We start from the raw sequence: 72,089 nt of genomic DNA on the forward strand, positions 1-72,089 counted from the left end.
TGTCCTCTTGCGGAGTGTAATGCTGTATGTTCCGGAGGAAATGGGAAATATTCAGCAGAGTCCTGGTATTTCTGGGAGAAGAGGTCTGATGTGGGGGGGGGAAGGTGATGTATCTGTGAGAAAGCTGGTGTTTCTGGGAGAAAATGCCAGGTATTGGTGAGGAAAGAGATGCTAGAGAGGGAAAAGGCTGGTATTTTGGGAAAAAAGGCCGTTTTTTAAAGAATAAGCTGGCATTTCTGGGAGAATATGTCCCATCTTTGGGAGAAAACGGGTGTATGTGGGAGAAAATGTCGTGTATTTGGGAGAAAGCTGGTGTATGTGGGAGAAAAGGCCATTGTGATGGGAGTCAGTGTGATCTTGAGGAGTGGAAAGCAGTATTCTTGAGATGAAACGTGAGGTATTTCTAAGAGTCCTGGTATTTCTGGGAGAAAATGTCTTGTTTTGGAGAGCCAAAGTCCCATTTTGGGGGCAGAAGCTGGTATTTCTGTGACACTGCCATCTTGATGGGGGTAAGTGTGATCTTGAGGAGTGTAAAGCAGCATTTTGGTTAGAAAATGGGAGCTCTTCCTAAGAGCAGTGCTATTTCTGGGAGAAAAGGAGCTCTACTGGGCATAAAAATGGCGTATCTGTGATAAAATGCCACATTTCTGAAAGAAACTGTCCTCTTGCGGAGTGTAATGCTGTATGTTCCGGAGGAAATGGGAAATATTCAGCAGAGTCCTGGTATTTCTGGGAGAAGAGGTCTGATGTGGGGGGGGGAAGGTGATGTATCTGTGAGAAAGCTGGTGTTTCTGGGAGAAAATGCCAGGTATTGGTGAGGAAACAGATGCTAGAGAGGGAAAAGGCTGGTATTTTGGGGAAAAAAGGCCGTTTTTTAAAGAATAAGCTGGCATTTCTGGGAGAATATGTCCCATCTTTGGGAGAAAACGGGTGTATGTGGGAGAAAATGTCGTGTATTTGGGAGAAAGCTGGTGTATGTGGGAGAAAAGGCCATTGTGATGGGAGTCAGTGTGATCTTGAGGAGTGGAAAGCAGTATTCTTGAGATGAAACGTGAGGTATTTCTAAGAGTCCTGGTATTTCTGGGAGAAAATGTCTTGTTTTGGAGAGCCAAAGTCCCATTTTGGGGGCAGAAGCTGGTATTTCTCTGACACTGCCATCTTGATGGGGGTAAGTGTGATCTTGAGGAGTGTAAAGCAGCATTTTGGTTAGAAAATGGGAGCTCTTCCTAAGAGCAGTGCTATTTCTGGGAGAAAAGGAGCTCTACTGGGCATAAAAATGGCGTATCTGTGATAAAATGCCACATTTCTGAAAGAAACTGTCCTCTTGCGGAGTGTAATGCTGTATGTTCCGGAGGAAATGGGAAATATTCAGCAGAGTCCTGGTATTTCTGGGAGAAGAGGTCTGATGTGGGGGGGGAAGGTGATGTATCTGTGAGAAAGCTGGTGTTTCTGGGAGAAAATGCCAGGTATTGGTGAGGAAACAGATGCTAGAGAGGGAAAAGGCTGGTATTTTGGGGAAAAAAGGCCGTTTTTTAAAGAATAAGCTGGCATTTCTGGGAGAATATGTCCCATCTTTGGGAGAAAACGGGTGTATGTGGGAGAAAATGTCGTGTATTTGGGAGAAAGCTGGTGTATGTGGGAGAAAAGGCCATTGTGATGGGAGTCAGTGTGATCTTGAGGAGTGGAAAGCAGTATTCTTGAGATGAAACGTGAGGTATTTCTAAGAGTCCTGGTATTTCTGGGAGAAAATGTCTTGTTTTGGAGAGCCAAAGTCCCATTTTGGGGGCAGAAGCTGGTATTTCTCTGACACTGCCATCTTGATGGGGGTAAGTGTGATCTTGAGGAGTGTAAAGCAGCATTTTGGTTAGAAAATGGGAGCTCTTCCTAAGAGCAGTGCTATTTCTGGGAGAAAAGGAGCTCTACTGGGCATAAAAATGGCGTATCTGTGATAAAATGCCACATTTCTGAAAGAAACTGTCCTCTTGCGGAGTGTAATGCTGTATGTTCCGGAGGAAATGGGAAATATTCAGCAGAGTCCTGGTATTTCTGGGAGAAGAGGTCTGATGTGGGGGGGGGAAGGTGATGTATCTGTGAGAAAGCTGGTGTTTCTGGGAGAAAATGCCAGGTATTGGTGAGGAAAGAGATGCTAGAGAGGGAAAAGGCTGGTATTTTGGGAAAAAAGGCCGTTTTTTAAAGAATAAGCTGGCATTTCTGGGAGAATATGTCCCATCTTTGGGAGAAAACGGGTGTATGTGGGAGAAAATGTCGTGTATTTGGGAGAAAGCTGGTGTATGTGGGAGAAAAGGCCATTGTGATGGGAGTCAGTGTGATCTTGAGGAGTGGAAAGCAGTATTCTTGAGATGAAACGTGAGGTATTTCTAAGAGTCCTGGTATTTCTGGGAGAAAATGTCTTGTTTTGGAGAGCCAAAGTCCCATTTTGGGGGCAGAAGCTGGTATTTCTGTGACACTGCCATCTTGATGGGGGTAAGTGTGATCTTGAGGAGTGTAAAGCAGCATTTTGGTTAGAAAATGGGAGCTCTTCCTAAGAGCAGTGCTATTTCTGGGAGAAAAGGAGCTCTACTGGGCATAAAAATGGCGTATCTGTGATAAAATGCCACATTTCTGAAAGAAACTGTCCTCTTGCGGAGTGTAATGCTGTATGTTCCGGAGGAAATGGGAAATATTCAGCAGAGTCCTGGTATTTCTGGGAGAAGAGGTCTGATGTGGGGGGGGGAAGGTGATGTATCTGTGAGAAAGCTGGTGTTTCTGGGAGAAAATGCCAGGTATTGGTGAGGAAACAGATGCTAGAGAGGGAAAAGGCTGGTATTTTGGGGAAAAAAGGCCGTTTTTTAAAGAATAAGCTGGCATTTCTGGGAGAATATGTCCCATCTTTGGGAGAAAACGGGTGTATGTGGGAGAAAATGTCGTGTATTTGGGAGAAAGCTGGTGTATGTGGGAGAAAAGGCCATTGTGATGGGAGTCAGTGTGATCTTGAGGAGTGGAAAGCAGTATTCTTGAGATGAAACGTGAGGTATTTCTAAGAGTCCTGGTATTTCTGGGAGAAAATGTCTTGTTTTGGAGAGCCAAAGTCCCATTTTGGGGGCAGAAGCTGGTATTTCTCTGACACTGCCATCTTGATGGGGGTAAGTGTGATCTTGAGGAGTGTAAAGCAGCATTTTGGTTAGAAAATGGGAGCTCTTCCTAAGAGCAGTGCTATTTCTGGGAGAAAAGGAGCTCTACTGGGCATAAAAATGGCGTATCTGTGATAAAATGCCACATTTCTGAAAGAAACTGTCCTCTTGCGGAGTGTAATGCTGTATGTTCCGGAGGAAATGGGAAATATTCAGCAGAGTCCTGGTATTTCTGGGAGAAGAGGTCTGATGTGGGGGGGGGAAGGTGATGTATCTGTGAGAAAGCTGGTGTTTCTGGGAGAAAATGCCAGGTATTGGTGAGGAAACAGATGCTAGAGAGGGAAAAGGCTGGTATTTTGGGGAAAAAAGGCCGTTTTTTAAAGAATAAGCTGGCATTTCTGGGAGAATATGTCCCATCTTTGGGAGAAAACGGGTGTATGTGGGAGAAAATGTCGTGTATTTGGGAGAAAGCTGGTGTATGTGGGAGAAAAGGCCATTGTGATGGGAGTCAGTGTGATCCTGAGGAGTGGAAAGCAGTATTCTTGAGATGAAACGTGAGGTATTTCTAAGAGTCCTGGTATTTCTGGGAGAAAATGTCTTGTTTTGGAGAGCCAAAGTCCCATTTTGGGGGCAGAAGCTGGTATTTCTGTGACACTGCCATCTTGATGGGGGTAAGTGTGATCTTGAGGAGTGTAAAGCAGCATTTTGGTTAGAAAATGGGAGCTCTTCCTAAGAGCAGTGCTATTTCTGGGAGAAAAGGAGCTCTACTGGGCATAAAAATGGTGTATCTGTGATAAAATGCCACATTTCTGAAAGAAACTGTCCTCTTGCGGAGTGTAATGCTGTATGTTCCGGAGGAAATGGGAAATATTCAGCAGAGTCCTGGTATTTCTGGGAGAAGAGGTCTGATGTGGGGGGGGGAAGGTGATGTATCTGTGAGAAAGCTGGTGTTTCTGGGAGAAAATGCCAGGTATTGGTGAGGAAACAGATGCTAGAGAGGGAAAAGGCTGGTATTTTGGGGAAAAAAGGCCGTTTTTTAAAGAATAAGCTGGCATTTCTGGGAGAATATGTCCCATCTTTGGGAGAAAACGGGTGTATGTGGGAGAAAATGTCGTGTATTTGGGAGAAAGCTGGTGTATGTGGGAGAAAAGGCCATTGTGATGGGAGTCAGTGTGATCTTGAGGAGTGGAAAGCAGTATTCTTGAGATGAAACGTGAGGTATTTCTAAGAGTCCTGGTATTTCTGGGAGAAAATGTCTTGTTTTGGAGAGCCAAAGTCCCATTTTGGGGGCAGAAGCTGGTATTTCTCTGACACTGCCATCTTGATGGGGGTAAGTGTGATCTTGAGGAGTGTAAAGCAGCATTTTGGTTAGAAAATGGGAGCTCTTCCTAAGAGCAGTGCTATTTCTGGGAGAAAAGGAGCTCTACTGGGCATAAAAATGGCGTATCTGTGATAAAATGCCACATTTCTGAAAGAAACTGTCCTCTTGCGGAGTGTAATGCTGTATGTTCCGGAGGAAATGGGAAATATTCAGCAGAGTCCTGGTATTTCTGGGAGAAGAGGTCTGATGTGGGGGGGGGAAGGTGATGTATCTGTGAGAAAGCTGGTGTTTCTGGGAGAAAATGCCAGGTATTGGTGAGGAAACAGATGCTAGAGAGGGAAAAGGCTGGTATTTTGGGGAAAAAAGGCCGTTTTTTAAAGAATAAGCTGGCATTTCTGGGAGAATATGTCCCATCTTTGGGAGAAAACGGGTGTATGTGGGAGAAAATGTCGTGTATTTGGGAGAAAGCTGGTGTATGTGGGAGAAAAGGCCATTGTGATGGGAGTCAGTGTGATCTTGAGGAGTGGAAAGCAGTATTCTTGAGATGAAACGTGAGGTATTTCTAAGAGTCCTGGTATTTCTGGGAGAAAATGTCTTGTTTTGGAGAGCCAAAGTCCCATTTTGGGGGCAGAAGCTGGTATTTCTCTGACACTGCCATCTTGATGGGGGTAAGTGTGATCTTGAGGAGTGTAAAGCAGCATTTTGGTTAGAAAATGGGAGCTCTTCCTAAGAGCAGTGCTATTTCTGGGAGAAAAGGAGCTCTACTGGGCATAAAAATGGTGTATCTGTGATAAAATGCCACATTTCTGAAAGAAACTGTCCTCTTGCGGAGTGTAATGCTGTATGTTCCGGAGGAAATGGGAAATATTCAGCAGAGTCCTGGTATTTCTGGGAGAAGAGGTCTGATGTGGGGGGGGGAAGGTGATGTATCTGTGAGAAAGCTGGTGTTTCTGGGAGAAAATGCCAGGTATTGGTGAGGAAACAGATGCTAGAGAGGGAAAAGGCTGGTATTTTGGGGAAAAAAGGCCGTTTTTTAAAGAATAAGCTGGCATTTCTGGGAGAATATGTCCCATCTTTGGGAGAAAACGGGTGTATGTGGGAGAAAACGTCGTGTATTTGGGAGAAAGCTGGTGTATGTGGGAGAAAAGGCCATTGTGATGGGAGTCAGTGTGATCTTGAGGAGTGGAAAGCAGTATTCTTGAGATGAAACGTGAGGTATTTCTAAGAGTCCTGGTATTTCTGGGAGAAAATGTCTTGTTTTGTTTTATTGTTTTTAATATTTATATATTTTTTATGTTGCAATTTCAAGGAAACACTTCGATAGAAATTGCTTTTAATTCTTTTGGCATACATAGAAGATGTGAAAATGCACATCATATTTTCACATGAATGTAGTAACACAAAAAAAGTTCAAAGCAGTAACTGATACACTCAATTATAAAAGCTGCCCTTCCTGTGCAAGAAATGTAACTCAGCCCTTGGGCTAGATGCCATTCTGTGTCATTGATGTAAACCTGGCGGACGGTACAAATACTCTGATTTTAAAATGGCATGACTAGAAATGGAGTCTTTCCTCTAGCTTTTAAGTTTTAAGAAACATAAAATATGTACGTATGCTTGGCAACTTTTCCTTTCATTATATACAAAAGTGACTCTCTCTAAAATAACTGTCAAACTAAGAGGGACTGTCAGAAACCTATCACAGGAGGTAATCTATTTGCTCAGGTTGCTGAAGAGCAATGAAAAAGTAGATATTGAGTTTCAGTTTTCAGCACATACATTAAAGTCCCATGCCTGTAATTAGGTCTCCTACCTTCCAAATAGAATTTTAAAAAAGTTTGATACATGATTATTTTAAATTATTTTTCTATAATTGGTTAGTGGTATTGTGGAACACATATTTAAGGATTAATGATGAGAAACATTAGAAATCCAAAAAGTGTAAAATTCCATGCAAACTCAATTAAGTTTCAAGGACATTTCCATCAGAAAGAATGGAAATGAAGAAAGAACGGAGCCCCCAGGCTGGTTGTTGAGTGAGAATTACTGCTTACCCAGCATCCGTTTGCTTCATCAAATGTCCCCCATCTGCTCACAGAAACCTCTCTAAGATGCTTTTCTGAAGAATATTTGGCAGCATGTTTCCCAGGGCTGATGCCTAGAGGAGAGGGTTACATGGAGACTTGCTGTCTATCTTGATGGCAAACCCCTCCTAAGTAGGAATCCAGAGCTGGTGACTCACTTTGTAGTCTTGTATAGGTCTGGGGCAAGACAACATTATGGCAGTGGGGAGATATTCATGGTCAGGCTGGACAGGCCTCTGAGGTCTCTGACCTCTGTGGGTGTCCCTGTTCATTACTGGGGAACTGGACTCAATGGTCTGTAAGAGTCCCTTCCAACTCAAAAAAAAATTCTATGATTCTATGATTCTATGAATATTCCTGGTTTTATTACAAGTACAAATACTGATAAAGCCTACATTCAAATTGTTTATTCCTTGCTTTTGGAGAAGCTAAAACACTAGCACTAAGAGTTTTAATCAACGTAGATAATAGCTTGTCAGTTGTTATGCACAGTGGTACGTGCACCCAGTTTGAAATTTCAGTGCCATTAATGTTTTTAATTTTTTAAGTGATATGACACAGTACATGCAATCAACAATAATGAACATACCATGGTTCAGGACCCCTGATCTCTCAGCTAGTAATTTAAAATATTTTCATGTGTAGAGACAAGACAAGTATTATGTCCTAAATGGAGTCTAGGTCCCCAGCACTATTTCTCTCTCTATTTGATCCCTAAAAACAACTGTTTTCTTGCCAAAGATTTTGCATCGTTAAATCTCCTTTCTGAAACAATGAATATTGTGTAGTTGCAGGCCACTTTTTCAAACCTGTGGACATTCCCTTTGCTTCTACTTCTTTAAGCAACCTGCAGTTGCAATACACTTTTGCAGTACAGTCTTGAACCTCTTTATTCCTTGTTTTTCAGTCACCATGGGCTGTGTCTGTGCTGTCTTTGTAACCAGGACCAGGGAATGACCTCTTTTCTCCCAGTCAGTTTTCTCAACACATCTACTGGTGTGGATGAAGCAAGCAAAGGCAACAAGAAAAGCAAATACAATTATACTACCAAGCAGGAGTATCATTTATTATAGATGATAATCACATGTTGGTTTGTCACTAGGTGTGTTTAATCAACAACTTTCTTTTTGAAATAAGAGTGAAGATAAAAGAAAAGTTCAAATAGGATTCCTACATGTCTCGTTTTCATTAAAGATTAGATCTGCTACAACACGATGAACTGAGGATAATATAATGTAACGTCCAAACACTTTTTTTCAAGTAATGTTAACACTGAATGAAAGGTATACAGGCTTCAATGAAATTAGGCAGTTGAGGCCTAGTTGAATGCTATTTGTTGTTGAATGGTATTTGTGACAGTGTTGAAAGAAATGGCTGATGTTATTGTAAAGTTACTGTCTGTCATCTATGAAAAACGGTGTTCTGCACAGGTCTGTGAGTGTTAGAAATGGGCTTTCTTGAAGAGCTGTCTTTATGGAAAAGGAGGCATTGCTTGCAAACTGGTAAATTGGGAAAAAAAAAAAAAAAAAAAAAAGTAACATTTCTGATTTTTCTGATTTCCAATTTAGTTATTAGAAAATCCCCATCATCTCTCTTTATATTATATGAATACTCCATGCTGTCCTTGGGATGACAAGATGCCTGTACTGCTATTTAGATATGCACAAATACAACAAATCCATGGGCAGATCTTTCCCCTACTGCATTTTTTTAATGTATTTCTTTATTGCTAAACTAAAAGGAAAATAATAGTAGAAAAAATTCAATCACCTTAATCAGCACATGCAAGTCTTAAAAATCTTTTTCTTGCTCTGTAATACTGAAAAGACCTGATGGGAAATGTTACCTTCCAAATTTTGCTCTGTGTATATGCATTTCCTATTTAAACCCTCACTCAGCAAGAGAAGGAAAAACACTTCTCAGTTTCAGTGTAAGTGCCCCATGGAATTTTCTACAGGAAAAATATCACTTTAGATCTGTCAGACAATAACATTTTATTACCTCAAGGATGTTATCTGAACCTGAGGTCTAATATCTAAATGAACTGCAGTTCAGATTATTTGAGATTTAGCAGAAAGACAGAGGGATGGAAAGTTTCATAGAAAGATTCTATGGGGAGAAGTCTCATTCATTTATTGTGGATAAATATGATGAAAAGGTATTCATATACCAAGTTTTAATAACTGTATGGTTAACAGGAGGAACAGTAGACAGCTTTGAGCAGTAGCTGACATACAGAACAGGAGAGTTGGAAGAGTAATATTTCCAAGAAGATTAATTTAATTTAAAGGCAGAATGTTTTTTGGCTATTGGAAAGTCCTCTGTTGTGTTGAGCAAAAGGATAGATATACTGGCTGAAAATAAACCTGTAAAAGTGAGGTAATGCATTTACTAAAACAACAATAATTGCTATATCAGGATGGATCATATATTAAAGGCAATAAAACTCTGATTAATAGCTGTCAGGTTATTTCTTTATTTTCTCAAATATTTATTTGAGCGCAACATACTATAAATACTTTAAAGAAAATGTTTATCTTATATTTGTACATGATTGCACTCAGTAATACATGGAAGAGCAGCCACTGAAGTGGGAGGATCATAAGCCCAATGTATGTGAAGAGAGAGAGCAATAAATTTGATTCTTCTCAGCATTTTTCTGTTACAGGTTTTGAGAAACTTGTTAGATTTTAGTACCTGCAAATGTAAATGAAACCAACATAAAATACCATACATAACCTTATTACTTTAAATAACATAGAAAATATGGATTGGAAGACTCGTGTGCATGTTCTTTTTTTCTGTCTTAGACCTGAATAAAGCTGTAAAGAAGAAATTAATGCTCTAGTAAGTCACTGTCAACTCTTGCAAGTCCATTTGGGAGAAAATTTGACACTCCATTTTTTTTTTCTTGTTGTCCTTCTATCTCCTACTCTCCTTTCTGTGTATGTTTATTATTTGCCTCATTTCTGTGAAAACAAATCAGGCTCCATTAATAAAAGCAAAAACTGTTTAAGGCCATCCATCTTACTCTTTCTCCTCAAAGGTTTGCTGCCACTTGTTCTATCACAGAGGACTGCAAAACTTTTTTGCTCCACATTGTTACCCTCTAAAGATAAAATGAATAAATTGCTTAAGAAGATGTTGAAAGACTCTTAATGGTGCATTTATGATCATAACATACGTATTTGTGAGACCTAAGGATTTTTATTCATTCTATTTTTGTTCAATGTAAAATCAAGATTAACTTCTTAGATTTTCTGGACATCCTCGTTGTATAAATTTAATTTTTTACTCCTTTTCCTTGTACAACTTCTGAAATCTGACAGTAAGAACATTTTTATTTTTGTCTCAAACCTCTTTTTTATTCTTTGTCCATCTATTTTTTTTTCCCCCTATGATGCTTCTTATAACTTTACCAGTTACTTTGTGTTCCATTTCATTACGTTATTTATTTTTGCTTTTTCTTTAGGGCAGGATATGTCTACTGCTATGCATCTGCACAGTTCCTACAATGGAGCTTTGATCCTGGTTGGATTGCTTAAGTGCCATTAACATAAACGTGGTTAACAAAAATAGTAGTTTCAGCTTAGTATTTTTCATGCTAAATCAGGTTCAAAACTAGAAGAATAAAAGTTTTTTTGTAAGAAACATAAACATCCATGTTGATTTCATAAGTGAAACTGATTCTGTTTTTGAAGAGCGGAAGAAATTTAAATAATTCATCTGAAAGCAAAGTTCACTTCTGTTTTTATATTCTCAGAAGTGAATCATCAGATTAAACTAGCATGCCACAGTTTAGTGGTAAACCTCTAACACTACCAAATCTACATATGTAGATTTTGCTTTAATGTCACAGGCAACAGAATGTAATCAACTAACAAACAAAACAAGCAAACAGAAAATTCACATCCAAATAAACCAGAAAGAGGAGTTTATAGACACTCTACAGAACTGTTAGCTGTGCTATGCTTTTCAAAAGCTGGAATTTGTCCTACAGACATCTCAGAAGTTGCACATCTGTCCAAGAAGAATCATTGCACTTTATTTCTACTGTACATGTTTATCTTATATCTTATTCTTCATTACTGTTATGTACTATGCAAAATACATAAAGAAAAAAAGCAGTAATCAAACTATACATACTGTGAGCAGGGCTTTGTGAAGGCTGCAGTACTGTACAGAAGAAAGCCTTGAACAGATCTATCTCAAATTCAGGGTAATAATACATTTATTTCCTACCCACATTGCTCATGTAATCCACCAACTATTTTAGGAACGCCTAGATTCTTAAAAATACAGAAATTAAAGTGATTTCCTGATCAACCCTTACAGAAAGACACAAGTTTAAACATGAAAGCAACTATGAATGCTTTGGAGAGAAAAAAATAGAATGTAATGTTAATAATCCCTGTAATGTTAATAAGCTAACACCATGGGAGTGCTACAGATATCTAGGGGATATATGTATATAAGCTGCTCATTCAGCTTACGTGTTTGTCTTTTTCTTGGATGAGAAATAGTTGCTGTTTATTATTTCCTTAAATGCAACACAAGCATTTACTCATAACATCCAATCTGAGAACACCGTTCTTGCAACTGCTTATGAAAATCATAGATACAGAAATCAAAAGAAACTGTTTCAATCTGCTTGCATTTAAGGAAATAGGAAGTCTCTTTCCACCCTTGCGCATATTTAAGACTGTTTTCTGACAAACTGCTAGCTAAAGGCTTCAGTCTTTCTTTTTGTGCTTACTCCCTCAATGGAATAGCTGAGCTTTTGTAACTGTCCCTACTTTGAAGTTTTCTAGTGGATCCAGGTTGGTTTAAGTATCCTCTATTCCTCACTTCTGTCTTTTCTACCATTTTCTTCAAAAAGGAGCATGTTAAGAACATAAATTTCTATTCTGTTAAGAGTCTTCTCCTGCAGTTAGCTGGTTAGTAAATAATACTTTGCTCACTCACCTCACTCAACCTGCTGGCCACATTCTTTTTAATGCATCCCAGGATACCATTGGCCTTCTTGACCACAAGGCCACATTGCTGGTTTGTGGTCACCCTGCTGTCTACAGGGACACCCAGGCCCTGTTTGTAAGAGAATGTGATTGACTTCACTTCTTCCAGCAAAAAAAGAGAAGCAGGTCTAAGACATCTGTTTATCTCCAATTTAAACAACTTAATTTAGGTAGAATTATGTGTTTTACAGCTATTCACGTTGCTGTGAAAAGAAGCGCGGCTATACAAATAAGAAATCGCGCGGCTCTGCCCTCGCAACTCCCCCCGCCCCGCGCACGGAGGCGGCCCCCAGCCGCAGCCCCCAGCCGCAGCCCCCAGCCGCAGCCCCCAGCCGCTCCCCCCCTCGCGCAGCGCCACTCCGAGGTGCCGCCTGCCGCAGCGACGGCGGCGGGGAGCCCTCGCGCCCAGAGGCGGCCTTCCCGGGGTCTGCCCTCTCCGCCCCCCTCCCACCTACCTGAGGGCAGCCGGCATCCGTCCGCGCAGCGGCGCACAGCCGGTGGCACCGCGCGCACAGCCTGCCTGCCTGCCTGCCGCCCTCCCTCGGACGAGGGTCCCCTTAGACGAAAGCACAGCCCCAGCCCGGCCGCTACCGCGAGGGACCGCGCCCGCGGCCGGAGCCCGGGGGCCGCGAGGAGGGAGGGCTGAGCGCCCGGTGACAGGTGAGGACGGCCCCCGCGCCGCTCCCTACCTCGCGCCGCTCTCCTCGCAGCCGGCGGCTCGCTTACCCTCGACCGCCGCCGCTCCCTCGCTCCGTTCCCCCGCCCTAACGCGGAGTTCAACGCGACCCCGCTAGCCGCGAGGCCCCGCCCCCCGCCCCGCACTGACGGCTCTCTCCGCCAATAGCGAAGAAGACGGCCGTCCTCGAGCTCCGCCCTCACCTCCTTCGACCAATAGGAGCTATCCGTGGTGCTGCCCCTCCGCCTTCCCGGCAGGCTCGGTTGGCTCGCAGCTGCCGAGCAACGGGCGCGGGGCTGCGGGTGGGGCCGCTGAGGGCGGTGGCCGGGCCCCCGCTGCGGGCCGGGGTTGGTGCCGCGGGATTGTGCCCGGGGCTTCTCGTTCGGGAGCTTTCGCCTCATAGATGGACGTTTTTTGTTCCCCTCCCCTTTTTCCCTCTTGGCTCAGCCATCAGGAGGATGGAAATATCTCCCGCACTCTCAAAGCTGTAATCTCGGCTTGCAGAAATGATAACTGGTATGTGAAGATGTTTCTAATTTTTTTGTTTCTTCACTTGTTTGTGAACCTAGGGTAGGGAGAAAGAACTGAAGTAACCTGCAGTGAGATTCTATCACTTTTGTAACTCCTTAAGCATAGTCAAGAATGTATGTTTGTGAACTACTTTATTAAGATAGTCCTGGTGGAGTATACTTTATATCACTGGGAGTCCAGGATTTTCTGAACAGTTCTTAAATCAGAGTCTATTACTTACAGGGCCTGCCTTACAGCATAAGATCACATGGCAGTGCCTTCTGCTTTCAGTATTTTACCAGTGCTGTGGTACAACTGGGTCTGGTTAATACCTGTTCAGATACAAGACAGAGTAAGGAAAATGTGTTTATTATTTCAGATCAGCCCTTTTTTACAAGCTTGTTATTATCTTCAAGAGAACAGATTGATGCTTTTGTTTTCTGTAGCAGAAACGTTACGTATAGAAGAAAACAGCACTTCCAAAGAGCATCGCTTTTCTGAGGACTCTATGGATTCTGCACTTAATTCAGTAAATCTGTCAAGCCCAGCCCGTCAAAATTCCACTGAATATCGTACTTCGGGGAGTGCAGCATATTACAGGAATTCCTTTCAGCCAGTGACTGCTACCTCAAATTCAGCCCCGATCCTGCGCCGGCTGTCATTGAGCTCTGCTGGGAACAGCAGTTACTATGAAGTCAGTAGGAATCGAATACAGAGGAGGACTGAAGGTATGCCTGAAGTTTCCAAAGTATGTAACAGCTTTTATGAACATGCAAAGTCCGTGAGTTATGAACAAAACAAAAGCATCAATCTGTTCAAAACGATGTTCAAAACGATGGGCTTTGTAGCTTTGTTATTTAATTCCTTGCTATGTTCTCTTGAAGATAATAACAAGCTCCAAGCCTGTTAACAAGTCTCCTGTGAGACAAGACTTACTGAAGAATAGTCATTCTCAAGTAATCACTGGTCCTTTACTACATTAAAAAATTTCCAGTAAAATGTCTAATAGACAAGTTTGAGACAGTCTTCCATAAATCATCTCAGCTGTATATGTTAAATATTATGAGCAGGATGTGGACATAAGGTTTGATTTTTTTTTTTCATTGTCTGATATTAGCATTAACACATATGCAATCTCAGTCAAGCATTTTCATTATCTTTCTTAATGGTTATCTTCTGAGAATTTGTTTAGGAGTGCATTATGTTTCTATTTTTTATAAATATAAAAAGAATTTTTTAACATAAAAAAACCTCTCATGTTAACTAGCAAATGTTTAATTTGTTCTACACAGTAGAGGGAGTCTCTAACTTCATATGCAAGAGGACAATTATCATCTGTAGATCTCCATATGTTCGGAGACAATAGCCATCACAAAAAACTGAAGAGACTACATGCAGAGCTGCAGAAGGCTGTAAATCCTAGACTCACATGCACACTAACACAATACAGTCTGATCACAATGCTGCAACTACGAGTCGTTAAACATCAGTGGGAACACCACTCCATTCTCTCATCATTGTATGTTCTCAGCTCCACTTGCACTAGGCCAACATCTAGCCTGAGGAAGAAGTTGGAAGCCTGATGCAAAAATCTGCATGAAACAAATGCTGCTTTGGCAAGAGACTTAAGAGCTGGAAAATATAGCTAACAGGTTCACAGAAGTGTAAACTCCACATTACCATCTTGAAAATTACTCTATGAAAGTTATAAAACATATGCTAGTGGAGCAGCATATTCTTGGGGGTAACTGGTACAATCTGTGAAACAAGTTCCTAGAATATGGTCTTTATTACTCTTCTTATATGACAACTTCCAATAATTTCTTGGGAAAATTCCAGAATTAAATAAAGGAAGAGTATTTTCCACAAACAAACAAACAACAGCAACAAAAAACACACAGAGAGCTTTTTAAGCACGTTTAACTTGTTCTATTAGCAATTACGTTCTCTCTCCTGAAGTCTGTATAAAACTGGAGTTTAGTGAAGAACTTGAGGTGTATTTCACAGTTATGATCTTCAGGCAACATTATCCCAAAGTGGAACAAAGACACCCAGAGAACCGGTTCCCTACTTAGTGAATTCAGTAAAGCAAGACATGCAATCCACCATAACATCTTCTATTAAACACAACACTTGTGACACTGCCATCTTGATGGGGGTAAGTGTGATCTTGAGGAGTGTAAAGCAGCATTTTGGTTAGAAAATGGGAGCTCTTCCTAAGAGCAGTGCTATTTCTGGGAGAAAAGGAGCTCTACTGGGCATAAAAATGGTGTATCTGTGATAAAATGCCACATTTCTGAAAGAAACTGTCCTCTTGCGGAGTGTAATGCTGTATGTTCCGGAGGAAATGGGAAATATTCAGCAGAGTCCTGGTATTTCTGGGAGAAGAGGTCTGATGTGGGGGGGGGAAGGTGATGTATCTGTGAGAAAGCTGGTGTTTCTGGGAGAAAATGCCAGGTATTGGTGAGGAAAGAGATGCTAGAGAGGGAAAAGGCCATCCCTTTGGGAGAGAAGTGGTATTTCTGGGAGAAAATGCCCCAAATCGGGGAGTAAGTGTCATCCTGAGGCGTGTCATGGAGTAGATTTGGGAGGAAATGGAGGTGTTTCAAAGAGTAGCGGCACTTCTGGGAGTAAATGTCCTCAGTGGGAAAGACAATGTCCTCTTGAGGGAAGAAAACAGGTCTTTCTTACAGCAAATGTCATCCACTTGGGAGAAAATCTCCTCTCTTGGGGAGAAAAGTGGTCATTCTGAGAGAAGGTGTCCTCTTCTTGGCTGCAAGTGTCCCATTTGGCATTGTCATGGAGGCTTTTTGGGGAGAAAGCGTGTGGCAGTTGTAAGAGAAGGGGTATTTCTGGGAGCAAATCTCCTCTTTTTGGAAGAGAAGGTGAAATTTCCAAGGGAAAAGTGGCATTTCTGGGAGGAAATGACATAGCTGGGGGAGAAAAGTGGGAACCGGTGGGAAAGAAGATCTTGTACTGGAGAGCAACGGTGGTCTTTTTGGTGTGCCAAGTGGTCTCTTGGGGAGACAACGTGGTAAATAGGGGAGACAATGTCCTCTGGAGGAGTGTCAAGTAGTATTTGGGAGAGCAAACGTCAGGTATTTCTCGGAAACCGGCTGTTTCTGGGAGATAGTAGCAGACTTGGTTGGAAAATGACAGGTGTTTGTGAGAAAGCTGGTATTTTGGGGAAAAAAGGCCGTTTTTTAAAGAATAAGCTGGCATTTCTGGGAGAATATGTCCCATCTTTGGGAGAAAACATACCTCACTTTTCATCTCAAGAATACTGCTTTCCACTCCTCAAGATCACACTGACTCCCATCACAATGGCCTTTTCTCCCACATACACCAGCTTTCTCCCAAATACACGACATTTTCTCCCACATACACCCGTTTTCTCCCAAAGATGGGACATATTCTCCCAGAAATGCCAGCTTATTCTTTAAAAAACGGCCTTTTTTCCCCAAAATACCAGCCTTTTCCCTCTCTAGCATCTGTTTCCTCACCAATACCTGGCATTTTCTCCCAGAAACACCAGCTTTCTCACAGATACATCACCTTCCCCCCCCCACATCAGACCTCTTCTCCCAGAAATACCAGGACTCTGCTGAATATTTCCCATTTCCTCCGGAACATACAGCATTACACTCCGCAAGAGGACAGTTTCTTTCAGAAATGTGGCATTTTATCACAGATACACCATTTTTATGCCCAGTAGAGCTCCTTTTCTCCCAGAAATAGCACTGCTCTTAGGAAGAGCTCCCATTTTCTAACCAAAATGCTGCTTTACACTCCTCAAGATCACACTTACCCCCATCAAGATGGCAGTTTCACAGAAATACCAGCTTCTGCCCCCAAAATGGGACTTTGGCTCTCCAAAACAAGACATTTTCTCCCAGAAATACCAGGACTCTTAGAAATACCTCACGTTTCATCTCAAGAATACTGCTTTCCACTCCTCAAGATCACACTGACTCCCATCACAATGGCCTTTTCTCCCACATACACCAGCTTTCTCCCAAATACACGACATTTTCTCCCACATACACCCGTTTTCTCCCAAAGATGGGACATATTCTCCCAGAAATGCCAGCTTATTCTTTAAAAAACGGCCTTTTTTCCCCAAAATACCAGCCTTTTCCCTCTCTAGCATCTGTTTCCTCACCAATACCTGGCATTTTCTCCCAGAAACACCAGCTTTCTCACAGATACATCACCTTCCCCCCCCCACATCAGACCTCTTCTCCCAGAAATACCAGGACTCTGCTGAATATTTCCCATTTCCTCCGGAACATACAGCATTACACTCCGCAAGAGGACAGTTTCTTTCAGAAATGTGGCATTTTATCACAGATACGCCATTTTTATGCCCAGTAGAGCTCCTTTTCTCCCAGAAATAGCACTGCTCTTAGGAAGAGCTCCCATTTTCTAACCAAAATGCTGCTTTACACTCCTCAAGATCACACTTACCCCCATCAAGATGGCAGTGTCAGAGAAATACCAGCTTCTGCCCCCAGAATGGGACTTTGGCTCTCCAAAACAAGACATTTTCTCCCAGAAATACCAGGACTCTTAGAAATACCTCACGTTTCATCTCAAGAATACTGCTTTCCACTCCTCAAGATCACACTGACTCCCATCACAATGGCCTTTTCTCCCACATACACCAGCTTTCTCCCAAATACACGATATTTTCTCCCACATACACCCGTTTTCTCCCAAAGATGGGACATATTCTCCCAGAAATGCCAGCTTATTCTTTAAAAAACGGCCTTTTTTCCCCAAAATACCAGCCTTTTCCCTCTCTAGCATCTGTTTCCTCACCAATACCTGGCATTTTCTCCCAGAAACACCAGCTTTCTCACAGATACATCACCTTCCCCCCCCCACATCAGACCTCTTCTCCCAGAAATACCAGGACTCTGCTGAATATTTCCCATTTCCTCCGGAACATACAGCATTACACTCCGCAAGAGGACAGTTTCTTTCAGAAATGTGGCATTTTATCACAGATACACCATTTTTATGCCCAGTAGAGCTCCTTTTCTCCCAGAAATAGCACTGCTCTTAGGAAGAGCTCCCATTTTCTAACCAAAATGCTGCTTTACACTCCTCAAGATCACACTTACCCCCATCAAGATGGCAGTGTCACAGAAATACCAGCTTCTGCCCCCAAAATGGGACTTTGGCTCTCCAAAACAAGACATTTTCTCCCAGAAATACCAGGACTCTTAGAAATACCTCACGTTTCATCTCAAGAATACTGCTTTCCACTCCTCAAGATCACACTGACTCCCATCACAATGGCCTTTTCTCCCACATACACCAGCTTTCTCCCAAATACACGACATTTTCTCCCACATACACCCGTTTTCTCCCAAAGATGGGACATATTCTCCCAGAAATGCCAGCTTATTCTTTAAAAAACGGCCTTTTTTCCCCAAAATACCAGCCTTTTCCCTCTCTAGCATCTGTTTCCTCACCAATACCTGGCATTTTCTCCCAGAAACACCAGCTTTCTCACAGATACATCACCTTCCCCCCCCCACATCAGACCTCTTCTCCCAGAAATACCAGGACTCTGCTGAATATTTCCCATTTCCTCCGGAACATACAGCATTACACTCCGCAAGAGGACAGTTTCTTTCAGAAATGTGGCATTTTATCACAGATACACCATTTTTATGCCCAGTAGAGCTCCTTTTCTCCCAGAAATAGCACTGCTCTTAGGAAGAGCTCCCATTTTCTAACCAAAATGCTGCTTTACACTCCTCAAGATCACACTTACCCCCATCAAGATGGCAGTGTCAGAGAAATACCAGCTTCTGCCCCCAGAATGGGACTTTGGCTCTCCAAAACAAGACATTTTCTCCCAGAAATACCAGGACTCTTAGAAATACCTCACGTTTCATCTCAAGAATACTGCTTTCCACTCCTCAAGATCACACTGACTCCCATCACAATGGCCTTTTCTCCCACATACACCAGCTTTCTCCCAAATACACGACATTTTCTCCCACATACACCCGTTTTCTCCCAAAGATGGGACATATTCTCCCAGAAATGCCAGCTTATTCTTTAAAAAACGGCCTTTTTTCCCCAAAATACCAGCCTTTTCCCTCTCTAGCATCTGTTTCCTCACCAATACCTGGCATTTTCTCCCAGAAACACCAGCTTTCTCACAGATACATCACCTTCCCCCCCCCACATCAGACCTCTTCTCCCAGAAATACCAGGACTCTGCTGAATATTTCCCATTTCCTCCGGAACATACAGCATTACACTCCGCAAGAGGACAGTTTCTTTCAGAAATGTGGCATTTTATCACAGATACGCCATTTTTATGCCCAGTAGAGCTCCTTTTCTCCCAGAAATAGCACTGCTCTTAGGAAGAGCTCCCATTTTCTAACCAAAATGCTGCTTTACACTCCTCAAGATCACACTTACCCCCATCAAGATGGCAGTGTCAGAGAAATACCAGCTTCTGCCCCCAGAATGGGACTTTGGCTCTCCAAAACAAGACATTTTCTCCCAGAAATACCAGGACTCTTAGAAATACCTCACGTTTCATCTCAAGAATACTGCTTTCCACTCCTCAAGATCACACTGACTCCCATCACAATGGCCTTTTCTCCCACATACACCAGCTTTCTCCCAAATACACGACATTTTCTCCCACATACACCCGTTTTCTCCCAAAGATGGGACATATTCTCCCAGAAATGCCAGCTTATTCTTTAAAAAACGGCCTTTTTTCCCCAAAATACCAGCCTTTTCCCTCTCTAGCATCTGTTTCCTCACCAATACCTGGCATTTTCTCCCAGAAACACCAGCTTTCTCACAGATACATCACCTTCCCCCCCCCACATCAGACCTCTTCTCCCAGAAATACCAGGACTCTGCTGAATATTTCCCATTTCCTCCGGAACATACAGCATTACACTCCGCAAGAGGACAGTTTCTTTCAGAAATGTGGCATTTTATCACAGATACGCCATTTTTATGCCCAGTAGAGCTCCTTTTCTCCCAGAAATAGCACTGCTCTTAGGAAGAGCTCCCATTTTCTAACCAAAATGCTGCTTTACACTCCTCAAGATCACACTTACCCCCATCAAGATGGCAGTGTCACAGAAATACCAGCTTCTGCCCCCAAAATGGGACTTTGGCTCTCCAAAACAAGACATTTTCTCCCAGAAATACCAGGACTCTTAGAAATACCTCACGTTTCATCTCAAGAATACTGCTTTCCACTCCTCAAGATCACACTGACTCCCATCACAATGGCCTTTTCTCCCACATACACCAGCTTTCTCCCAAATACACGACATTTTCTCCCACATACACCCGTTTTCTCCCAAAGATGGGACATATTCTCCCAGAAATGCCAGCTTATTCTTTAAAAAACGGCCTTTTTTCCCCAAAATACCAGCCTTTTCCCTCTCTAGCATCTGTTTCCTCACCAATACCTGGCATTTTCTCCCAGAAACACCAGCTTTCTCACAGATACATCACCTTCCCCCCCCCACATCAGACCTCTTCTCCCAGAAATACCAGGACTCTGCTGAATATTTCCCATTTCCTCCGGAACATACAGCATTACACTCCGCAAGAGGACAGTTTCTTTCAGAAATGTGGCATTTTATCACAGATACGCCATTTTTATGCCCAGTAGAGCTCCTTTTCTCCCAGAAATAGCACTGCTCTTAGGAAGAGCTCCCATTTTCTAACCAAAATGCTGCTTTACACTCCTCAAGATCACACTTACCCCCATCAAGATGGCAGTGTCACAGAAATACCAGCTTCTGCCCCCAAAATGGGACTTTGGCTCTCCAAAACAAGACATTTTCTCCCAGAAATACCAGGACTCTTAGAAATACCTCACGTTTCATCTCAAGAATACTGCTTTCCACTCCTCAAGATCACACTGACTCCCATCACAATGGCCTTTTCTCCCACATACACCAGCTTTCTCCCAAATACACGACATTTTCTCCCACATACACCCGTTTTCTCCCAAAGATGGGACATATTCTCCCAGAAATGCCAGCTTATTCTTTAAAAAACGGCCTTTTTTCCCCAAAATACCAGCCTTTTCCCTCTCTAGCATCTGTTTCCTCACCAATACCTGGCATTTTCTCCCAGAAACACCAGCTTTCTCACAGATACATCACCTTCCCCCCCCCCACATCAGACCTCTTCTCCCAGAAATACCAGGACTCTGCTGAATATTTCCCATTTCCTCCGGAACATACAGCATTACACTCCGCAAGAGGACAGTTTCTTTCAGAAATGTGGCATTTTATCACAGATACGCCATTTTTATGCCCAGTAGAGCTCCTTTTCTCCCAGAAATAGCACTGCTCTTAGGAAGAGCTCCCATTTTCTAACCAAAATGCTGCTTTACACTCCTCAAGATCACACTTACCCCCATCAAGATGGCAGTGTCAGAGAAATACCAGCTTCTGCCCCCAAAATGGGACTTTGGCTCTCCAAAACAAGACATTTTCTCCCAGAAATACCAGGACTCTTAGAAATACCTCACGTTTCATCTCAAGAATACTGCTTTCCACTCCTCAAGATCACACTGACTCCCATCACAATGGCCTTTTCTCCCACATACACCAGCTTTCTCCCAAATACACGACATTTTCTCCCACATACACCCGTTTTCTCCCAAAGATGGGACATATTCTCCCAGAAATGCCAGCTTATTCTTTAAAAAACGGCCTTTTTTCCCCAAAATACCAGCCTTTTCCCTCTCTAGCATCTGTTTCCTCACCAATACCTGGCATTTTCTCCCAGAAACACCAGCTTTCTCACAGATACATCACCTTCCCCCCCCCACATCAGACCTCTTCTCCCAGAAATACCAGGACTCTGCTGAATATTTCCCATTTCCTCCGGAACATACAGCATTACACTCCGCAAGAGGACAGTTTCTTTCAGAAATGTGGCATTTTATCACAGATACGCCATTTTTATGCCCAGTAGAGCTCCTTTTCTCCCAGAAATAGCACTGCTCTTAGGAAGAGCTCCCATTTTCTAACCAAAATGCTGCTTTACACTCCTCAAGATCACACTTACCCCCATCAAGATGGCAGTGTCAGAGAAATACCAGCTTCTGCCCCCAGAATGGGACTTTGGCTCTCCAAAACAAGACATTTTCTCCCAGAAATACCAGGACTCTTAGAAATACCTCACGTTTCATCTCAAGAATACTGCTTTCCACTCCTCAAGATCACACTGACTCCCATCACAATGGCCTTTTCTCCCACATACACCAGCTTTCTCCCAAATACACGACATTTTCTCCCACATACACCCGTTTTCTCCCAAAGATGGGACATATTCTCCCAGAAATGCCAGCTTATTCTTTAAAAAACGGCCTTTTTTCCCCAAAATACCAGCCTTTTCCCTCTCTAGCATCTGTTTCCTCACCAATACCTGGCATTTTCTCCCAGAAACACCAGCTTTCTCACAGATACATCACCTTCCCCCCCCCACATCAGACCTCTTCTCCCAGAAATACCAGGACTCTGCTGAATATTTCCCATTTCCTCCGGAACATACAGCATTACACTCCGCAAGAGGACAGTTTCTTTCAGAAATGTGGCATTTTATCACAGATACGCCATTTTTATGCCCAGTAGAGCTCCTTTTCTCCCAGAAATAGCACTGCTCTTAGGAAGAGCTCCCATTTTCTAACCAAAATGCTGCTTTACACTCCTCAAGATCACACTTACCCCCATCAAGATGGCAGTGTCAGAGAAATACCAGCTTCTGCCCCCAAAATGGGACTTTGGCTCTCCAAAACAAGACATTTTCTCCCAGAAATACCAGGACTCTTAGAAATACCTCACGTTTCATCTCAAGAATACTGCTTTCCACTCCTCAAGATCACACTGACTCCCATCACAATGGCCTTTTCTCCCACATACACCAGCTTTCTCCCAAATACACGACATTTTCTCCCACATACACCCGTTTTCTCCCAAAGATGGGACATATTCTCCCAGAAATGCCAGCTTATTCTTTAAAAAACGGCCTTTTTTCCCCAAAATACCAGCCTTTTCCCTCTCTAGCATCTGTTTCCTCACCAATACCTGGCATTTTCTCCCAGAAACACCAGCTTTCTCACAGATACATCACCTTCCCCCCCCCCACATCAGACCTCTTCTCCCAGAAATACCAGGACTCTGCTGAATATTTCCCATTTCCTCCGGAACATACAGCATTACACTCCGCAAGAGGACAGTTTCTTTCAGAAATGTGGCATTTTATCACAGATACACCATTTTTATGCCCAGTAGAGCTCCTTTTCTCCCAGAAATAGCACTGCTCTTAGGAAGAGCTCCCATTTTCTAACCAAAATGCTGCTTTACACTCCTCAAGATCACACTTACCCCCATCAAGATGGCAGTGTCACAGAAATACCAGCTTCTGCCCCCAAAATGGGACTTTGGCTCTCCAAAACAAGACATTTTCTCCCAGAAATACCAGGACTCTTAGAAATACCTCACGTTTCATCTCAAGAATACTGCTTTCCACTCCTCAAGATCACACTGACTCCCATCACAATGGCCTTTTCTCCCACATACACCAGCTTTCTCCCAAATACACGACATTTTCTCCCACATACACCCGTTTTCTCCCAAAGATGGGACATATTCTCCCAGAAATGCCAGCTTATTCTTTGAGAAACGGCCTTTTTTCCCCAAAATACCAGCCTTTTCCCTCTCTAGCATCTCTTTCCTCACCAATACCTGGCATTTTCTCCCAGAAACACCAGCTTTCTCACAGATACATCACCTTCCCCCCCCCACATCAGACCTCTTCTCCCAGAAATACCAGGACTCTGCTGAATATTTCCCATTTCCTCCGGAACATACAGCATTACACTCCGCAAGAGGACAGTTTCTTTCAGAAATGTGGCATTTTATCACAGATACGCCATTTTTATGCCCAGTAGAGCTCCTTTTCTCCCAGAAATAGCACTGCTCTTAGGAAGAGCTCCCATTTTCTAACCAAAATGCTGCTTTACACTCCTCAAGATCACACTTACCCCCATCAAGATGGCAGTGTCAGAGAAATACCAGCTTCTGCCCCCAAAATGGGACTTTGGCTCTCCAAAACAAGACATTTTCTCCCAGAAATACCAGGACTCTTAGAAATACCTCACGTTTCATCTCAAGAATACTGCTTTCCACTCCTCAAGATCACACTGACTCCCATCACAATGGCCTTTTCTCCCACATACACCAGCTTTCTCCCAAATACACGACATTTTCTCCCACATATACCCGTTTTCTCCCAAAGATGGGACATATTCTCCCAGAAATGCCAGCTTATTCTTTAAAAAACGGCCTTTTTTCCCCAAAATACCAGCCTTTTCCCTCTCTAGCATCTGTTTCCTCACCAATACCTGGCATTTTCTCCCAGAAACACCAGCTTTCTCACAGATACATCACCTTCCCCCCCCCACATCAGACCTCTTCTCCCAGAAATACCAGGACTCTGCTGAATATTTCCCATTTCCTCCGGAACATACAGCATTACACTCCGCAAGAGGACAGTTTCTTTCAGAAATGTGGCATTTTATCACAGATACGCCATTTTTATGCCCAGTAGAGCTCCTTTTCTCCCAGAAATAGCACTGCTCTTAGGAAGAGCTCCCATTTTCTAACCAAAATGCTGCTTTACACTCCTCAAGATCACACTTACCCCCATCAAGATGGCAGTGTCACAGAAATACCAGCTTCTGCCCCCAAAATGGGACTTTGGCTCTCCAAAACAAGACATTTTCTCCCAGAAATACCAGGACTCTTAGAAATACCTCACGTTTCATCTCAAGAATACTGCTTTCCACTCCTCAAGATCACACTGACTCCCATCACAATGGCCTTTTCTCCCACATACACCAGCTTTCTCCCAAATACACGACATTTTCTCCCACATACACCTGTTTTCTCCCAAAGATGGGACATATTCTCCCAGAAATGCCAGCTTATTCTTTAAAAAACGGCCTTTTTTCCCCAAAATACCAGCCTTTTCCCTCTCTAGCATCTGTTTCCTCACCAATACCTGGCATTTTCTCCCAGAAACACCAGCTTTCTCACAGATACATCACCTTCCCCCCCCCACATCAGACCTCTTCTCCCAGAAATACCAGGACTCTGCTGAATATTTCCCATTTCCTCCGGAACATACAGCATTACACTCCGCAAGAGGACAGTTTCTTTCAGAAATGTGGCATTTTATCACAGATACGCCATTTTTATGCCCAGTAGAGCTCCTTTTCTCCCAGAAATAGCACTGCTCTTAGGAAGAGCTCCCATTTTCTAACCAAAATGCTGCTTTACACTCCTCAAGATCACACTTACCCCCATCAAGATGGCAGTGTCAGAGAAATACCAGCTTCTGCCCCCAAAATGGGACTTTGGCTCTCCAAAACAAGACATTTTCTCCCAGAAATACCAGGACTCTTAGAAATACCTCACGTTTCATCTCAAGAATACTGCTTTCCACTCCTCAAGATCACACTGACTCCCATCACAATGGCCTTTTCTCCCACATACACCAGCTTTCTCCCAAATACACGACATTTTCTCCCACATACACCCGTTTTCTCCCAAAGATGGGACATATTCTCCCAGAAATGCCAGCTTATTCTTTAAAAAACGGCCTTTTTTCCCCAAAATACCAGCCTTTTCCCTCTCTAGCATCTGTTTCCTCACCAATACCTGGCATTTTCTCCCAGAAACACCAGCTTTCTCACAGATACATCACCTTCCCCCCCCCACATCAGACCTCTTCTCCCAGAAATACCAGGACTCTGCTGAATATTTCCCATTTCCTCCGGAACATACAGCATTACACTCCGCAAGAGGACAGTTTCTTTCAGAAATGTGGCATTTTATCACAGATACGCCATTTTTATGCCCAGTAGAGCTCCTTTTCTCCCAGAAATAGCACTGCTCTTAGGAAGAGCTCCCATTTTCTAACCAAAATGCTGCTTTACACTCCTCAAGATCACACTTACCCCCATCAAGATGGCAGTGTCAGAGAAATACCAGCTTCTGCCCCCAAAATGGGACTTTGGCTCTCCAAAACAAGACATTTTCTCCCAGAAATACCAGGACTCTTAGAAATACCTCACGTTTCATCTCAAGAATACTGCTTTCCACTCCTCAAGATCACACTGACTCCCATCACAATGGCCTTTTCTCCCACATACACCAGCTTTCTCCCAAATACACGACATTTTCTCCCACATACACCCGTTTTCTCCCAAAGATGGGACATATTCTCCCAGAAATGCCAGCTTATTCTTTAAAAAACGGCCTTTTTTCCCCAAAATACCAGCCTTTTCCCTCTCTAGCATCTGTTTCCTCACCAATACCTGGCATTTTCTCCCAGAAACACCAGCTTTCTCACAGATACATCACCTTCCCCCCCCCACATCAGACCTCTTCTCCCAGAAATACCAGGACTCTGCTGAATATTTCCCATTTCCTCCGGAACATACAGCATTACACTCCGCAAGAGGACAGTTTCTTTCAGAAATGTGGCATTTTATCACAGATACACCATTTTTATGCCCAGTAGAGCTCCTTTTCTCCCAGAAATAGCACTGCTCTTAGGAAGAGCTCCCATTTTCTAACCAAAATGCTGCTTTACACTCCTCAAGATCACACTTACCCCCATCAAGATGGCAGTGTCACAGAAATACCAGCTTCTGCCCCCAAAATGGGACTTTGGCTCTCCAAAACAAGACATTTTCTCCCAGAAATACCAGGACTCTTAGAAATACCTCACGTTTCATCTCAAGAATACTGCTTTCCACTCCTCAAGATCACACTGACTCCCATCACAATGGCCTTTTCTCCCACATACACCAGCTTTCTCCCAAATACACGACATTTTCTCCCACATACACCCGTTTTCTCCCAAAGATGGGACATATTCTCCCAGAAATGCCAGCTTATTCTTTAAAAAACGGCCTTTTTTCCCCAAAATACCAGCCTTTTCCCTCTCTAGCATCTGTTTCCTCACCAATACCTGGCATTTTCTCCCAGAAACACCAGCTTTCTCACAGATACATCACCTTCCCCCCCCCACATCAGACCTCTTCTCCCAGAAATACCAGGACTCTGCTGAATATTTCCCATTTCCTCCGGAACATACAGCATTACACTCCGCAAGAGGACAGTTTCTTTCAGAAATGTGGCATTTTATCACAGATACGCCATTTTTATGCCCAGTAGAGCTCCTTTTCTCCCAGAAATAGCACTGCTCTTAGGAAGAGCTCCCATTTTCTAACCAAAATGCTGCTTTACACTCCTCAAGATCACACTTACCCCCATCAAGATGGCAGTGTCACAGAAATACCAGCTTCTGCCCCCAAAATGGGACTTTGGCTCTCCAAAACAAGACATTTTCTCCCAGAAATACCAGGACTCTTAGAAATACCTCACGTTTCATCTCAAGAATACTGCTTTCCACTCCTCAAGATCACACTGACTCCCATCACAATGGCCTTTTCTCCCACATACACCAGCTTTCTCCCAAATACACGACATTTTCTCCCACATACACCTGTTTTCTCCCAAAGATGGGACATATTCTCCCAGAAATGCCAGCTTATTCTTTAAAAAACGGCCTTTTTTCCCCAAAATACCAGCCTTTTCCCTCTCTAGCATCTGTTTCCTCACCAATACCTGGCATTTTCTCCCAGAAACACCAGCTTTCTCACAGATACATCACCTTCCCCCCCCCACATCAGACCTCTTCTCCCAGAAATACCAGGACTCTGCTGAATATTTCCCATTTCCTCCGGAACATACAGCATTACACTCCGCAAGAGGACAGTTTCTTTCAGAAATGTGGCATTTTATCACAGATACGCCATTTTTATGCCCAGTAGAGCTCCTTTTCTCCCAGAAATAGCACTGCTCTTAGGAAGAGCTCCCATTTTCTAACCAAAATGCTGCTTTACACTCCTCAAGATCACACTTACCCCCATCAAGATGGCAGTGTCACAGAAATACCAGCTTCTGCCCCCAAAATGGGACTTTGGCTCTCCAAAACAAGACATTTTCTCCCAGAAATACCAGGACTCTTAGAAATACCTCACGTTTCATCTCAAGAATACTGCTTTCCACTCCTCAAGATCACACTGACTCCCATCACAATGGCCTTTTCTCCCACATACACCAGCTTTCTCCCAAATACACGACATTTTCTCCCACATACACCCGTTTTCTCCCAAAGATGGGACATATTCTCCCAGAAATGCCAGCTTATTCTTTAAAAAACGGCCTTTTTTCCCCAAAATACCAGCCTTTTCCCTCTCTAGCATCTGTTTCCTCACCAATACCTGGCATTTTCTCCCAGAAACACCAGCTTTCTCACAGATACATCACCTTCCCCCCCCCACATCAGACCTCTTCTCCCAGAAATACCAGGACTCTGCTGAATATTTCCCATTTCCTCCGGAACATACAGCATTACACTCCGCAAGAGGACAGTTTCTTTCAGAAATGTGGCATTTTATCACAGATACGCCATTTTTATGCCCAGTAGAGCTCCTTTTCTCCCAGAAATAGCACTGCTCTTAGGAAGAGCTCCCATTTTCTAACCAAAATGCTGCTTTACACTCCTCAAGATCACACTTACCCCCATCAAGATGGCAGTGTCACAGAAATACCAGCTTCTGCCCCCAAAATGGGACTTTGGCTCTCCAAAACAAGACATTTTCTCCCAGAAATACCAGGACTCTTAGAAATACCTCACGTTTCATCTCAAGAATACTGCTTTCCACTCCTCAAGATCACACTGACTCCCATCACAATGGCCTTTTCTCCCACATACACCAGCTTTCTCCCAAATACACGACATTTTCTCCCACATACACCCGTTTTCTCCCAAAGATGGGACATATTCTCCCAGAAATGCCAGCTTATTCTTTAAAAAACGGCCTTTTTTCCCCAAAATACCAGCCTTTTCCCTCTCTAGCATCTGTTTCCTCACCAATACCTGGCATTTTCTCCCAGAAACACCAGCTTTCTCACAGATACATCACCTTCCCCCCCCCACATCAGACCTCTTCTCCCAGAAATACCAGGACTCTGCTGAATATTTCCCATTTCCTCCGGAACATACAGCATTACACTCCGCAAGAGGACAGTTTCTTTCAGAAATGTGGCATTTTATCACAGATACACCATTTTTATGCCCAGTAGAGCTCCTTTTCTCCCAGAAATAGCACTGCTCTTAGGAAGAGCTCCCATTTTCTAACCAAAATGCTGCTTTACACTCCTCAAGATCACACTTACCCCCATCAAGATGGCAGTGTCACAGAAATACCAGCTTCTGCCCCCAAAATGGGACTTTGGCTCTCCAAAACAAGACATTTTCTCCCAGAAATACCAGGACTCTTAGAAATACCTCACGTTTCATCTCAAGAATACTGCTTTCCACTCCTCAAGATCACACTGACTCCCATCACAATGGCCTTTTCTCCCACATACACCAGCTTTCTCCCAAATACACGACATTTTCTCCCACATACACCCGTTTTCTCCCAAAGATGGGACATATTCTCCCAGAAATGCCAGCTTATTCTTTAAAAAACGGCCTTTTTTCCCCAAAATACCAGCCTTTTCCCTCTCTAGCATCTGTTTCCTCACCAATACCTGGCATTTTCTCCCAGAAACACCAGCTTTCTCACAGATACATCACCTTCCCCCCCCCACATCAGACCTCTTCTCCCAGAAATACCAGGACTCTGCTGAATATTTCCCATTTCCTCCGGAACATACAGCATTACACTCCGCAAGAGGACAGTTTCTTTCAGAAATGTGGCATTTTATCACAGATACGCCATTTTTATGCCCAGTAGAGCTCCTTTTCTCCCAGAAATAGCACTGCTCTTAGGAAGAGCTCCCATTTTCTAACCAAAATGCTGCTTTACACTCCTCAAGATCACACTTACCCCCATCAAGATGGCAGTGTCACAGAAATACCAGCTTCTGCCCCCAAAATGGGACTTTGGCTCTCCAAAACAAGACATTTTCTCCCAGAAATACCAGGACTCTTAGAAATACCTCACGTTTCATCTCAAGAATACTGCTTTCCACTCAAGATCACACTGACTCCCATCACAATGGCCTTTTCTCCCACATACACCAGCTTTCTCCCAAATACACGACATTTTCTCCCACATACACCCGTTTTCTCCCAAAGATGGGACATATTCTCCCAGAAATGCCAGCTTATTCTTTAAAAAACGGCCTTTTTTCCCCAAAATACCAGCCTTTTCCCTCTCTAGCATCTGTTTCCTCACCAATACCTGGCATTTTCTCCCAGAAACACCAGCTTTCTCACAGATACATCACCTTCCCCCCCCCACATCAGACCTCTTCTCCCAGAAATACCAGGACTCTGCTGAATATTTCCCATTTCCTCCGGAACATACAGCATTACACTCCGCAAGAGGACAGTTTCTTTCAGAAATGTGGCATTTTATCACAGATACACCATTTTTATGCCCAGTAGAGCTCCTTTTCTCCCAGAAATAGCACTGCTCTTAGGAAGAGCTCCCATTTTCTAACCAAAATGCTGCTTTACACTCCTCAAGATCACACTTACCCCCATCAAGATGGCAGTGTCACAGAAATACCAGCTTCTGCCCCCAAAATGGGACTTTGGCTCTCCAAAACAAGACATTTTCTCCCAGAAATACCAGGACTCTTAGAAATACCTCACGTTTCATCTCAAGAATACTGCTTTCCACTCCTCAAGATCACACTGACTCCCATCACAATGGCCTTTTCTCCCACATACACCAGCTTTCTCCCAAATACACGATGTTTTCTCCCACATACACCCGTTTTCTCCCAAAGATGGGACATATTCTCCCAGAAATGCCAGCTTATTCTTTAAAAAACGGCCTTTTTTCCCCAAAATACCAGCCTTTTCCCTCTCTAGCATCTGTTTCCTCACCAATACCTGGCATTTTCTCCCAGAAACACCAGCTTTCTCACAGATACATCACCTTCCCCCCCCCCCACATCAGACCTCTTCTCCCAGAAATACCAGGACTCTGCTGAATATTTCCCATTTCCTCCGGAACATACAGCATTACACTCCGCAAGAGGACAGTTTCTTTCAGAAATGTGGCATTTTATCACAGATACACCATTTTTATGCCCAGTAGAGCTCCTTTTCTCCCAGAAATAGCACTGCTCTTAGGAAGAGCTCCCATTTTCTAACCAAAATGCTGCTTTACACTCCTCAAGATCACACTTACCCCCATCAAGATGGCAGTGTCACAGAAATACCAGCTTCTGCCCCCAAAATGGGACTTTGGCTCTCCAAAACAAGACATTTTCTCCCAGAAATACCAGGACTCTTAGAAATACCTCACGTTTCATCTCAAGAATACTGCTTTCCACTCCTCAAGATCACACTGACTCCCATCACAATGGCCTTTTCTCCCACATACACCAGCTTTCTCCCAAATACACGACATTTTCTCCCACATACACCCGTTTTCTCCCAAAGATGGGACATATTCTCCCAGAAATGCCAGCTTATTCTTTAAAAAACGGCCTTTTTTCCCCAAAATACCAGCCTTTTCCCTCTCTAGCATCTGTTTCCTCACCAATACCTGGCATTTTCTCCCAGAAACACCAGCTTTCTCACAGATACATCACCTTCCCCCCCCCACATCAGACCTCTTCTCCCAGAAATACCAGGACTCTGCTGAATATTTCCCATTTCCTCCGGAACATACAGCATTACACTCCGCAAGAGGACAGTTTCTTTCAGAAATGTGGCATTTTATCACAGATACACCATTTTTATGCCCAGTAGAGCTCCTTTTCTCCCAGAAATAGCACTGCTCTTAGGAAGAGCTCCCATTTTCTAACCAAAATGCTGCTTTACACTCCTCAAGATCACACTTACCCCCATCAAGATGGCAGTGTCAGAGAAATACCAGCTTCTGCCCCCAAAATGGGACTTTGGCTCTCCAAAACAAGACATTTTCTCCCAGAAATACCAGGACTCTTAGAAATACCTCACGTTTCATCTCAAGAATACTGCTTTCCACTCCTCAAGATCACACTGACTCCCATCACAATGGCCTTTTCTCCCACATACACCAGCTTTCTCCCAAATACACGACATTTTCTCCCACATACACCCGTTTTCTCCCAAAGATGGGACATATTCTCCCAGAAATGCCAGCTTATTCTTTAAAAAACGGCCTTTTTTCCCCAAAATACCAGCCTTTTCCCTCTCTAGCATCTGTTTCCTCACCAATACCTGGCATTTTCTCCCAGAAACACCAGCTTTCTCACAGATACATCACCTTCCCCCCCCCACATCAGACCTCTTCTCCCAGAAATACCAGGACTCTGCTGAATATTTCCCATTTCCTCCGGAACATACAGCATTACACTCCGCAAGAGGACAGTTTCTTTCAGAAATGTGGCATTTTATCACAGATACGCCATTTTTATGCCCAGTAGAGCTCCTTTTCTCCCAGAAATAGCACTGCTCTTAGGAAGAGCTCCCATTTTCTAACCAAAATGCTGCTTTACACTCCTCAAGATCACACTTACCCCCATCAAGATGGCAGTGTCAGAGAAATACCAGCTTCTGCCCCCAAAATGGGACTTTGGCTCTCCAAAACAAGACATTTTCTCCCAGAAATACCAGGACTCTTAGAAATACCTCACGTTTCATCTCAAGAATACTGCTTTCCACTCCTCAAGATCACACTGACTCCCATCACAATGGCCTTTTCTCCCACATACACCAGCTTTCTCCCAAATACACGACATTTTCTCCCACATACACCTGTTTTCTCCCAAAGATGGGACATATTCTCCCAGAAATGCCAGCTTATTCTTTAAAAAACGGCCTTTTTTCCCCAAAATACCAGCCTTTTCCCTCTCTAGCATCTGTTTCCTCACCAATACCTGGCATTTTCTCCCAGAAACACCAGCTTTCTCACAGATACATCACCTTCCCCCCCCCACATCAGACCTCTTCTCCCAGAAATACCAGGACTCTGCTGAATATTTCCCATTTCCTCCGGAACATACAGCATTACACTCCGCAAGAGGACAGTTTCTTTCAGAAATGTGGCATTTTATCACAGATACGCCATTTTTATGCCCAGTAGAGCTCCTTTTCTCCCAGAAATAGCACTGCTCTTAGGAAGAGCTCCCATTTTCTAACCAAAATGCTGCTTTACACTCCTCAAGATCACACTTACCCCCATCAAGATGGCAGTGTCACAGAAATACCAGCTTCTGCCCCCAAAATGGGACTTTGGCTCTCCAAAACAAGACATTTTCTCCCAGAAATACCAGGACTCTTAGAAATACCTCACGTTTCATCTCAAGAATACTGCTTTCCACTCCTCAAGATCACACTGACTCCCATCACAATGGCCTTTTCTCCCACATACACCAGCTTTCTCCCAAATACACGACATTTTCTCCCACATACACCTGTTTTCTCCCAAAGATGGGACATATTCTCCCAGAAATGCCAGCTTATTCTTTAAAAAACGGCCTTTTTTCCCCAAAATACCAGCCTTTTCCCTCTCTAGCATCTGTTTCCTCACCAATACCTGGCATTTTCTCCCAGAAACACCAGCTTTCTCACAGATACATCACCTTCCCCCCCCCACATCAGACCTCTTCTCCCAGAAATACCAGGACTCTGCTGAATATTTCCCATTTCCTCCGGAACATACAGCATTACACTCCGCAAGAGGACAGTTTCTTTCAGAAATGTGGCATTTTATCACAGATACGCCATTTTTATGCCCAGTAGAGCTCCTTTTCTCCCAGAAATAGCACTGCTCTTAGGAAGAGCTCCCATTTTCTAACCAAAATGCTGCTTTACACTCCTCAAGATCACACTTACCCCCATCAAGATGGCAGTGTCACAGAAATACCAGCTTCTGCCCCCAAAATGGGACTTTGGCTCTCCAAAACAAGACATTTTCTCCCAGAAATACCAGGACTCTTAGAAATACCTCACGTTTCATCTCAAGAATACTGCTTTCCACTCCTCAAGATCACACTGACTCCCATCACAATGGCCTTTTCTCCCACATACACCAGCTTTCTCCCAAATACACGACATTTTCTCCCACATACACCCGTTTTCTCCCAAAGATGGGACATATTCTCCCAGAAATGCCAGCTTATTCTTTAAAAAACGGCCTTTTTTCCCCAAAATACCAGCCTTTTCCCTCTCTAGCATCTGTTTCCTCACCAATACCTGGCATTTTCTCCCAGAAACACCAGCTTTCTCACAGATACATCACCTTCCCCCCCCCACATCAGACCTCTTCTCCCAGAAATACCAGGACTCTGCTGAATATTTCCCATTTCCTCCGGAACATACAGCATTACACTCCGCAAGAGGACAGTTTCTTTCAGAAATGTGGCATTTTGTCACAGATACACCATTTTTATGCCCAGTAGAGCTCCTTTTCTCCCAGAAATAGCACTGCTCTTAGGAAGAGCTCCCATTTTCTAACCAAAATGCTGCTTTACACTCCTCAAGATCACACTTACCCCCATCAAGATGGCAGTGTCAGAGAAATACCAGCTTCTGCCCCCAAAATGGGACTTTGGCTCTCCAAAACAAGACATTTTCTCCCAGAAATACCAGGACTCTTAGAAATACCTCACGTTTCATCTCAAGAATACTGTTTTCCACTCCTCAAGATCACACTGACTCCCATCACAATGGCCTTTTCTCCCACATACACCAGCTTTCTCCCAAATACACGACATTTTCTCCCACATACACCCGTTTTCTCCCAAAGATGGGACATATTCTCCCAGAAATGCCAGCTTATTCTTTAAAAAACGGCCTTTTTTCCCCAAAATACCAGCCTTTTCCCTCTCTAGCATCTGTTTCCTCACCAATACCTGGCATTTTCTCCCAGAAACACCAGCTTTCTCACAGATACATCACCTTCCCCCCCCCACATCAGACCTCTTCTCCCAGAAATACCAGGACTCTGCTGAATATTTCCCATTTCCTCCGGAACATACAGCATTACACTCCGCAAGAGGACAGTTTCTTTCAGAAATGTGGCATTTTATCACAGATACGCCATTTTTATGCCCAGTAGAGCTCCTTTTCTCCCAGAAATAGCACTGCTCTTAGGAAGAGCTCCCATTTTCTAACCAAAATGCTGCTTTACACTCCTCAAGATCACACTTACCCCCATCAAGATGGCAGTGTCACAGAAATACCAGCTTCTGCCCCCAAAATGGGACTTTGGCTCTCCAAAACAAGACATTTTCTCCCAGAAATACCAGGACTCTTAGAAATACCTCACGTTTCATCTCAAGAATACTGCTTTCCACTCCTCAAGATCACACTGACTCCCATCACAATGGCCTTTTCTGCCACATACACCAGCTTTCTCCCAAATACACGACATTTTCTCCCACATACACCTGTTTTCTCCCAAAGATGGGACATATTCTCCCAGAAATGCCAGCTTATTCTTTAAAAAACGGCCTTTTTTCCCCAAAATACCAGCCTTTTCCCTCTCTAGCATCTGTTTCCTCACCAATACCTGGCATTTTCTCCCAGAAACACCAGCTTTCTCACAGATACATCACCTTCCCCCCCCCACATCAGACCTCTTCTCCCAGAAATACCAGGACTCTGCTGAATATTTCCCATTTCCTCCGGAACATACAGCATTACACTCCGCAAGAGGACAGTTTCTTTCAGAAATGTGGCATTTTATCACAGATACGCCATTTTTATGCCCAGTAGAGCTCCTTTTCTCCCAGAAATAGCACTGCTCTTAGGAAGAGCTCCCATTTTCTAACCAAAATGCTGCTTTACACTCCTCAAGATCACACTTACCCCCATCAAGATGGCAGTGTCAGAGAAATACCAGCTTCTGCCCCCAAAATGGGACTTTGGCTCTCCAAAACAAGACATTTTCTCCCAGAAATACCAGGACTCTTAGAAATACCTCACGTTTCATCTCAAGAATACTGCTTTCCACTCCTCAAGATCACACTGACTCCCATCACAATGGCCTTTTCTCCCACATACACCAGCTTTCTCCCAAATACACGACATTTTCTCCCACATACACCCGTTTTCTCCCAAAGATGGGACATATTCTCCCAGAAATGCCAGCTTATTCTTTAAAAAACGGCCTTTTTTCCCCAAAATACCAGCCTTTTCCCTCTCTAGCATCTGTTTCCTCACCAATACCTGGCATTTTCTCCCAGAAACACCAGCTTTCTCACAGATACATCACCTTCCCCCCCCCACATCAGACCTCTTCTCCCAGAAATACCAGGACTCTGCTGAATATTTCCCATTTCCTCCGGAACATACAGCATTACACTCCGCAAGAGGACAGTTTCTTTCAGAAATGTGGCATTTTATCACAGATACACCATTTTTATGCCCAGTAGAGCTCCTTTTCTCCCAGAAATAGCACTGCTCTTAGGAAGAGCTCCCATTTTCTAACCAAAATGCTGCTTTACACTCCTCAAGATCACACTTACCCCCATCAAGATGGCAGTGTCACAGAAATACCAGCTTCTGCCCCCAAAATGGGACTTTGGCTCTCCAAAACAAGACATTTTCTCCCAGAAATACCAGGACTCTTAGAAATACCTCACGTTTCATCTCAAGAATACTGCTTTCCACTCCTCAAGATCACACTGACTCCCATCACAATGGCCTTTTCTCCCACATACACCAGCTTTCTCCCAAATACACGACATTTTCTCCCACATACACCCGTTTTCTCCCAAAGATGGGACATATTCTCCCAGAAATGCCAGCTTATTCTTTAAAAAACGGCCTTTTTTCCCCAAAATACCAGCCTTTTCCCTCTCTAGCATCTGTTTCCTCACCAATACCTGGCATTTTCTCCCAGAAACACCAGCTTTCTCACAGATACATCACCTTCCCCCCCCCACATCAGACCTCTTCTCCCAGAAATACCAGGACTCTGCTGAATATTTCCCATTTCCTCCGGAACATACAGCATTACACTCCGCAAGAGGACAGTTTCTTTCAGAAATGTGGCATTTTATCACAGATACGCCATTTTTATGCCCAGTAGAGCTCCTTTTCTCCCAGAAATAGCACTGCTCTTAGGAAGAGCTCCCATTTTCTAACCAAAATGCTGCTTTACACTCCTCAAGATCACACTTACCCCCATCAAGATGGCAGTGTCACAGAAATACCAGCTTCTGCCCCCAAAATGGGACTTTGGCTCTCCAAAACAAGACATTTTCTCCCAGAAATACCAGGACTCTTAGAAATACCTCACGTTTCATCTCAAGAATACTGCTTTCCACTCCTCAAGATCACACTGACTCCCATCACAATGGCCTTTTCTCCCACATACACCAGCTTTCTCCCAAATACACGACATTTTCTCCCACATACACCCGTTTTCTCCCAAAGATGGGACATATTCTCCCAGAAATGCCAGCTTATTCTTTAAAAAACGGCCTTTTTTCCCCAAAATACCAGCCTTTTCCCTCTCTAGCATCTGTTTCCTCACCAATACCTGGCATTTTCTCCCAGAAACACCAGCTTTCTCACAGATACATCACCTTCCCCCCCCCACATCAGACCTCTTCTCCCAGAAATACCAGGACTCTGCTGAATATTTCCCATTTCCTCCGGAACATACAGCATTACACTCCGCAAGAGGACAGTTTCTTTCAGAAATGTGGCATTTTATCACAGATACACCATTTTTATGCCCAGTAGAGCTCCTTTTCTCCCAGAAATAGCACTGCTCTTAGGAAGAGCTCCCATTTTCTAACCAAAATGCTGCTTTACACTCCTCAAGATCACACTTACCCCCATCAAGATGGCAGTGTCACAGAAATACCAGCTTCTGCCCCCAAAATGGGACTTTGGCTCTCCAAAACAAGACATTTTCTCCCAGAAATACCAGGACTCTTAGAAATACCTCACGTTTCATCTCAAGAATACTGCTTTCCACTCCTCAAGATCACACTGACTCCCATCACAATGGCCTTTTCTCCCACATACACCAGCTTTCTCCCAAATACACGACATTTTCTCCCACATACACCCGTTTTCTCCCAAAGATGGGACATATTCTCCCAGAAATGCCAGCTTATTCTTTAAAAAACGGCCTTTTTTCCCCAAAATACCAGCCTTTTCCCTCTCTAGCATCTGTTTCCTCACCAATACCTGGCATTTTCTCCCAGAAACACCAGCTTTCTCACAGATACATCACCTTCCCCCCCCCACATCAGACCTCTTCTCCCAGAAATACCAGGACTCTGCTGAATATTTCCCATTTCCTCCGGAACATACAGCATTACACTCCGCAAGAGGACAGTTTCTTTCAGAAATGTGGCATTTTATCACAGATACACCATTTTTATGCCCAGTAGAGCTCCTTTTCTCCCAGAAATAGCACTGCTCTTAGGAAGAGCTCCCATTTTCTAACCAAAATGCTGCTTTACACTCCTCAAGATCACACTTACCCCCATCAAGATGGCAGTGTCAGAGAAATACCAGCTTCTGCCCCCAAAATGGGACTTTGGCTCTCCAAAACAAGACATTTTCTCCCAGAAATACCAGGACTCTTAGAAATACCTCACGTTTCATCTCAAGAATACTGCTTTCCACTCCTCAAGATCACACTGACTCCCATCACAATGGCCTTTTCTCCCACATACACCAGCTTTCTCCCAAATACACGACATTTTCTCCCACATACACCCGTTTTCTCCCAAAGATGGGACATATTCTCCCAGAAATGCCAGCTTATTCTTTAAAAAACGGCCTTTTTTCCCCAAAATACCAGCCTTTTCCCTCTCTAGCATCTGTTTCCTCACCAATACCTGGCATTTTCTCCCAGAAACACCAGCTTTCTCACAGATACATCACCTTCCCCCCCCCACATCAGACCTCTTCTCCCAGAAATACCAGGACTCTGCTGAATATTTCCCATTTCCTCCAGAACATACAGCATTACACTCCGCAAGAGGACAGTTTCTTTCAGAAATGTGGCATTTTATCACAGATACGCCATTTTTATGCCCAGTAGAGCTCCTTTTCTCCCAGAAATAGCACTGCTCTTAGGAAGAGCTCCCATTTTCTAACCAAAATGCTGCTTTACACTCCTCAAGATCACACTTACCCCCATCAAGATGGCAGTGTCACAGAAATACCAGCTTCTGCCCCCAAAATGGGACTTTGGCTCTCCAAAACAAGACATTTTCTCCCAGAAATACCAGGACTCTTAGAAATACCTCACGTTTCATCTCAAGAATACTGCTTTCCACTCCTCAAGATCACACTGACTCCCATCACAATGGCCTTTTCTCCCACATACACCAGCTTTCTCCCAAATACACGACATTTTCTCCCACATACACCCGTTTTCTCCCAAAGATGGGACATATTCTCCCAGAAATGCCAGCTTATTCTTTAAAAAACGGCCTTTTTTCCCCAAAATACCAGCCTTTTCCCTCTCTAGCATCTGTTTCCTCACCAATACCTGGCATTTTCTCCCAGAAACACCAGCTTTCTCACAGATACATCACCTTCCCCCCCCCACATCAGACCTCTTCTCCCAGAAATACCAGGACTCTGCTGAATATTTCCCATTTCCTCCGGAACATACAGCATTACACTCCGCAAGAGGACAGTTTCTTTCAGAAATGTGGCATTTTATCACAGATACACCATTTTTATGCCCAGTAGAGCTCCTTTTCTCCCAGAAATAGCACTGCTCTTAGGAAGAGCTCCCATTTTCTAACCAAAATGCTGCTTTACACTCCTCAAGATCACACTTACCCCCATCAAGATGGCAGTGTCAGAGAAATACCAGCTTCTGCCCCCAAAATGGGACTTTGGCTCTCCAAAACAAGACATTTTCTCCCAGAAATACCAGGACTCTTAGAAATACCTCACGTTTCATCTCAAGAATACTGCTTTCCACTCCTCAAGATCACACTGACTCCCATCACAATGGCCTTTTCTCCCACATACACCAGCTTTCTCCCAAATACACGACATTTTCTCCCACATACACCCGTTTTCTCCCAAAGATGGGACATATTCTCCCAGAAATGCCAGCTTATTCTTTAAAAAACGGCCTTTTTCCCCCAAAATACCAGCCTTTTCCCTCTCTAGCATCTGTTTCCTCACCAATACCTGGCATTTTCTCCCAGAAACACCAGCTTTCTCACAGATACATCACCTTCCCCCCCCCACATCAGACCTCTTCTCCCAGAAATACCAGGACTCTGCTGAATATTTCCCATTTCCTCCGGAACATACAGCATTACACTCCGCAAGAGGACAGTTTCTTTCAGAAATGTGGCATTTTGTCACAGATACACCATTTTTATGCCCAGTAGAGCTCCTTTTCTCCCAGAAATAGCACTGCTCTTAGGAAGAGCTCCCATTTTCTAACCAAAATGCTGCTTTACACTCCTCAAGATCACACTTACCCCCATCAAGATGGCAGTGTCACAGAAATACCAGCTTCTGCCCCCAAAATGGGACTTTGGCTCTCCAAAACAAGACATTTTCTCCCAGAAATACCAGGACTCTTAGAAATACCTCACGTTTCATCTCAAGAATACTGTTTTCCACTCCTCAAGATCACACTGACTCCCATCACAATGGCCTTTTCTCCCACATACACCAGCTTTCTCCCAAATACACGACATTTTCTCCCACATACACCCGTTTTCTCCCAAAGATGGGACATATTCTCCCAGAAATGCCAGCTTATTCTTTAAAAAACGGCCTTTTTTCCCCAAAATACCAGCCTTTTCCCTCTCTAGCATCTGTTTCCTCACCAATACCTGGCATTTTCTCCCAGAAACACCAGCTTTCTCACAGATACATCACCTTCCCCCCCCCACATCAGACCTCTTCTCCCAGAAATACCAGGACTCTGCTGAATATTTCCCATTTCCTCCGGAACATACAGCATTACACTCCGCAAGAGGACAGTTTCTTTCAGAAATGTGGCATTTTATCACAGATACGCCATTTTTATGCCCAGTAGAGCTCCTTTTCTCCCAGAAATAGCACTGCTCTTAGGAAGAGCTCCCATTTTCTAACCAAAATGCTGCTTTACACTCCTCAAGATCACACTTACCCCCATCAAGATGGCAGTGTCAGAGAAATACCAGCTTCTGCCCCCAAAATGGGACTTTGGCTCTCCAAAACAAGACATTTTCTCCCAGAAATACCAGGACTCTTAGAAATACCTCACGTTTCATCTCAAGAATACTGCTTTCCACTCCTCAAGATCACACTGACTCCCATCACAATGGCCTTTTCTCCCACATACACCAGCTTTCTCCCAAATACACGACATTTTCTCCCACATACACCCGTTTTCTCCCAAAGATGGGACATATTCTCCCAGAAATGCCAGCTTATTCTTTAAAAAACGGCCTTTTTTCCCCAAAATACCAGCCTTTTCCCTCTCTAGCATCTGTTTCCTCACCAATACCTGGCATTTTCTCCCAGAAACACCAGCTTTCTCACAGATACATCACCTTCCCCCCCCCACATCAGACCTCTTCTCCCAGAAATACCAGGACTCTGCTGAATATTTCCCATTTCCTCCGGAACATACAGCATTACACTCCGCAAGAGGACAGTTTCTTTCAGAAATGTGGCATTTTATCACAGATACGCCATTTTTATGCCCAGTAGAGCTCCTTTTCTCCCAGAAATAGCACTGCTCTTAGGAAGAGCTCCCATTTTCTAACCAAAATGCTGCTTTACACTCCTCAAGATCACACTTACCCCCATCAAGATGGCAGTGTCACAGAAATACCAGCTTCTGCCCCCAAAATGGGACTTTGGCTCTCCAAAACAAGACATTTTCTCCCAGAAATACCAGGACTCTTAGAAATACCTCACGTTTCATCTCAAGAATACTGCTTTCCACTCCTCAAGATCACACTGACTCCCATCACAATGGCCTTTTCTCCCACATACACCAGCTTTCTCCCAAATACACGACATTTTCTCCCACATACACCCGTTTTCTCCCAAAGATGGGACATATTCTCCCAGAAATGCCAGCTTATTCTTTGAGAAACGGCCTTTTTTCCCCAAAATACCAGCCTTTTCCCTCTCTAGCATCTGTTTCCTCACCAATACCTGGCATTTTCTCCCAGAAACACCAGCTTTCTCACAGATACATCACCTTCCCCCCCCCACATCAGACCTCTTCTCCCAGAAATACCAGGACTCTGCTGAATATTTCCCATTTCCTCCGGAACATACAGCATTACACTCCGCAAGAGGACAGTTTCTTTCAGAAATGTGGCATTTTATCACAGATACGCCATTTTTATGCCCAGTAGAGCTCCTTTTCTCCCAGAAATAGCACTGCTCTTAGGAAGAGCTCCCATTTTCTAACCAAAATGCTGCTTTACACTCCTCAAGATCACACTTACCCCCATCAAGATGGCAGTGTCACAGAAATACCAGCTTCTGCCCCCAAAATGGGACTTTGGCTCTCCAAAACAAGACATTTTCTCCCAGAAATACCAGGACTCTTAGAAATACCTCACGTTTCATCTCAAGAATACTGCTTTCCACTCCTCAAGATCACACTGACTCCCATCACAATGGCCTTTTCTCCCACATACACCAGCTTTCTCCCAAATACACGACATTTTCTCCCACATACACCCGTTTTCTCCCAAAGATGGGACATATTCTCCCAGAAATGCCAGCTTATTCTTTAAAAAACGGCCTTTTTTCCCCAAAATACCAGCCTTTTCCCTCTCTAGCATCTGTTTCCTCACCAATACCTGGCATTTTCTCCCAGAAACACCAGCTTTCTCACAGATACATCACCTTCCCCCCCCCACATCAGACCTCTTCTCCCAGAAATACCAGGACTCTGCTGAATATTTCCCATTTCCTCCGGAACATACAGCATTACACTCCGCAAGAGGACAGTTTCTTTCAGAAATGTGGCATTTTATCACAGATACGCCATTTTTATGCCCAGTAGAGCTCCTTTTCTCCCAGAAATAGCACTGCTCTTAGGAAGAGCTCCCATTTTCTAACCAAAATGCTGCTTTACACTCCTCAAGATCACACTTACCCCCATCAAGATGGCAGTGTCAGAGAAATACCAGCTTCTGCCCCCAAAATGGGACTTTGGCTCTCCAAAACAAGACATTTTCTCCCAGAAATACCAGGACTCTTAGAAATACCTCACGTTTCATCTCAAGAATACTGCTTTCCACTCCTCAAGATCACACTGACTCCCATCACAATGGCCTTTTCTGCCACATACACCAGCTTTCTCCCAAATACACGACATTTTCTCCCACATACACCCGTTTTCTCCCAAAGATGGGACATATTCTCCCAGAAATGCCAGCTTATTCTTTAAAAAACGGCCTTTTTTCCCCAAAATACCAGCCTTTTCCCTCTCTAGCATCTGTTTCCTCACCAATACCTGGCATTTTCTCCCAGAAACACCAGCTTTCTCACAGATACATCACCTTCCCCCCCCCACATCAGACCTCTTCTCCCAGAAATACCAGAACTCTGCTGAATATTTCCCATTTCCTCCGGAACATACAGCATTACACTCCGCAAGAGGACAGTTTCTTTCAGAAATGTGGCATTTTATCACAGATACGCCATTTTTATGCCCAGTAGAGCTCCTTTTCTCCCAGAAATAGCACTGCTCTTAGGAAGAGCTCCCATTTTCTAACCAAAATGCTGCTTTACACTCCTCAAGATCACACTTACCCCCATCAAGATGGCAGTGTCACAGAAATACCAGCTTCTGCCCCCAAAATGGGACTTTGGCTCTCCAAAACAAGACATTTTCTCCCAGAAATACCAGGACTCTTAGAAATACCTCACGTTTCATCTCAAGAATACTGCTTTCCACTCCTCAAGATCACACTGACTCCCATCACAATGGCCTTTTCTCCCACATACACCAGCTTTCTCCCAAATACACGACATTTTCTCCCACATACACCCGTTTTCTCCCAAAGATGGGACATATTCTCCCAGAAATGCCAGCTTATTCTTTGAGAAACGGCCTTTTTTCCCCAAAATACCAGCCTTTTCCCTCTCTAGCATCTGTTTCCTCACCAATACCTGGCATTTTCTCCCAGAAACACCAGCTTTCTCACAGATACATCACCTTCCCCCCCCCACATCAGACCTCTTCTCCCAGAAATACCAGGACTCTGCTGAATATTTCCCATTTCCTCCGGAACATACAGCATTACACTCCGCAAGAGGACAGTTTCTTTCAGAAATGTGGCATTTTATCACAGATACGCCATTTTTATGCCCAGTAGAGCTCCTTTTCTCCCAGAAATAGCACTGCTCTTAGGAAGAGCTCCCATTTTCTAACCAAAATGCTGCTTTACACTCCTCAAGATCACACTTACCCCCATCAAGATGGCAGTGTCACAGAAATACCAGCTTCTGCCCCCAAAATGGGACTTTGGCTCTCCAAAACAAGACATTTTCTCCCAGAAATACCAGGACTCTTAGAAATACCTCACGTTTCATCTCAAGAATACTGCTTTCCACTCCTCAAGATCACACTGACTCCCATCACAATGGCCTTTTCTCCCACATACACCAGCTTTCTCCCAAATACACGACATTTTCTCCCACATACACCCGTTTTCTCCCAAAGATGGGACATATTCTCCCAGAAATGCCAGCTTATTCTTTAAAAAACGGCCTTTTTTCCCCAAAATACCAGCCTTTTCCCTCTCTAGCATCTGTTTCCTCACCAATACCTGGCATTTTCTCCCAGAAACACCAGCTTTCTCACAGATACATCACCTTCCCCCCCCCACATCAGACCTCTTCTCCCAGAAATACCAGGACTCTGCTGAATATTTCCCATTTCCTCCGGAACATACAGCATTACACTCCGCAAGAGGACAGTTTCTTTCAGAAATGTGGCATTTTATCACAGATACGCCATTTTTATGCCCAGTAGAGCTCCTTTTCTCCCAGAAATAGCACTGCTCTTAGGAAGAGCTCCCATTTTCTAACCAAAATGCTGCTTTACACTCCTCAAGATCACACTTACCCCCATCAAGATGGCAGTGTCAGAGAAATACCAGCTTCTGCCCCCAAAATGGGACTTTGGCTCTCCAAAACAAGACATTTTCTCCCAGAAATACCAGGACTCTTAGAAATACCTCACGTTTCATCTCAAGAATACTGCTTTCCACTCCTCAAGATCACACTGACTCCCATCACAATGGCCTTTTCTGCCACATACACCAGCTTTCTCCCAAATACACGACATTTTCTCCCACATACACCCGTTTTCTCCCAAAGATGGGACATATTCTCCCAGAAATGCCAGCTTATTCTTTAAAAAACGGCCTTTTTTCCCCAAAATACCAGCCTTTTCCCTCTCTAGCATCTGTTTCCTCACCAATACCTGGCATTTTCTCCCAGAAACACCAGCTTTCTCACAGATACATCACCTTCCCCCCCCCACATCAGACCTCTTCTCCCAGAAATACCAGAACTCTGCTGAATATTTCCCATTTCCTCCGGAACATACAGCATTACACTCCGCAAGAGGACAGTTTCTTTCAGAAATGTGGCATTTTATCACAGATACGCCATTTTTATGCCCAGTAGAGCTCCTTTTCTCCCAGAAATAGCACTGCTCTTAGGAAGAGCTCCCATTTTCTAACCAAAATGCTGCTTTACACTCCTCAAGATCACACTTACCCCCATCAAGATGGCAGTGTCACAGAAATACCAGCTTCTGCCCCCAAAATGGGACTTTGGCTCTCCAAAACAAGACATTTTCTCCCAGAAATACCAGGACTCTTAGAAATACCTCACGTTTCATCTCAAGAATACTGCTTTCCACTCCTCAAGATCACACTGACTCCCATCACAATGGCCTTTTCTCCCACATACACCAGCTTTCTCCCAAATACACGACATTTTCTCCCACATACACCCGTTTTCTCCCAAAGATGGGACATATTCTCCCAGAAATGCCAGCTTATTCTTTAAAAAACGGCCTTTTTTCCCCAAAATACCAGCCTTTTCCCTCTCTAGCATCTGTTTCCTCACCAATACCTGGCATTTTCTCCCAGAAACACCAGCTTTCTCACAGATACATCACCTTCCCCCCCCCACATCAGACCTCTTCTCCCAGAAATACCAGGACTCTGCTGAATATTTCCCATTTCCTCCGGAACATACAGCATTACACTCCGCAAGAGGACAGTTTCTTTCAGAAATGTGGCATTTTATCACAGATACGCCATTTTTATGCCCAGTAGAGCTCCTTTTCTCCCAGAAATAGCACTGCTCTTAGGAAGAGCTCCCATTTTCTAACCAAAATGCTGCTTTACACTCCTCAAGATCACACTTACCCCCATCAAGATGGCAGTGTCACAGAAATACCAGCTTCTGCCCCCAAAATGGGACTTTGGCTCTCCAAAACAAGACATTTTCTCCCAGAAATACCAGGACTCTTAGAAATACCTCACGTTTCATCTCAAGAATACTGCTTTCCACTCCTCAAGATCACACTGACTCCCATCACAATGGCCTTTTCTCCCACATACACCAGCTTTCTCCCAAATACACGACATTTTCTCCCACATACACCCGTTTTCTCCCAAAGATGGGACATATTCTCCCAGAAATGCCAGCTTATTCTTTGAGAAACGGCCTTTTTTCCCCAAAATACCAGCCTTTTCCCTCTCTAGCATCTGTTTCCTCACCAATACCTGGCATTTTCTCCCAGAAACACCAGCTTTCTCACAGATACATCACCTTCCCCCCCCACATCAGACCTCTTCTCCCAGAAATACCAGGACTCTGCTGAATATTTCCCATTTCCTCCGGAACATACAGCATTACACTCCGCAAGAGGACAGTTTCTTTCAGAAATGTGGCATTTTATCACAGATACGCCATTTTTATGCCCAGTAGAGCTCCTTTTCTCCCAGAAATAGCACTGCTCTTAGGAAGAGCTCCCATTTTCTAACCAAAATGCTGCTTTACACTCCTCAAGATCACACTTACCCCCATCAAGATGGCAGTGTCACAGAAATACCAGCTTCTGCCCCCAAAATGGGACTTTGGCTCTCCAAAACAAGACATTTTCTCCCAGAAATACCAGGACTCTTAGAAATACCTCACGTTTCATCTCAAGAATACTGCTTTCCACTCCTCAAGATCACACTGACTCCCATCACAATGGCCTTTTCTCCCACATACACCAGCTTTCTCCCAAATACACGACATTTTCTCCCACATACACCCGTTTTCTCCCAAAGATGGGACATATTCTCCCAGAAATGCCAGCTTATTCTTTAAAAAACGGCCTTTTTTCCCCAAAATACCAGCCTTTTCCCTCTCTAGCATCTGTTTCCTCACCAATACCTGGCATTTTCTCCCAGAAACACCAGCTTTCTCACAGATACATCACCTTCCCCCCCCCACATCAGACCTCTTCTCCCAGAAATACCAGGACTCTGCTGAATATTTCCCATTTCCTCCGGAACATACAGCATTACACTCCGCAAGAGGACAGTTTCTTTCAGAAATGTGGCATTTTATCACAGATACGCCATTTTTATGCCCAGTAGAGCTCCTTTTCTCCCAGAAATAGCACTGCTCTTAGGAAGAGCTCCCATTTTCTAACCAAAATGCTGCTTTACACTCCTCAAGATCACACTTACCCCCATCAAGATGGCAGTGTCAGAGAAATACCAGCTTCTGCCCCCAAAATGGGACTTTGGCTCTCCAAAACAAGACATTTTCTCCCAGAAATACCAGGACTCTTAGAAATACCTCACGTTTCATCTCAAGAATACTGCTTTCCACTCCTCAAGATCACACTGACTCCCATCACAATGGCCTTTTCTGCCACATACACCAGCTTTCTCCCAAATACACGACATTTTCTCCCACATACACCCGTTTTCTCCCAAAGATGGGACATATTCTCCCAGAAATGCCAGCTTATTCTTTAAAAAACGGCCTTTTTTCCCCAAAATACCAGCCTTTTCCCTCTCTAGCATCTGTTTCCTCACCAATACCTGGCATTTTCTCCCAGAAACACCAGCTTTCTCACAGATACATCACCTTCCCCCCCCCACATCAGACCTCTTCTCCCAGAAATACCAGGACTCTGCTGAATATTTCCCATTTCCTCCGGAACATACAGCATTACACTCCGCAAGAGGACAGTTTCTTTCAGAAATGTGGCATTTTATCACAGATACGCCATTTTTATGCCCAGTAGAGCTCCTTTTCTCCCAGAAATAGCACTGCTCTTAGGAAGAGCTCCCATTTTCTAACCAAAATGCTGCTTTACACTCCTCAAGATCACACTTACCCCCATCAAGATGGCAGTGTCACAGAAATACCAGCTTCTGCCCCCAAAATGGGACTTTGGCTCTCCAAAACAAGACATTTTCTCCCAGAAATACCAGGACTCTTAGAAATACCTCACGTTTCATCTCAAGAATACTGCTTTCCACTCCTCAAGATCACACTGACTCCCATCACAATGGCCTTTTCTCCCACATACACCAGCTTTCTCCCAAATACACGACATTTTCTCCCACATACACCCGTTTTCTCCCAAAGATGGGACATATTCTCCCAGAAATGCCAGCTTATTCTTTAAAAAACGGCCTTTTTTCCCCAAAATACCAGCCTTTTCCCTCTCTAGCATCTGTTTCCTCACCAATACCTGGCATTTTCTCCCAGAAACACCAGCTTTCTCACAGATACATCACCTTCCCCCCCCCACATCAGACCTCTTCTCCCAGAAATACCAGGACTCTGCTGAATATTTCCCATTTCCTCCGGAACATACAGCATTACACTCCGCAAGAGGACAGTTTCTTTCAGAAATGTGGCATTTTATCACAGATACGCCATTTTTATGCCCAGTAGAGCTCCTTTTCTCCCAGAAATAGCACTGCTCTTAGGAAGAGCTCCCATTTTCTAACCAAAATGCTGCTTTACACTCCTCAAGATCACACTTACCCCCATCAAGATGGCAGTGTCAGAGAAATACCAGCTTCTGCCCCCAAAATGGGACTTTGGCTCTCCAAAACAAGACATTTTCTCCCAGAAATACCAGGACTCTTAGAAATACCTCACGTTTCATCTCAAGAATACTGCTTTCCACTCCTCAAGATCACACTGACTCCCATCACAATGGCCTTTTCTGCCACATACACCAGCTTTCTCCCAAATACACGACATTTTCTCCCACATACACCCGTTTTCTCCCAAAGATGGGACATATTCTCCCAGAAATGCCAGCTTATTCTTTAAAAAACGGCCTTTTTTCCCCAAAATACCAGCCTTTTCCCTCTCTAGCATCTGTTTCCTCACCAATACCTGGCATTTTCTCCCAGAAACACCAGCTTTCTCACAGATACATCACCTTCCCCCCCCCACATCAGACCTCTTCTCCCAGAAATACCAGAACTCTGCTGAATATTTCCCATTTCCTCCGGAACATACAGCATTACACTCCGCAAGAGGACAGTTTCTTTCAGAAATGTGGCATTTTATCACAGATACGCCATTTTTATGCCCAGTAGAGCTCCTTTTCTCCCAGAAATAGCACTGCTCTTAGGAAGAGCTCCCATTTTCTAACCAAAATGCTGCTTTACACTCCTCAAGATCACACTTACCCCCATCAAGATGGCAGTGTCACAGAAATACCAGCTTCTGCCCCCAAAATGGGACTTTGGCTCTCCAAAACAAGACATTTTCTCCCAGAAATACCAGGACTCTTAGAAATACCTCACGTTTCATCTCAAGAATACTGCTTTCCACTCCTCAAGATCACACTGACTCCCATCACAATGGCCTTTTCTCCCACATACACCAGCTTTCTCCCAAATACACGACATTTTCTCCCACATACACCCGTTTTCTCCCAAAGATGGGACATATTCTCCCAGAAATGCCAGCTTATTCTTTAAAAAACGGCCTTTTTTCCCCAAAATACCAGCTTTCTCACAAACACCTGTCATTTTCCAACCAAGTCTGCTACTATCTCCCAGAAACAGCCGGTTTCCGAGAAATACCTGACGTTTGCTCTCCCAAATACTACTTGACACTCCTCCAGAGGACATTGTCTCCCCTATTTACCACGTTGTCTCCCCAAGAGACCACTTGGCACACCAAAAAGACCACCGTTGCTCTCCAGTACAAGATCTTCTTTCCCACCGGTTCCCACTTTTCTCCCCCAGCTATGTCATTTCCTCCCAGAAATGCCACTTTTCCCTTGGAAATTTCACCTTCTCTTCCAAAAAGAGGAGATTTGCTCCCAGAAATACCCCTTCTCTTACAACTGCCACACGCTTTCTCCCCAAAAAGCCTCCATGACAATGCCAAATGGGACACTTGCAGCCAAGAAGAGGACACCTTCTCTCAGAAAGACCACTTTTCTCCCCAAGAGAGGAGATTTTCTCCCAATTGGATGACATTTGCTGTAAGAAAGACCTGTTTTCTTCCCTCAAGAGGACATTGTCTTTCCCACTGAGGACATTTTCTCCCAGAAGTGCCGCTACTGTGTGAAACACCTCCATTTCCTCCCAAATCTACTCCATGACACGCCTCAGGATGACACTTACTCCCCGATTTGGGGCATTTTCTCCCAGAAATACCACTTCTCTCCCAAAGGGATGGCCTTTTCCCTCTCTAGCATCTGTTTCCTCACCAATACCTGGCATTTTCTCCCAGAAACACCAGCTTTCTCACAGATACATCACCTTCCCCCCCCCACATCAGACCTCTTCTCCCAGAAATACCAGGACTCTGCTGAATATTTCCCATTTCCTCCGGAACATACAGCATTACACTCCGCAAGAGGACAGTTTCTTTCAGAAATGTGGCATTTTATCACAGATACACCATTTTTATGCCCAGTAGAGCTCCTTTTCTCCCAGAAATAGCACTGCTCTTAGGAAGAGCTCCCATTTTCTAACCAAAATGCTGCTTTACACTCCTCAAGATCACACTTACCCCCATCAAGATGGCAGTGTCAGAGAAATACCAGCTTCTGCCCCCAAAATGGGACTTTGGCTCTCCAAAACAAGACATTTTCTCCCAGAAATACCAGGACTCTTAGAAATACCTCACGTTTCATCTCAAGAATACTGCTTTCCACTCCTCAAGATCACACTGACTCCCATCACAATGGCCTTTTCTGCCACATACACCAGCTTTCTCCCAAATACACGACATTTTCTCCCACATACACCCGTTTTCTCCCAAAGATGGGACATATTCTCCCAGAAATGCCAGCTTATTCTTTAAAAAACGGCCTTTTTTCCCCAAAATACCAGCCTTTTCCCTCTCTAGCATCTGTTTCCTCACCAATACCTGGCATTTTCTCCCAGAAACACCAGCTTTCTCACAGATACATCACCTTCCCCCCCCCACATCAGACCTCTTCTCCCAGAAATACCAGAACTCTGCTGAATATTTCCCATTTCCTCCGGAACATACAGCATTACACTCCGCAAGAGGACAGTTTCTTTCAGAAATGTGGCATTTTATCACAGATACGCCATTTTTATGCCCAGTAGAGCTCCTTTTCTCCCAGAAATAGCACTGCTCTTAGGAAGAGCTCCCATTTTCTAACCAAAATGCTGCTTTACACTCCTCAAGATCACACTTACCCCCATCAAGATGGCAGTGTCACAGAAATACCAGCTTCTGCCCCCAAAATGGGACTTTGGCTCTCCAAAACAAGACATTTTCTCCCAGAAATACCAGGACTCTTAGAAATACCTCACGTTTCATCTCAAGAATACTGCTTTCCACTCCTCAAGATCACACTGACTCCCATCACAATGGCCTTTTCTCCCACATACACCAGCTTTCTCCCAAATACACGACATTTTCTCCCACATACACCCGTTTTCTCCCAAAGATGGGACATATTCTCCCAGAAATGCCAGCTTATTCTTTAAAAAACGGCCTTTTTTCCCCAAAATACCAGCCTTTTCCCTCTCTAGCATCTGTTTCCTCACCAATACCTGGCATTTTCTCCCAGAAACACCAGCTTTCTCACAGATACATCACCTTCCCCCCCCCACATCAGACCTCTTCTCCCAGAAATACCAGGACTCTGCTGAATATTTCCCATTTCCTCCGGAACATACAGCATTACACTCCGCAAGAGGACAGTTTCTTTCAGAAATGTGGCATTTTATCACAGATACGCCATTTTTATGCCCAGTAGAGCTCCTTTTCTCCCAGAAATAGCACTGCTCTTAGGAAGAGCTCCCATTTTCTAACCAAAATGCTGCTTTACACTCCTCAAGATCACACTTACCCCCATCAAGATGGCAGTGTCAGAGAAATACCAGCTTCTGCCCCCAAAATGGGACTTTGGCTCTCCAAAACAAGACATTTTCTCCCAGAAATACCAGGACTCTTAGAAATACCTCACGTTTCATCTCAAGAATACTGCTTTCCACTCCTCAAGATCACACTGACTCCCATCACAATGGCCTTTTCTCCCACATACACCAGCTTTCTCCCAAATACACGACATTTTCTCCCACATACACCCGTTTTCTCCCAAAGATGGGACATATTCTCCCAGAAATGCCAGCTTATTCTTTAAAAAACGGCCTTTTTTCCCCAAAATACCAGCTTTCTCACAAACACCTGTCATTTTCCAACCAAGTCTGCTACTATCTCCCAGAAACAGCCGGTTTCCGAGAAATACCTGACGTTTGCTCTCCCAAATACTACTTGACACTCCTCCAGAGGACATTGTCTCCCCTATTTACCACGTTGTCTCCCCAAGAGACCACTTGGCACACCAAAAAGACCACCGTTGCTCTCCAGTACAAGATCTTCTTTCCCACCGGTTCCCACTTTTCTCCCCCAGCTATGTCATTTCCTCCCAGAAATGCCACTTTTCCCTTGGAAATTTCACCTTCTCTTCCAAAAAGAGGAGATTTGCTCCCAGAAATACCCCTTCTCTTACAACTGCCACACGCTTTCTCCCCAAAAAGCCTCCATGACAATGCCAAATGGGACACTTGCAGCCAAGAAGAGGACACCTTCTCTCAGAAAGACCACTTTTCTCCCCAAGAGAGGAGATTTTCTCCCAATTGGATGACATTTGCTGTAAGAAAGACCTGTTTTCTTCCCTCAAGAGGACATTGTCTTTCCCACTGAGGACATTTTCTCCCAGAAGTGCCGCTACTGTGTGAAACACCTCCATTTCCTCCCAAATCTACTCCATGACACGCCTCAGGATGACACTTACTCCCCGATTTGGGGCATTTTCTCCCAGAAATACCACTTCTCTCCCAAAGGGATGGCCTTTTCCCTCTCTAGCATCTGTTTCCTCACCAATACCTGGCATTTTCTCCCAGAAACACCAGCTTTCTCACAGATACATCACCTTCCCCCCCCCACATCAGACCTCTTCTCCCAGAAATACCAGGACTCTGCTGAATATTTCCCATTTCCTCCGGAACATACAGCATTACACTCCGCAAGAGGACAGTTTCTTTCAGAAATGTGGCATTTTATCACAGATACACCATTTTTATGCCCAGTAGAGCTCCTTTTCTCCCAGAAATAGCACTGCTCTTAGGAAGAGCTCCCATTTTCTAACCAAAATGCTGCTTTACACTCCTCAAGATCACACTTACCCCCATCAAGATGGCAGTGTCAGAGAAATACCAGCTTCTGCCCCCAAAATGGGACTTTGGCTCTCCAAAACAAGACATTTTCTCCCAGAAATACCAGGACTCTTAGAAATACCTCACGTTTCATCTCAAGAATACTGCTTTCCACTCCTCAAGATCACACTGACTCCCATCACAATGGCCTTTTCTCCCACATACACCAGCTTTCTCCCAAATACACGACATTTTCTCCCACATACACCCGTTTTCTCCCAAAGATGGGACATATTCTCCCAGAAATGCCAGCTTATTCTTTAAAAAACGGCCTTTTTTCCCCAAAATACCAGCCTTTTCCCTCTCTAGCATCTGTTTCCTCACCAATACCTGGCATTTTCTCCCAGAAACACCAGCTTTCTCACAGATACATCACCTTCCCCCCCCCACATCAGACCTCTTCTCCCAGAAATACCAGGACTCTGCTGAATATTTCCCATTTCCTCCGGAACATACAGCATTACACTCCGCAAGAGGACAGTTTCTTTCAGAAATGTGGCATTTTATCACAGATACGCCATTTTTATGCCCAGTAGAGCTCCTTTTCTCCCAGAAATAGCACTGCTCTTAGGAAGAGCTCCCATTTTCTAACCAAAATGCTGCTTTACACTCCTCAAGATCACACTTACCCCCATCAAGATGGCAGTGTCAGAGAAATACCAGCTTCTGCCCCCAAAATGGGACTTTGGCTCTCCAAAACAAGACATTTTCTCCCAGAAATACCAGGACTCTTAGAAATACCTCACGTTTCATCTCAAGAATACTGCTTTCCACTCCTCAAGATCACACTGACTCCCATCACAATGGCCTTTTCTCCCACATACACCAGCTTTCTCCCAAATACACGACATTTTCTCCCACATACACCCGTTTTCTCCCAAAGATGGGACATATTCTCCCAGAAATGCCAGCTTATTCTTTAAAAAACGGCCTTTTTTCCCCAAAATACCAGCTTTCTCACAAACACCTGTCATTTTCCAACCAAGTCTGCTACTATCTCCCAGAAACAGCCGGTTTCCGAGAAATACCTGACGTTTGCTCTCCCAAATACTACTTGACACTCCTCCAGAGGACATTGTCTCCCCTATTTACCACGTTGTCTCCCCAAGAGACCACTTGGCACACCAAAAAGACCACCGTTGCTCTCCAGTACAAGATCTTCTTTCCCACCGGTTCCCACTTTTCTCCCCCAGCTATGTCATTTCCTCCCAGAAATGCCACTTTTCCCTTGGAAATTTCACCTTCTCTTCCAAAAAGAGGAGATTTGCTCCCAGAAATACCCCTTCTCTTACAACTGCCACACGCTTTCTCCCCAAAAAGCCTCCATGACAATGCCAAATGGGACACTTGCAGCCAAGAAGAGGACACCTTCTCTCAGAAAGACCACTTTTCTCCCCAAGAGAGGAGATTTTCTCCCAAGTGGATGACATTTGCTGTAAGAAAGACCTGTTTTCTTCCCTCAAGAGGACATTGTCTTTCCCACTGAGGACATTTTCTCCCAGAAGTGCCGCTACTGTGTGAAACACCTCCATTTCCTCCCAAATCTACTCCATGACACGCCTCAGGATGACACTTACTCCCCGATTTGGGGCATTTTCTCCCAGAAATACCACTTCTCTCCCAAAGGGGAGAAACCACTCCTCTCCCTTTTCCCTCTCTAGCATCTGTTTCCTCACCAATACCTGACATTTTCTCCCAGAAACACCAGCTTTCTCACACATACATCACCTTCTCCCCCCCACATCAGATGTTCCCTCCCAGAAATATGGCATTTGATCACAGATATACTCTTTCAAGGGAATACCAGGTTTCATAAAAATACCTCATAATTTCTCCATGAAGTTCGTTAGCAAGATGACACTTTCACCCTAAATAGGAGATTTTCTCTCAGAAATGCATGCTTCCCCCTCACAGAACGGCATCTTCTCCCCAAATTAGGACATTATCTCCCCGAAATACCACATTTCTCCAATCCAATGACATTATCTCTACGGAGAGTTTGCAGTTGCTGCCCGTTAAATCTCTTTTCTCCCCGAATACCACTTTCAGACTTCAACAGCGGTCTTGTCGGATGCCGAGAAAGGGCGACTTCAGCCGGATGCTTTTCTCGGACGAGCGGCTTCTTCTGCGCACATCCCAAAGGAGTGGTTCTGACTTCTCCTTGTGTCCATGCATTCTGCACTACGCTTCTCTCTCATTCTTAACCCTTGATTCCTAGGGACATTTCGTTTTTCTCTGTTTTTCCGATGCTACACTTCAGCATTCTGTGACGAACATAGTAGAAGGGAAAAGCCCCTCTAATAAGGCAGCTAGAAGTTCCAGGAGAGACACACGTTGTGCTTTCAGAGAGGACGTTACAGAAAGTCGAGAGATGTGGATTCTTTCCTGCGGAGAAAAAACCCCCTGTTTTCAGGAAATGCAGTATTCTGAAATCGCACGTTCTCGGCATAGCAATTTCGCTATTTCGCTCTCGTGGGTGGACGGCGCCACTCTCTGTTAACCGCTTCGGAGAGTTTGCAGTTGCTGGCCGAGAAATCGCGGTTCTCCCCGAATGCCGCTGTGTGCCTTCAGCAGCGGTCTCGTCTCTCTCGCATGCCGAGAAAGAGCGACTTCAGCCGGATGCTTTTCTCGGACGAGCGGCTTCTTCTGCGCACATCCCAAAGGAGCGGTTCTTGTCTTCTCCTTGTGTCCATGCATTCTGCACTACGCTTCTCTCTCATTCTTAACCCTTGATTCCTAGGGACATTTCGTTTTTCTCTGTTTTTCCGATGCTACACTTCAGCATTCTGTGACGAACAGAGTGGAAGGGAAAAGCCCCTCTAATAAGGCAGCTAGAAGTTCCAGGAGAGACACACGTTGTGCTTTCAGAGAGGACGTTACAGAAAGTCGAGAGATGTGGATTCTTTCCTGCGGAGAAAAAACCCCCTGTTTTCAGGAAATGCAGTATTCTGAAATCGCACGTTATCGGCATAGCAATTTCGCTATTTCGCTCTCGTGGGTGGACGGCGCCACTCTCTGTTAACCGCTTCGGAGAGTTTGCAGTTGCTGGCCGAGAAATCGCGGTTCTCCCCGAATGCCGCTGTGTGCCTTCAGCAGCGGTCTCGTCTCTCTCGCATGCCGAGAAAGAGCGACTTCAGCCGGATGCTTTTCTCGGACGAGCGGCTCCTTCTTCAGGCAACGTTTGAATTCTGCATACTGCGTTGCCTGAAACGAGAAATTGCTATGCCGAGAACGTGCGATTTCAGAATACTGCATTTCCTGAAAACAGGGTTTTTTTTCTCCGCAGGAAAGAATCCACATCTCTCGACTTTCTGTAACGTCCTCTCTGAAAGCACAACGTGTGTCGCTCCTGGAACTTCTAGCTGTCTTATTAGAGGGGCTTTTCCCTTCCACTCTGTTCGTCACAGAATGCTGAAGTGTAGCATCGGAAAAACAGAGAAAAACGAAATGTCCCTAGGAATCAAGGGTTAAGAATGAGAGAGAAGCGTAGTGCAGAATGCATGGACACAAGGAGAAGACAAGAACCGCTCCTTTGCGATGTGCGCAGAAGAAGCCGCTCGTCCGAGAAAAGCATCCGGCTGAAGTCGCTCTTTCTCGGCATGCGAGAGAGACGAGACCGCTGCTGAAGGCACACAGCGGCATTCGGGGAGAACCGCGATTTCTCGGCCAGCAACTGCAAACTCTCCGAAGCGGTTAACAGAGAGTGGCGCCGTCCACCCACGAGAGCGAAATAGCGAAATTGCTATGCCGAGAACGTGCGATTTCAGAATACTGCATTTCCTGAAAACAGGGGGTTTTTTCTCCGCAGGAAAGAATCCACATCTCTCGACTTTCTGTAACGTCCTCTCTGAAAGCACAACGTGTGTCGCTCCTGGAACTTCTAGCTGCCTTATTAGAGGGGCTTTTCCCTTCCACTCTGTTCGTCACAGAATGCTGAAGTGTAGCATCGGAAAAACAGAGAAAAACGAAATGTCCCTAGGAATCAAGGGTTAAGAATGAGAGAGAAGCGTAGTGCAGAATGCATGGACACAAGGAGAAGACAAGAACCGCTCCTTTGGGATGTGCGCAGAAGCCGCTCGTCCGAGAAAAGCATCCGGCTGAAGTCGCTCTTTCTCGGCATGCGAGAGAGACGAGACCGCTGCTGAAGGCACACAGCGGCATTCGGGGAGAACCGCGATTTCTCGGCCAGCAACTGCAAACTCTCCGAAGCGGTTAACAGAGAGTGGCGCCGTCCACCCACGAGAGCGAAATAGCGATATTGCTATGCCGAGAACGTGCGATTTCAGAATACTGCATTTCCTGAAAACAGGGGGTTTTTTCTCCGCAGGAAAGAATCCACATCTCTCGACTTTCTGTAACGTCCTCTCTGAAAGCACAACGTGTGTCTCTCCTGGAACTTCTAGCTGCCTTATTAGAGGGGCTTTTCCCTTCCACTCTGTTCGTCACAGAATGCTGAAGTGTAGCATCGGAAAAACAGAGAAAAACGAAATGTCCCTAGGAATCAAGGGTTAAGAATGAGAGAGAAGCGTAGTGCAGAATGCATGGACACAAGGAGAAGACAAGAACCGCTCCTTTGCGATGTGCGCAGAAGAAGCCGCTCGTCCGAGAAAAGCATCCGGCTGAAGTCGCTCTTTCTCGGCATGCGAGAGAGACGAGACCGCTGCTGAAGGCACACAGCGGCATTCGGGGAGAACCGCGATTTCTCGGCCAGCAACTGCAAACTCTCCGAAGCGGTTAACAGAGAGTGGCGCCGTCCACCCACGAGAGCGAAATAGCGAAATTGCTATGCCGAGAACGTGCGATTTCAGAATACTGCATTTCCTGAAAACAGGGGGTTTTTTCTCCGCAGGAAAGAATCCACATCTCTCGACTTTCTGTAACGTCCTCTCTGAAAGCACAACGTGTGTCGCTCCTGGAACTTCTAGCTGCCTTATTAGAGGGGCTTTTCCCTTCCACTCTGTTCGTCACAGAATGCTGAAGTGTAGCATCGGAAAAACAGAGAAAAACGAAATGTCCCTAGGAATCAAGGGTTAAGAATGAGAGAGAAGCGTAGTGCAGAATGCATGGACACAAGGAGAAGACAAGAACCGCTCCTTTGGGATGTGCGCAGAAGAAGCCGCTCGTCCGAGAAAAGCATCCGGCTGAAGTCGCTCTTTCTCGGCATGCGAGAGAGACGAGACCGCTGCTGAAGGCACACAGCGGCATTCGGGGAGAACCGCGATTTAACGGCCAGCAACTGCAAACTCTCCGAAGCGGTTAACAGAGAGTGGCGCTGTCCACCCACGAGAGCGAAATAGCGAAATTGCTATGCCGAGAACGTGCGATTTCAGAATACTGCATTTCCTGAAAACAGGGGGTTTTTTCTCCGCAGGAAAGAATCCACATCTCTCGACTTTCTGTAACGTCCTCTCTGAAAGCACAACGTGTGTCTCTCCTGGAACTTCTAGCTGCCTTATTAGAGGGGCTTTTCCCTTCTACTATGTTCGTCACAGAATGCTGAAGTGTAGCATCGGAAAAACAGAGAAAAACGAAATGTCCCTAGGAATCAAGGGTTAAGAATGAGAGAGAAGCGTAGTGCAGAATGCATGGACACAAGGAGAAGTCAGAACCACTCCTTTGGGATGTGCGCAGAAGAAGCCGCTCGTCCGAGAAAAGCATCCGGCTGAAGTCGCCCTTTCTCGGCATCCGACAAGACCGCTGTTGAAGTCTGAAAGTGGTATTCGGGGAGAAAAGAGATTTAACGGGCAGCAACTGCAAACTCTCCGTAGAGATAATGTTATTGGATTGGAGAAATGTGGTATTTCGGGGAGATAATGTCCTAATTTGGGGAGAAGATGCCGTTCTGTGAGGGGGAAGCATGCATTTCTGAGAGAAAATCTCCTATTTAGGGTGAAAGTGTCATCTTGCTAACGAACTTCATGGAGAAATTATGAGGTATTTTTATGAAACCTGGTATTCCCTTGAAAGAGTATATCTGTGATCAAATGCCATATTTCTGGGAGGGAACATCTGATGTGGGGGGGAGAAGGTGATGTATGTGTGAGAAAGCTGGTGTTTCTGGGAGAAAATGTCAGGTATTGGTGAGGAAACAGATGCTAGAGAGGGAAAAGGGAGAGAAGTGGTTTCTCCCCTTTGGGAGAGAAGTGGTATTTCTGGGAGAAAATGCCCCAAATCGGGGAGTAAGTGTCATCCTGAGGCGTGTCATGGAGTAGATTTGGGAGGAAATGGAGGTGTTTCACAGAGTAGCGGCACTTCTGGGAGAAAATGTCCTCAGTGGGAAAGACAATGTCCTCTTGAGGGAAGAAAACAGGTCTTTCTTACAGCAAATGTCATCCACTTGGGAGAAAATCTCCTCTCTTGGGGAGAAAAGTGGTCTTTCTGAGAGAAGGTGTCCTCTTCTTGGCTGCAAGTGTCCCATTTGGCATTGTCATGGAGGCTTTTTGGGGAGAAAGCGTGTGGCAGTTGTAAGAGAAGGGGTATTTCTGGGAGCAAATCTCCTCTTTTTGGAAGAGAAGGTGAAATTTCCAAGGGAAAAGTGGCATTTCTGGGAGGAAATGACATAGCTGGGGGAGAAAAGTGGGAACCGGTGGGAAAGAAGATCTTGTACTGGAGAGCAACGGTGGTCTTTTTGGTGTGCCAAGTGGTCTCTTGGGGAGACAACGTGGTAAATAGGGGAGACAGTGTCCTCTGGAGGAGTGTCAAGTAGTATTTGGGAGAGCAAACGTCAGGTATTTCTCGGAAACCGGCTGTTTCTGGGAGATAGTAGCAGACTTGGTTGGAAAATGACAGGTGTTTGTGAGAAAGCTGGTATTTTGGGGAAAAAAGGCCGTTTTTTAAAGAATAAGCTGGCATTTCTGGGAGAATATGTCCCATCTTTGGGAGAAAACGGGTGTATGTGGGAGAAAATGTCGTGTATTTGGGAGAAAGCTGGTGTATGTGGGAGAAAAGGCCATTGTGATGGGAGTCAGTGTGATCTTGAGGAGTGGAAAGCAGTATTCTTGAGATGAAACGTGAGGTATTTCTAAGAGTCCTGGTATTTCTGGGAGAAAATGTCTTGTTTTGGAGAGCCAAAGTCCCATTTTGGGGGCAGAAGCTGGTATTTCTGTGACACTGCCATCTTGATGGGGGTAAGTGTGATCTTGAGGAGTGTAAAGCAGCATTTTGGTTAGAAAATGGGAGCTCTTCCTAAGAGCAGTGCTATTTCTGGGAGAAAAGGAGCTCTACTGGGCATAAAAATGGTGTATCTGTGATAAAATGCCACATTTCTGAAAGAAACTGTCCTCTTGCGGAGTGTAATGCTGTATGTTCCGGAGGAAATGGGAAATATTCAGCAGAGTCCTGGTATTTCTGGGAGAAGAGGTCTGATGTGGGGGGGAAGGTGATGTATCTGTGAGAAAGCTGGTGTTTCTGGGAGAAAATGCCAGGTATTGGTGAGGAAACAGATGCTAGAGAGGGAAAAGGCTGGTATTTTGGGGAAAAAAGGCCGTTTTTTAAAGAATAAGCTGGCATTTCTGGGAGAATATGTCCCATCTTTGGGAGAAAACGGGTGTATGTGGGAGAAAATGTCGTGTATTTGGGAGAAAGCTGGTGTATGTGGGAGAAAAGGCCATTGTGATGGGAGTCAGTGTGATCTTGAGGAGTGGAAAGCAGTATTCTTGAGATGAAACGTGAGGTATTTCTAAGAGTCCTGGTATTTCTGGGAGAAAATGTCTTGTTTTGGAGAGCCAAAGTCCCATTTTGGGGGCAGAAGCTGGTATTTCTCTGACACTGCCATCTTGATGGGGGTAAGTGTGATCTTGAGGAGTGTAAAGCAGCATTTTGGTTAGAAAATGGGAGCTCTTCCTAAGAGCAGTGCTATTTCTGGGAGAAAAGGAGCTCTACTGGGCATAAAAATGGCGTATCTGTGATAAAATGCCACATTTCTGAAAGAAACTGTCCTCTTGCGGAGTGTAATGCTGTATGTTCCGGAGGAAATGGGAAATATTCAGCAGAGTCCTGGTATTTCTGGGAGAAGAGGTCTGATGTGGGGGGGGGAAGGTGATGTATCTGTGAGAAAGCTGGTGTTTCTGGGAGAAAATGCCAGGTATTGGTGAGGAAACAGATGCTAGAGAGGGAAAAGGCTGGTATTTTGGGGAAAAAAGGCCGTTTTTTAAAGAATAAGCTGGCATTTCTGGGAGAATATGTCCCATCTTTGGGAGAAAACGGGTGTATGTGGGAGAAAATGTCGTGTATTTGGGAGAAAGCTGGTGTATGTGGGAGAAAAGGCCATTGTGATGGGAGTCAGTGTGATCTTGAGGAGTGGAAAGCAGTATTCTTGAGATGAAACGTGAGGTATTTCTAAGAGTCCTGGTATTTCTGGGAGAAAATGTCTTGTTTTGGAGAGCCAAAGTCCCATTTTGGGGGCAGAAGCTGGTATTTCTGTGACACTGCCATCTTGATGGGGGTAAGTGTGATCTTGAGGAGTGTAAAGCAGCATTTTGGTTAGAAAATGGGAGCTCTTCCTAAGAGCAGTGCTATTTCTGGGAGAAAAGGAGCTCTACTGGGCATAAAAATGGCGTATCTGTGATAAAATGCCACATTTCTGAAAGAAACTGTCCTCTTGCGGAGTGTAATGCTGTATGTTCCGGAGGAAATGGGAAATATTCAGCAGAGTCCTGGTATTTCTGGGAGAAGAGGTCTGATGTGGGGGGGGGAAGGTGATGTATCTGTGAGAAAGCTGGTGTTTCTGGGAGAAAATGCCAGGTATTGGTGAGGAAACAGATGCTAGAGAGGGAAAAGGCTGGTATTTTGGGGAAAAAAGGCCGTTTTTTAAAGAATAAGCTGGCATTTCTGGGAGAATATGTCCCATCTTTGGGAGAAAACGGGTGTATGTGGGAGAAAATGTCGTGTATTTGGGAGAAAGCTGGTGTATGTGGGAGAAAAGGCCATTGTGATGGGAGTCAGTGTGATCTTGAGGAGTGGAAAGCAGTATTCTTGAGATGAAACGTGAGGTATTTCTAAGAGTCCTGGTATTTCTGGGAGAAAATGTCTTGTTTTGGAGAGCCAAAGTCCCATTTTGGGGGCAGAAGCTGGTATTTCTCTGACACTGCCATCTTGATGGGGGTAAGTGTGATCTTGAGGAGTGTAAAGCAGCATTTTGGTTAGAAAATGGGAGCTCTTCCTAAGAGCAGTGCTATTTCTGGGAGAAAAGGAGCTCTACTGGGCATAAAAATGGCGTATCTGTGATAAAATGCCACATTTCTGAAAGAAACTGTCCTCTTGCGGAGTGTAATGCTGTATGTTCCGGAGGAAATGGGAAATATTCAGCAGAGTCCTGGTATTTCTGGGAGAAGAGGTCTGATGTGGGGGGGGGAAGGTGATGTATCTGTGAGAAAGCTGGTGTTTCTGGGAGAAAATGCCAGGTATTGGTGAGGAAACAGATGCTAGAGAGGGAAAAGGCTGGTATTTTGGGGAAAAAAGGCCGTTTTTTAAAGAATAAGCTGGCATTTCTGGGAGAATATGTCCCATCTTTGGGAGAAAACGGGTGTATGTGGGAGAAAATGTCGTGTATTTGGGAGAAAGCTGGTGTATGTGGGAGAAAAGGCCATTGTGATGGGAGTCAGTGTGATCTTGAGGAGTGGAAAGCAGTATTCTTGAGATGAAACGTGAGGTATTTCTAAGAGTCCTGGTATTTCTGGGAGAAAATGTCTTGTTTTGGAGAGCCAAAGTCCCATTTTGGGGGCAGAAGCTGGTATTTCTGTGACACTGCCATCTTGATGGGGGTAAGTGTGATCTTGAGGAGTGTAAAGCAGCATTTTGGTTAGAAAATGGGAGCTCTTCCTAAGAGCAGTGCTATTTCTGGGAGAAAAGGAGCTCTACTGGGCATAAAAATGGTGTATCTGTGATAAAATGCCACATTTCTGAAAGAAACTGTCCTCTTGCGGAGTGTAATGCTGTATGTTCCGGAGGAAATGGGAAATATTCAGCAGAGTCCTGGTATTTCTGGGAGAAGAGGTCTGATGTGGGGGGGGGAAGGTGATGTATCTGTGAGAAAGCTGGTGTTTCTGGGAGAAAATGCCAGGTATTGGTGAGGAAACAGATGCTAGAGAGGGAAAAGGCTGGTATTTTGGGGAAAAAAGGCCGTTTTTTAAAGAATAAGCTGGCATTTCTGGGAGAATATGTCCCATCTTTGGGAGAAAACGGGTGTATGTGGGAGAAAATGTCGTGTATTTGGGAGAAAGCTGGTGTATGTGGGAGAAAAGGCCATTGTGATGGGAGTCAGTGTGATCTTGAGGAGTGGAAAGCAGTATTCTTGAGATGAAACGTGAGGTATTTCTAAGAGTCCTGGTATTTCTGGGAGAAAATGTCTTGTTTTGGAGAGCCAAAGTCCCATTTTGGGGGCAGAAGCTGGTATTTCTGTGACACTGCCATCTTGATGGGGGTAAGTGTGATCTTGAGGAGTGTAAAGCAGCATTTTGGTTAGAAAATGGGAGCTCTTCCTAAGAGCAGTGCTATTTCTGGGAGAAAAGGAGCTCTACTGGGCATAAAAATGGTGTATCTGTGATAAAATGCCACATTTCTGAAAGAAACTGTCCTCTTGCGGAGTGTAATGCTGTATGTTCCGGAGGAAATGGGAAATATTCAGCAGAGTCCTGGTATTTCTGGGAGAAGAGGTCTGATGTGGGGGGGGGAAGGTGATGTATCTGTGAGAAAGCTGGTGTTTCTGGGAGAAAATGCCAGGTATTGGTGAGGAAACAGATGCTAGAGAGGGAAAAGGCTGGTATTTTGGGGAAAAAAGGCCGTTTTTTAAAGAATAAGCTGGCATTTCTGGGAGAATATGTCCCATCTTTGGGAGAAAACGGGTGTATGTGGGAGAAAATGTCGTGTATTTGGGAGAAAGCTGGTGTATGTGGGAGAAAAGGCCATTGTGATGGGAGTCAGTGTGATCTTGAGGAGTGGAAAGCAGTATTCTTGAGATGAAACGTGAGGTATTTCTAAGAGTCCTGGTATTTCTGGGAGAAAATGTCTTGTTTTGGAGAGCCAAAGTCCCATTTTGGGGGCAGAAGCTGGTATTTCTCTGACACTGCCATCTTGATGGGGGTAAGTGTGATCTTGAGGAGTGTAAAGCAGCATTTTGGTTAGAAAATGGGAGCTCTTCCTAAGAGCAGTGCTATTTCTGGGAGAAAAGGAGCTCTACTGGGCATAAAAATGGTGTATCTGTGATAAAATGCCACATTTCTGAAAGAAACTGTCCTCTTGCGGAGTGTAATGCTGTATGTTCCGGAGGAAATGGGAAATATTCAGCAGAGTCCTGGTATTTCTGGGAGAAGAGGTCTGATGTGGGGGGGGGAAGGTGATGTATCTGTGAGAAAGCTGGTGTTTCTGGGAGAAAATGCCAGGTATTGGTGAGGAAACAGATGCTAGAGAGGGAAAAGGCTGGTATTTTGGGGAAAAAAGGCCGTTTTTTAAAGAATAAGCTGGCATTTCTGGGAGAATATGTCCCATCTTTGGGAGAAAATGGGTGTATGTGGGAGAAAATGTCGTGTATTTGGGAGAAAGCTGGTGTATGTGGGAGAAAAGGCCATTGTGATGGGAGTCAGTGTGATCTTGAGGAGTGGAAAGCAGTATTCTTGAGATGAAACGTGAGGTATTTCTAAGAGTCCTGGTATTTCTGGGAGAAAATGTCTTGTTTTGGAGAGCCAAAGTCCCATTTTGGGGGCAGAAGCTGGTATTTCTCTGACACTGCCATCTTGATGGGGGTAAGTGTGATCTTGAGGAGTGTAAAGCAGCATTTTGGTTAGAAAATGGGAGCTCTTCCTAAGAGCAGTGCTATTTCTGGGAGAAAAGGAGCTCTACTGGGCATAAAAATGGCGTATCTGTGATAAAATGCCACATTTCTGAAAGAAACTGTCCTCTTGCGGAGTGTAATGCTGTATGTTCCGGAGGAAATGGGAAATATTCAGCAGAGTCCTGGTATTTCTGGGAGAAGAGGTCTGATGTGGGGGGGGGAAGGTGATGTATCTGTGAGAAAGCTGGTGTTTCTGGGAGAAAATGCCAGGTATTGGTGAGGAAACAGATGCTAGAGAGGGAAAAGGCTGGTATTTTGGGGAAAAAAGGCCGTTTTTTAAAGAATAAGCTGGCATTTCTGGGAGAATATGTCCCATCTTTGGGAGAAAACGGGTGTATGTGGGAGAAAATGTCGTGTATTTGGGAGAAAGCTGGTGTATGTGGGAGAAAAGGCCATTGTGATGGGAGTCAGTGTGATCTTGAGGAGTGGAAAGCAGTATTCTTGAGATGAAACGTGAGGTATTTCTAAGAGTCCTGGTATTTCTGGGAGAAAATGTCTTGTTTTGGAGAGCCAAAGTCCCATTTTGGGGGCAGAAGCTGGTATTTCTGTGACACTGCCATCTTGATGGGGGTAAGTGTGATCTTGAGGAGTGTAAAGCAGCATTTTGGTTAGAAAATGGGAGCTCTTCCTAAGAGCAGTGCTATTTCTGGGAGAAAAGGAGCTCTACTGGGCATAAAAATGGTGTATCTGTGATAAAATGCCACATTTCTGAAAGAAACTGTCCTCTTGTGGAGTGTAATGCTGTATGTTCCGGAGGAAATGGGAAATATTCAGCAGAGTCCTGGTATTTCTGGGAGAAGAGGTCTGATGTGGGGGGGGGAAGGTGATGTATCTGTGAGAAAGCTGGTGTTTCTGGGAGAAAATGCCAGGTATTGGTGAGGAAACAGATGCTAGAGAGGGAAAAGGCTGGTATTTTGGGGAAAAAAGGCCGTTTTTTAAAGAATAAGCTGGCATTTCTGGGAGAATATGTCCCATCTTTGGGAGAAAACGGGTGTATGTGGGAGAAAATGTCGTGTATTTGGGAGAAAGCTGGTGTATGTGGGAGAAAAGGCCATTGTGATGGGAGTCAGTGTGATCTTGAGGAGTGGAAAGCAGTATTCTTGAGATGAAACGTGAGGTATTTCTAAGAGTCCTGGTATTTCTGGGAGAAAATGTCTTGTTTTGGAGAGCCAAAGTCCCATTTTGGGGGCAGAAGCTGGTATTTCTGTGACACTGCCATCTTGATGGGGGTAAGTGTGATCTTGAGGAGTGTAAAGCAGCATTTTGGTTAGAAAATGGGAGCTCTTCCTAAGAGCAGTGCTATTTCTGGGAGAAAAGGAGCTCTACTGGGCATAAAAATGGTGTATCTGTGATAAAATGCCACATTTCTGAAAGAAACTGTCCTCTTGCGGAGTGTAATGCTGTATGTTCCGGAGGAAATGGGAAATATTCAGCAGAGTCCTGGTATTTCTGGGAGAAGAGGTCTGATGTGGGGGGGGGAAGGTGATGTATCTGTGAGAAAGCTGGTGTTTCTGGGAGAAAATGCCAGGTATTGGTGAGGAAACAGATGCTAGAGAGGGAAAAGGCTGGTATTTTGGGGAAAAAAGGCCGTTTTTTAAAGAATAAGCTGGCATTTCTGGGAGAATATGTCCCATCTTTGGGAGAAAACGGGTGTATGTGGGAGAAAATGTCGTGTATTTGGGAGAAAGCTGGTGTATGTGGGAGAAAAGGCCATTGTGATGGGAGTCAGTGTGATCTTGAGGAGTGGAAAGCAGTATTCTTGAGATGAAACGTGAGGTATTTCTAAGAGTCCTGGTATTTCTGGGAGAAAATGTCTTGTTTTGGAGAGCCAAAGTCCCATTTTGGGGGCAGAAGCTGGTATTTCTCTGACACTGCCATCTTGATGGGGGTAAGTGTGATCTTGAGGAGTGTAAAGCAGCATTTTGGTTAGAAAATGGGAGCTCTTCCTAAGAGCAGTGCTATTTCTGGGAGAAAAGGAGCTCTACTGGGCATAAAAATGGCGTATCTGTGATAAAATGCCACATTTCTGAAAGAAACTGTCCTCTTGCGGAGTGTAATGCTGTATGTTCCGGAGGAAATGGGAAATATTCAGCAGAGTCCTGGTATTTCTGGGAGAAGAGGTCTGATGTGGGGGGGGGAAGGTGATGTATCTGTGAGAAAGCTGGTGTTTCTGGGAGAAAATGCCAGGTATTGGTGAGGAAACAGATGCTAGAGAGGGAAAAGGCTGGTATTTTGGGGAAAAAAGGCCGTTTTTTAAAGAATAAGCTGGCATTTCTGGGAGAATATGTCCCATCTTTGGGAGAAAACGGGTGTATGTGGGAGAAAATGTCGTGTATTTGGGAGAAAGCTGGTGTATGTGGGAGAAAAGGCCATTGTGATGGGAGTCAGTGTGATCTTGAGGAGTGGAAAGCAGTATTCTTGAGATGAAACGTGAGGTATTTCTAAGAGTCCTGGTATTTCTGGGAGAAAATGTCTTGTTTTGGAGAGCCAAAGTCCCATTTTGGGGGCAGAAGCTGGTATTTCTCTGACACTGCCATCTTGATGGGGGTAAGTGTGATCTTGAGGAGTGTAAAGCAGCATTTTGGTTAGAAAATGGGAGCTCTTCCTAAGAGCAGTGCTATTTCTGGGAGAAAAGGAGCTCTACTGGGCATAAAAATGGCGTATCTGTGATAAAATGCCACATTTCTGAAAGAAACTGTCCTCTTGCGGAGTGTAATGCTGTATGTTCCGGAGGAAATGGGAAATATTCAGCAGAGTCCTGGTATTTCTGGGAGAAGAGGTCTGATGTGGGGGGGGGAAGGTGATGTATCTGTGAGAAAGCTGGTGTTTCTGGGAGAAAATGCCAGGTATTGGTGAGGAAACAGATGCTAGAGAGGGAAAAGGCTGGTATTTTGGGGAAAAAAGGCCGTTTCTCAAAGAATAAGCTGGCATTTCTGGGAGAATATGTCCCATCTTTGGGAGAAAACGGGTGTATGTGGGAGAAAATGTCGTGTATTTGGGAGAAAGCTGGTGTATGTGGGAGAAAAGGCCATTGTGATGGGAGTCAGTGTGATCTTGAGGAGTGGAAAGCAGTATTCTTGAGATGAAACGTGAGGTATTTCTAAGAGTCCTGGTATTTCTGGGAGAAAATGTCTTGTTTTGGAGAGCCAAAGTCCCATTTTGGGGGCAGAAGCTGGTATTTCTCTGACACTGCCATCTTGATGGGGGTAAGTGTGATCTTGAGGAGTGTAAAGCAGCATTTTGGTTAGAAAATGGGAGCTCTTCCTAAGAGCAGTGCTATTTCTGGGAGAAAAGGAGCTCTACTGGGCATAAAAATGGCGTATCTGTGATAAAATGCCACATTTCTGAAAGAAACTGTCCTCTTGCGGAGTGTAATGCTGTATGTTCCGGAGGAAATGGGAAATATTCAGCAGAGTCCTGGTATTTCTGGGAGAAGAGGTCTGATGTGGGGGGGGGAAGGTGATGTATCTGTGAGAAAGCTGGTGTTTCTGGGAGAAAATGCCAGGTATTGGTGAGGAAACAGATGCTAGAGAGGGAAAAGGCTGGTATTTTGGGGAAAAAAGGCCGTTTTTTAAAGAATAAGCTGGCATTTCTGGGAGAATATGTCCCATCTTTGGGAGAAAACGGGTGTATGTGGGAGAAAATGTCGTGTATTTGGGAGAAAGCTGGTGTATGTGGGAGAAAAGGCCATTGTGATGGGAGTCAGTGTGATCTTGAGGAGTGGAAAACAGTATTCTTGAGATGAAACGTGAGGTATTTCTAAGAGTCCTGGTATTTCTGGGAGAAAATGTCTTGTTTTGGAGAGCCAAAGTCCCATTTTGGGGGCAGAAGCTGGTATTTCTCTGACACTGCCATCTTGATGGGGGTAAGTGTGATCTTGAGGAGTGTAAAGCAGCATTTTGGTTAGAAAATGGGAGCTCTTCCTAAGAGCAGTGCTATTTCTGGGAGAAAAGGAGCTCTACTGGGCATAAAAATGGTGTATCTGTGACAAAATGCCACATTTCTGAAAGAAACTGTCCTCTTGCGGAGTGTAATGCTGTATGTTCCGGAGGAAATGGGAAATATTCAGCAGAGTCCTGGTATTTCTGGGAGAAGAGGTCTGATGTGGGGGGGGGAAGGTGATGTATCTGTGAGAAAGCTGGTGTTTCTGGGAGAAAATGCCAGGTATTGGTGAGGAAACAGATGCTAGAGAGGGAAAAGGCTGGTATTTTGGGGGAAAAAGGCCGTTTTTTAAAGAATAAGCTGGCATTTCTGGGAGAATATGTCCCATCTTTGGGAGAAAACGGGTGTATGTGGGAGAAAATGTCGTGTATTTGGGAAAAAGCTGGTGTATGTGGGAGAAAAGGCCATTGTGATGGGAGTCAGTGTGATCTTGAGGAGTGGAAAGCAGTATTCTTGAGATGAAACGTGAGGTATTTCTAAGAGTCCTGGTATTTCTGGGAGAAAATGTCTTGTTTTGGAGAGCCAAAGTCCCATTTTGGGGGCAGAAGCTGGTATTTCTGTGACACTGCCATCTTGATGGGGGTAAGTGTGATCTTGAGGAGTGTAAAGCAGCATTTTGGTTAGAAAATGGGAGCTCTTCCTAAGAGCAGTGCTATTTCTGGGAGAAAAGGAGCTCTACTGGGCATAAAAATGGTGTATCTGTGATAAAATGCCACATTTCTGAAAGAAACTGTCCTCTTGCGGAGTGTAATGCTGTATGTTCCGGAGGAAATGGGAAATATTCAGCAGAGTCCTGGTATTTCTGGGAGAAGAGGTCTGATGTGGGGGGGGAAGGTGATGTATCTGTGAGAAAGCTGGTGTTTCTGGGAGAAAATGCCAGGTATTGGTGAGGAAAGAGATGTAAGTGTCATCCTGAGGTGTGTCATGAAGTAGATTTGGGAGGAAATGGAGGTGTTTCAAAGAGTAGCGGCACTTCTGGGAGAAAATGTCCTCAGTGGGAAAGACAATGTCCTCTTGAGGGAAGAAAACAGGTCTTTCTTACAGCAAATGTCATCCAATTGGGAGAAAATCTCCTCTCTTGGGGAGAAAAGTGGTCTTTCTGAGAGAAGGTGTCCTCTTCTTGGCTGCAAGTGTCCCATTTGGCATTGTCATGGAGGCTTTTTGGGGAGAAAGCGTGTGGCAGTTGTAAGAGAAGGGGTATTTCTGGGAGCAAATCTCCTCTTTTTGGAAGAGAAGGTGAAATTTCCAAGGGAAAAGTGGCATTTCTGGGAGGAAATGACATAGCTGGGGGAGAAAAGTGGGAACCGGTGGGAAAGAAGATCTTGTACTGGAGAGCAACGGTGGTCTTTTTGGTGTGCCAAGTGGTCTCTTGGGGAGACAACGTGGTAAATAGGGGAGACAATGTCCTCTGGAGGAGTGTCAAGTAGTATTTGGGAGAGCAAACGTCAGGTATTTCTCGGAAACCGGCTGTTTCTGGGAGATAGTAGCAGACTTGGTTGGAAAATGACAGGTGTTTGTGAGAAAGCTGGTATTTTGGGGAAAAAAGGCCGTTTTTTAAAGAATAAGCTGGCATTTCTGGGAGAATATGTCCCATCTTTGGGAGAAAACGGGTGTATGTGGGAGAAAATGTCGTGTATTTGGGAGAAAGCTGGTGTATGTGGGAGAAAAGGCCATTGTGATGGGAGTCAGTGTGATCTTGAGGAGTGGAAAGCAGTATTCTTGAGATGAAACGTGAGGTATTTCTAAGAGTCCTGGTATTTCTGGGAGAAAATGTCTTGTTTTGGAGAGCCAAAGTCCCATTTTGGGGGCAGAAGCTGGTATTTCTCTGACACTGCCATCTTGATGGGGGTAAGTGTGATCTTGAGGAGTGTAAAGCAGCATTTTGGTTAGAAAATGGGAGCTCTTCCTAAGAGCAGTGCTATTTCTGGGAGAAAAGGAGCTCTACTGGGCATAAAAATGGTGTATCTGTGATAAAATGCCACATTTCTGAAAGAAACTGTCCTCTTGCGGAGTGTAATGCTGTATGTTCCGGAGGAAATGGGAAATATTCAGCAGAGTCCTGGTATTTCTGGGAGAAGAGGTCTGATGTGGGGGGGGGAAGGTGATGTATCTGTGAGAAAGCTGGTGTTTCTGGGAGAAAATGCCAGGTATTGGTGAGGAAACAGATGCTAGAGAGGGAAAAGGCTGGTATTTTGGGGAAAAAAGGCCGTTTTTTAAAGAATAAGCTGGCATTTCTGGGAGAATATGTCCCATCTTTGGGAGAAAACGGGTGTATGTGGGAGAAAATGTCGTGTATTTGGGAGAAAGCTGGTGTATGTGGGAGAAAAGGCCATTGTGATGGGAGTCAGTGTGATCTTGAGGAGTGGAAAGCAGTATTCTTGAGATGAAAAGTGAGGTATGTTTTCTCCCAAAGATGGGACATATTCTCCCAGAAATGCCAGCTTATTCTTTAAAAAACGGCCTTTTTTCCCCAAAATACCAGCTTTCTCACAAACACCTGTCATTTTCCAACCAAGTCTGCTACTATCTCCCAGAAACAGCCGGTTTCCGAGAAATACCTGACGTTTGCTCTCCCAAATACTACTTGACACTCCTCCAGAGGACACTGTCTCCCCTATTTACCACGTTGTCTCCCCAAGAGACCACTTGGCACACCAAAAAGACCACCGTTGCTCTCCAGTACAAGATCTTCTTTCCCACCGGTTCCCACTTTTCTCCCCCAGCTATGTCATTTCCTCCCAGAAATGCCACTTTTCCCTTGGAAATTTCACCTTCTCTTCCAAAAAGAGGAGATTTGCT

General features: G+C 44.5%; 1 long non-coding RNA gene across 1 annotated transcript; it reads right to left on the reverse strand.

Annotated features, from left to right (window-relative positions):
• Positions 1-8,882: 8,882 nt before the first annotated feature.
• Positions 8,883-12,361, reverse strand: LOC149919749 (uncharacterized). The gene is made up of 3 exons (XR_016463690.1): positions 12,241-12,361; positions 11,502-11,621; positions 8,883-9,233 (listed from the first exon to the last, which is right to left on the reverse strand). It is a non-coding gene; the product is annotated as an uncharacterized LOC149919749 (long non-coding RNA).
• Positions 12,362-72,089: the final 59,728 nt, after the last annotated feature.

This window comes from Phasianus colchicus, chromosome 1 (genome assembly GCF_987193195.1).
Source record: "Phasianus colchicus chromosome 1, bPhaCol1.hap1.1, whole genome shotgun sequence".
In the NCBI taxonomy this organism is placed as follows: Eukaryota; Metazoa; Chordata; class Aves; order Galliformes; family Phasianidae; genus Phasianus; species Phasianus colchicus.